The 72,089-nt window shown below is 35.9% G+C and overlaps 3 protein-coding genes across 3 annotated transcripts; 1 reads left to right on the top strand and 2 right to left on the bottom strand.

Annotated features, from left to right (window-relative positions):
• The first annotated feature begins 8,897 nt into the window (after nucleotides 1–8,897).
• LOC141697623 (uncharacterized) lies at nucleotides 8,898–9,455 on the top strand. The gene has a single exon (XM_074502108.1). The coding sequence runs from the start codon at nucleotides 8,898–8,900 to the stop codon at nucleotides 9,453–9,455; it is 558 nt and encodes a 185-aa protein (XP_074358209.1).
• Nucleotides 9,456–14,734: 5,279 nt separating this feature from the next.
• Nucleotides 14,735–17,511, bottom strand: LOC141697085 (uncharacterized). Its single transcript, XM_074501295.1, has one exon. The coding sequence runs from the start codon at nucleotides 17,344–17,346 to the stop codon at nucleotides 14,887–14,889; it is 2,460 nt and encodes an 819-aa protein (XP_074357396.1). The 5' UTR covers nucleotides 17,347–17,511; the 3' UTR covers nucleotides 14,735–14,886.
• Nucleotides 17,512–28,539: 11,028 nt separating this feature from the next.
• Nucleotides 28,540–36,115, bottom strand: LOC141697523 (uncharacterized). The gene is made up of 10 exons (XM_074501929.1): nucleotides 35,655–36,115; nucleotides 34,812–34,928; nucleotides 34,230–34,312; nucleotides 33,629–34,056; nucleotides 32,880–33,055; nucleotides 31,931–32,013; nucleotides 31,239–31,372; nucleotides 30,411–30,713; nucleotides 29,345–30,203; nucleotides 28,540–29,248 (listed from the first exon to the last, which is right to left on the bottom strand). Exons 1-9 carry the CDS (start codon nucleotides 36,015–36,017, stop codon nucleotides 30,013–30,015), a joined length of 1,878 nt encoding a protein of 625 aa, XP_074358030.1. The 5' UTR covers nucleotides 36,018–36,115; the 3' UTR covers nucleotides 28,540–29,248; nucleotides 29,345–30,012.
• Between the last annotated feature and the right edge of the window lie 35,974 nt (nucleotides 36,116–72,089).

The raw sequence follows: 72,089 nt of genomic DNA on the forward strand, positions 1-72,089 counted from the left end.
AATTTGAATTTAGCTCTGGGATATATGGCAGTCAAGTATTCTATGACATTGGATTACATATGCTTAAAAACTGTACAGAATTTTACAATCGATTAGAAGATGATAGATTCTACAAGCTTGAAGGTAGTAAAGCAACTGAAAATTGTGTATACACACTGATAGTTTCATGCTGGTTCTGGACCCCTGCTTTAGTTTAGATTTTCCCCTTCTTGGTGCCTTAAACCCCTGGTTACCGAGGCTAGTTCTTCACCGATCTTGTGGAAATGGGTATGGTTGGACGCTTGTTGAAATTGGTATGGCGAGGTCAGGTTCCGGTCTAGAAAATGCAAAATCGCAACCAAAGCTACAGCGGAGACAAACATCGGGATTGGCCCGAAAATCCACATGATCAACGTGCCTGCAGTGTAAAGTGCGCGCATGCCCACCATATTGGAATGACTTGCTTTTAAAATAGGCTTTTGCACGTAGTTTACTGGAATATCGCAGCATGGAATGGTAATCAGAAATGTCGCAAGAGCATAGTTTCTTGTTGTTTGTATGAAAGCAGCAAAAGCAACAAGAAAGCAAGAGAGCAACGCGACGTATTTTATTGAAACAATGGTGGGACTATTGTCTCCATAAATGATACTGCTAACAAAGATGTTCTTCTCCTTGGAGCTTCCGATCCATGCTCCAATGAGTGAGCTCAGAACAAGAGAAACTGAAGATAAGGTGCTTGCTGCAGAGATGTTGTTACTAATAACACCTACACCTGTTCCTCGGTCTTTGGCATCAAGCTGAAATGTTCGAGAAAGTAAGTTATAATCAGGTCATATAATCAACTATAAGTATCTGACGCAGACCATAATTCTATATTCGAGATTCTAACCTGCAGAGTTTTTTCAGCCCAGATTTTCTTGTAATAATCTTCGCACCCCAGAACCGTCGTCAAAGGAAAATTTCGATATCTGTAGAAAAGAAATGCATGATAGGTGAACATGATCAACAACCCAATTGGTACTAGTAAAACATCCAAATGCTCTTCCTTCCATTCCATTGTCATTTTGACGTGCCTGCAAAGCTGAGAGCGAAAGAGAGATCGTTAAAGAGTATAAGATCTTGATCGGATCTTCCGTTACCACCTCAAGCTTTTAGATGGACCGGTCGGTGGAAACAGAGATTTAGTAATCACCAGCAAGTTAGGAGTATTCTATAATATGGTAAACTAAAAGCTGCTTACAAATTGCATGGGTTAGAAAGTGGTCCAGTTTTGGAAAAGTTTTCTACAACGTGAACAAATACAACTCCTACTTGAGCTGATATTCTTTCCTAAACCTAATTTTTATTAATTAATTAAGATTGTGGTTAAGGTAATAACTATCACAGTTTATGAGTTTATCTACCAAACTTATACAAAAAATTACTTTATTATATTAAGAAGGTGGCACGTGAACATCATGTAATATCTAAGAAGTAGCGCAAATTTGTAACAAAAATTAAAATATTTGAAAATAATCAAATAATTAGAGAGCCGTGTGAAACCTCTGATATTTTTATTGAAAGCAAACGTCTGATACTTTTAAATATGTTTGTACAAATCTATGGTAATTATCTGATTAGTCATCGGAGGGATCGAGAAGTAAAGCCGAAGAAAAACCAGGGATCTAGAACTAATTATTTAATTTGTTTATTTGTTTCTCAGTCAGGTTGTATTGTCAGTTTGAATGTTTGCGACCAATCACATTGTGAGCAAATTTATAGTTTGTTCCACCGTTATTTTATTAATAAGTTGATTATAATGTATTCAATTACTATGAACTTTGTCTTAGGAATTCATGACTTAGTCTGTCAGTGAACTATAAATTGTTTTGACAGGATTTTATCATCAAATTTATAGTTATACAAAACATGCGGTTTTTAAGGAGACTTAATAACAGTGAGTTTTGTAATGAATATATTATATAATATATATTTAACGTGTTTAAATATATTAGAGCCTATCTTCTATTCAAATTCTACTGGTCGGTAACCCGTGCGAAGCACGGGCCCGAAATTAAAATTAATAGTATCATATTATTATTTGCATAAAACTGAAACTCATAATCTGCACAAAATACAAATCTAAATATTAGATAAAATGCTGTTAAAATATGCAGTTAAAAAAATCGAAGTTAAGTGTAACTCTAAAATTTCACCGTATAGTTTTAGTTATGTATGCACCTAATTATTTACTTATACAAATCTGACATGTTAACTTACTAATACGATTATTTTAAAGTAAATCACACTTGGATGTTCAGCAACAAATAAAAATTGAAGGAAAAATAAAATTTACATAGTAGAAGTTAATTTTTCTCAGTTGAGATTTTATTACATAAAATTTAAAAATAGTTGTATAATTTTTTAGTGAGTACCAAGATTTGGTACCTAAACATGATTTCGCTTATTAGTATAAATAGTTGATAGTTGATAACCCGAAACTAAAAATACCGAATTAATATTTGTAGAGAATTATTCATAACCTGTGCGAAACACGAATTAAAATTAATATATTAATATCAAATATTAAATTGGTACTTGCAAAAAATAGTTATGTGGTTAAAAAGAATCGAATCAGTTCTGAAATTTTCTATTATAATTCTAGTTTTGCATTGTTTTACTTGATATAGAAATCTAACATATTAGTTTTATTTTTATGAAACGAATTGTATCTCTATCTTACGAATCAAATATTTGTTCTTTAGATAATTTAATATTAATTAATATTATTTGATAATTATCTTATAATTAGCCTTTTCAATATAGTTTATTTAATATTACCTGTTATACCCAAAATTTGGCATTGGATCAATGCGGGTTAAACGCGGGTTGATTAGAGTCAAACTCGGCGTTGCGTTGCGAAGGAGAAGATCAAGGTGCGCCCATATAGGTAGGACACGCCCACTTTTCATGGGAATGTTTATTAAAGATGATTATGTGGTAAGGAGGTTTTGAAAGTACCTACCTGGTGTAGAACGCGTCCAGGGATGTAGGACGCGTCCACCATGGTAGAGGTATCTAGCGGTTGTGTCCTTTAGCAATGAAAGTTGGAGCACGCGCCCAGAGATTTAGGACGCGTCCTGTCTCTGTGGAATGTCATGAGAGGTAGTTGTTGGAAGAACAATACAGGCTTCATGAAAGTCAGGACGCGCCCAATGCCTCAAGACGCGTCCTATGTGTGATAAATGCATTCTCAAGGGTGAGCTCAGGACAAAACATGCATGAAAAGGAGCAATGGAGGGTTATTTCTACTAACGTATTTGTTGCAGGTACTCTTTGAAGAATTCCCTTCTTGAGAAGGTCAAGGAGGGAGATGTTCGTGAAAAGTTTGAAGGCCTCCAGGGGTATGCCTAATGATTGAAGGCCTCCTCCTGTATTCAGCGGGTGTCCTCGTTGGGGATGTGGGGTTATTATTGGTGTGTGCTTTGGGAACTCTGTTCTTGTATTCAACGGGTGTCCTCGTTGGAGAACTTTGGACTCATCCTGCACTTTGCACCCAAGAGGTTGGGATCACCTGTCCTGCTATCTGGTGGGTTATCCTCATTCGGGGGACAGAGACGCGTCCGGTATTTGGGGTGAACTGTGGCTATACCTGTGTCCGTAAATCAAGGGAGATAGCTGTAGCAGAATGTTATCCTTGCGCAGGGAGATGCATTGTCCCTGAAGTCCCGCGATTATATATGAGCCTTGGGCCTTCGCGGTTGGGCCTCATAGTTGGACATTCCTAAAGCTAGCGGAAGATGGATTCTGGATGAGCTTCAACCGGGCCTAGGAATAAGAAGTCTAAGCCCATTAGATTTCTTGTTCCCCTAGAACTACGTCAGTCTTGATCCTTGTATAAAGGGTACGTAGGCACATTGAGAAGGGTAAGAAGTTGAGAGCTGATAAGAGAGCCACTACTTACTCTGATCAATCTCAGCCTAAAACAACCACAAACCACCACACACCGCTTAATTTTCCGGCGAAGAATCACCGTCATAGATCTTAATTTCGGCGAGAAACCTCAATCTTTGTTGTTACCAGATTCCTCCGTCAACAAATTAGCGCTAGAAGGAGGGGTGCTCATTAGGATCATAATCTTGGGAGGAAAAGATGTCTTACAATCATGATGGAAGTTCTTATGATGAAAGTGATAGCAGATCTGAAGGAGAGGGCGAGGGAGGCTACACTCGCCATGAACCCTACGTGCCCAGAAACATGGTAGATCCTCCGAGAGCTCCAGATGTGGGAGGAACACCTCCAGATCTCATCAACAACACTGATATCTTGGAGCAGTTGTACCGCATGGGGGATACTCTGAACAACTTTCACTCAAGGCTAAGTACGGTGGAGCGTCGCAAGACGAGGCGGGGTCGTCGTTTTCCCCGTTATGGCCACGCCATGGGGAAAGCACCCATAGTTGAGGGAGATGCCCGGGCCAGCGGAGAAAACCCGCGAATCACTCCGCGGTGCTTGGAATATTCTGATGATGTAGAACCTATTGTGGAGCTTGTCGATGAGGACACTGACGGCAGAGAGAGGCATCGTCTCGGTAATCAGGTTGTACCACACCCACATAGGTCTGGGCGTACAACGGACGAGCGTCGTCGTGCTGAAAATATTCAGAATCAAGATGAGGAGAGGAGAGATTTTTCAACCTTAAAGAAAAGGCTTGGCATAAGGTTAGAAGACGACGATCTGAGAATGTTGCTGGTAGAATGGCAAAAGGAAGGAAACACTGGAGAAACGAGGCCCCGTGATACAACGCGTGTGCCCCTACATACCCAAGGGATGATAGGGTGCGACATCGCTAACACGAGCGTGCCCCTCCGCGAGGAAGGTTTGGAAATTACGGCCGCGACTATCAGAGGAATGGGCGAGGAATAATGGGATACCAACATGGAAGGGTGCCATATATTGGGAGACGAGAGGGCGCGCCCTCAACTGATGAAGTACCTGTCGTTGTTCCTGTGGCTTCTCACAGCGCTACAGGCAACGGATCCAGGACGCGTCCTCATAACCGGGACGATGGCCAAATTCAAGAAAGGTTGCAAAACAACAATGAAATAATGAGACACGGCCATGAGGAACCTCGTGCGCAAGGGAATGTTCAAAATCAGGATGGTAATATACCACAGCCGCAGCCTCAGGGCGAGGAGCGGTGAGATCCACTGGCACACCCGGGGGGAACCAAAAGGAACAACAACAAGTTGTGGAGCAACCCCAACAACCCTCCATTCAAACCATTCCTGGAGTAGGAACGTTTAATGTGAATGATCTTAAGAGGTTGCTCAACCATCTTGAAGGAGGTAGGGTGACAGCAATTGCGCAAGCTCCATCCCCTTTTTCTGTTATCGTGAGGTAAGCGCAGCTGCCCGAATGATACAGGAACACAACTAATGACTTGCGTTTTCCTGGAAACTCTGACCCCGTGGAATTCTTGGGACGTTTCAACATTGAGATGGATGTATATCAGGTACCTGACTTGGTACGATGCCGTCTTCTGGTGGCCACCTTTAGAGAAGGTGTTTAACAATGTCTCCAAAAACTTGGTCCAGGAGTCATCACATCTTGGGAACAGATGAAAACCTTGTTTCTAACTCAGTTCCAGGTTGCGGTGAAGTATACGCCACCTGTTACCACACTGGCCAATGTGAAACAGAAGGAGGGGGAAAGCTTGACTTTGTATTTTTCAAAAGGTTCAATGCAGAATCTACCTTGGTGAGAGGCGCAACTGACGAGACCCTAAAAATACTTCTTATAGCTGGTCTGCACGTGGGAACGGATTTTTGGAAGCACTTGTAAGGAAAGGACCTTGTGTCGTTAGCTGACATACTTGCGTAGGCGGAATCCTTCAAAGAAATTGAACAGTCGCTCATCGAGACAAAGAAGAATGATAATACCCACAACTCCAAGGGGAGAGCTAAGAGGAGAGACAGATCCGCTAGTCCAGATTATCGGCGGAATGCCCGAAGCCCTAATAGGGTGAACGCTGTGAACGTGCAGAGAGAGTGGAGTCCACCGTCAAACTATGAAAAGAAGGTGAGTAATTATACTCCGATGGCAGTATCCATTGATCACATCTTTGAGGTGAATAAGGACAGATGAATTTTCAAGAAACCAGACCGTCTGACTTCGTGGCAGAGTAGAGACAAGAAAAAATATTGCGATTACCATGAGTCTACCAACCACGACACCCACGAGTGTCGTCACCTAAAAGATGAAATTGAAGAATTGATCAAGGCTGGATATCTGGGAGAGTGGATTGATAAGGTGAAACGACACAGAGGAAGTGATGACAAGGGGAAAGTTGAAAGGCATTCCACACAGGCAGAAGATGTCGAAAAGACAACGGATGTTAAGTTCCAAAGGGTCGGAAGTATTCGGGCAATCTTCGGAGGACATCCATTTGTTGGTGATAGCAATTAGGCGTTGGAAAGGAATGCAAAAGAGGCACGACACCCACCACTCACCAACATTCATAACTTGGAAGATAGACCTCCAAAAATATTCAAAGGGGAATCTGCTGATATTACGTTCAGGGAGAGAAAGTCAAGGTGGGTACATCATCCCCATAACGATGCGCTAGTAATAACTATGCTTATTGGGGCAATGAACGTGCATCGAGTCTTCTTAGACAATGGGAGCTCTGCGAATATCCTGTATTATAGCATGTACAAGAAATTGGTTTTCCCGGACAGTGACATGAATTTTGTGGACGCGCACGTCTACGGTTTTACTGGAGAGGCAGTAAGGGTTATGGGTTCGGTTAGGCTTCCTGTCGCGCTTGGGGAAGGAGCTCTGTCTGTCACTCAAATGATAGACTTCAAAGTGCTGGATCAGGACTCCGCGCACAATGTGTTGGTGGGCAGACCTTGGTTGCTAGCGTTCAGGGTGATAACCTCGATACATCATTTGATGATAAAGTTCCCAACACCTAACGGAGTGGGCAGTATGAGAGGGTCGCAATACGAATCACGTGACTACTATCACAAGGCTGTTAAAAAACTTTGTAGGAGAAGGTATGAAGGAAAAGGTCTTCCATTTGAAGATGTGGCGGACATTCAGGAAAAACCAAATGGAGAGGTTCATGCCCATTATTTTGTAGAAGATCCAGAGGAAGAAGAAACTCATGTCACCAGGGCCCCTACTTTGACGTTAGGGAATGTTTCGAGGATCCGTAGTGTGGAGGAACTCATGGTGAATCGTACATAAGGGATTGTGTGGAAGGAGGTTAATAGAGAAAAGTTGGAAGGAAGAAGTGAGATTTTACAGATTCTGGAAAGTAGCCTTAAGGTGGATGCTCCTCAAGGGCGGGACGCGCCCTTGAAAAGTGGAAATGAAATTGAGGTTGATGTTTCTCAAAATGAGGACGCGCCCTCCACATCTGCAATGCTCCAAGCCATGCCTTGTCCTGAGGTGGATGCTCCCACATATGGGGATGCGCCCTCGAATGTAGGAATGGAAGTTGAGGGCCCCGGGGACTTTGATTTTAATTTGGATCCCAGGATCCCTATGTCTGCCGAGAAAACAGGGTCGTCCGAAGACACAATATATGTTCCGGTCGATAAGGATGACCCAAGCAAGATTTTGTAGGTGGGATCTCAACTAAGTTATGAAATGAGGGAAAAGCTTACTCATTTTCTGATTAAAAATCTCGATGTCTTCGCATGGAGTCATTCAGACATGGTGGGGATCAATCCAGGGGTAATGTGTCATCGGTTGAACATTTTCCCTAATTGCACGGGCATACGAAAAAAGCGTCGCCGGTGAGCGGGGAAAGGGCGATAGCATTAAAGGAAGAGGTAGATCGATTGTTGGAAGTTGGTTTGATTAAAGAATCTTTTTACCCCGAATGGCTTGCAAATTCGGTGCTTGTGAAAAAACCAAATGGGAAATGGAAAACATGTGTAGATTTTACAGATCTCAACAAAGCTTGCCCAAAGGATAGTTTTCCGCTCCCACGAATTGATCAGTTGGTTGACGCGACGGCAGGGCATGCCTTGCTAAGTTTTATGGATGCATACTCTGGTTATAATCAAATCCCCCTGTACGGCCCCGATCAGGAGCATACATCCTTCATCACTGATAGAGGGTTATATTGCTACATAGCGATGCCATTTGGATTGATCAACGCTGGCGCGACCTACCAACGATTGGTGAACATGATGTTCAAGAACCAGATTGGAAGAACCATGGAGGTATATGTGGACGATATGTTGGTAAAATCCAAGGAGGCAAATGATCATAACGAGCACTTGATGGAAATGTTTAACATTCTAAGGAGGTTTCGTATGAAATTGAATCCAAAGACGTGCGTGTTCGGCATAGAGTCAGGCAAGTTTCTTGGGTTCATCGTCAATCATAGAGGAATTGAAGCTAACCCTGCGAAGATCAAAGCGCTGTGAGACATGAAATCTCCCATCAATGTGAAGCAGGTGCAAAGCCTAACTGGAAGGATCGCCGCGTTGAACCGATTTGTCTCTAAATCATTTGACAGGTGCAAAGAATTCTTTAAGTCAATTAAAGTGACAGGGAAAGACTTTGTATGGACACCAGAATGTGAGGAGGATTTTAGGAGGATCAAGGAACAACTGGGGAACCCTCCCATATTGTGAAAACCATTAGATGGAGAATCCCTAATCCTATACCTTGCAGTTTCTGAGTATTCAATCAGCGTTGTGCTAGTAAGAGAAGAGGATGCGCAACAATCACCAGTGTATTATGTGAGCAAGTGATTACATGATGCTGAAACTCGCTATACAAGTATGGAGAAGTTGGTTTATGCCTTGATCCTTGCGTCAAGGAAGCTACGCCCATAATTCCAGGCCCATAGAATTGAAGTCCGTATAATATATCCTCTGCGGCAAGTCCTTCACAAGCCAGAATCGTCGGGGAGAATGTTGAAATGGGCTGTGGAGTTGGGGCTGTTTGACTTGGAATATATGCCCCGCACGGCGATTAAAGGGCAGGCCTTAGCTGATTTCCTGTTGGAATTTGATTTTGCAGTTAATGATAAGGCTTTGGTAATGTTACGTCGCCCTCACACTGAGGAGGTTTTAGAGGAGCTTCCACATCCCTGGTGGATCTTGCATGTGGATGGGGCAGTTAACAATGGAGGAGCAGGCGCATGCATAGTACTCGTGTCTCTAGAGGACCATCATCTGATGAGTGCGATTCACTTCAAATTTTATGCAACGAATAATGATGCGGAATATGAAGCATTGATCAATGGCCTGAAGATCGCTTTGGAAATGGGAGTGCGGAACCTAATTATGAAGAGTGACTCGGAGTTGGTAGTAAATCAGGTGAATGGGGGGTTTCAAGCTCGAGGACCGCGAACGGAATTGTACTTGAGGTGCACACAGCGCCTGATTGTAAAGTTCAAAGAGGTTAGGCTGGAATGTGTACCGCGGGAAAAGAACAGCAATGCGGATGCCCTGGAAAAAATGGGATAGCAGGATGTTGTATTGTTGGGGTCTATACCCTTAGAAATCCAGGAGATTCCTAGTATCCCAGAGGTAGAGGCTATGCAAGTAGATGAGGCTCCCAAAGAAACATGGATGACGCCCATTCTTTCCTATATTCACAAGGGAGCACTTCCCGAAGATAAGTTCAAGGCTCGACGACTTCGCTACCAGGCTGCAAGGTAAGTGGTGTACGATGAAGTTCTATATAAGAGAGGCTTCAATCAAACGTTACTCAGATGTGTCGATGAAGAAGAGGGAAATTACATCTTAAGGGAGGTGCATGAAGGAATTTGTGGTAATCACTCGGGGGTAACTCGTTGGCGATGAAAGTTTTACGCCAAGGGTACTATTGGCCTACGATGAAAGAGGATGCTATGAATTTTGTTAGAGCATGCGACCGCTGCCAACGCTTTGCAAATTACTCATCTATGTCAGCGACGCTCTTGACGCCTATGGTAAGCCCATGACCATTTTCCATGTGGGGGATTGATCATATTGGGGAATTACCTAAGGCTAAAGGAGATGTCAAGTATGCAGTGGTTGCAGTTGATTACTTTACTAAATGGGCAGAAGCTATGCCGTTGGCAACTATCACCGCAAAGAAAATTAAAGACTTTGTCTTCAATTCTATTGTGTGCAGGTTTGGTATTCCTTACAAACTTGTCTCTGACAACGGAAAGCAGTTTGATAGCAAGGAGTTGCGGCAGTTATGTGAGGATCTGAAAATTAAGAAGAAGTTTGCAGCGGTCTATCATCCTCAAAGCAATGGGCAAACAGAGGCCGTGAATAAAATAATAAAGCATACCCTTAAGACAAAACTTGAAGAACACAAAGGGAATTGGCCTGAAGAACTCCCAAAAGTGATGTGTACCTACAACACTACTCCAAGATCTACTACGGGGGAAACTCCGTTTATGCTGACTTACGGATATGAAGCTATGGTCCCCGTGGAGGTTGGCTCTGGGTCGCTTCGTAGAGATCGTTACACGGAGGAATATGCAGAAGTTAATCATGGGAGGTGAAGGAACCACAACAGGAGTAGGATCCTTGGCATTTGGATCAGATTTTGCAGGAGCCTGATTCCTGGCTCTCAATTTTTTGATGGCCCCAATGGCAAACCCTTTAGGAAGAGAAGTCATATCTGTGACATAAACATGGGAAAATATTAGATATGGACGCGCCAGGTTAAAAGGACGCGTCCCATGTGATATGATAGAAATATTAAAATGACAAGTGCATGTAATGATTTGATACACAATAAAAAAAGCTATGAAGACTAGACGCGTCCTGTGGGATGTGACGCATCCTATGAGAACCATGCAATGTAACAGCCTTATGCAAACATCTAAATCATATAAAGGGTACGAAGACGCGTCCTTATGGCAAGACGCGTCAAGACCAAAATATATAAATTGTAAGTGCATGTACATATGTCAGATAAAATGGAGGCTGTGTATGAAGATGCGTGTATGACGCGTCCTGAGTCCATGATACGTCCTATTTCTAATAATTCTTACCTTGCTCTAAATCCACTTGTCTACTAATGTCCAGTTGGACTAGTTCTGTTGCATTAAGCCCTCTAGCTTTCTTAGAAGCAGTAAGGACGGGTTTTCCATTGTAAAAATCACGGTATTTACAAATGGAACCAACCCTTGCAGAAAAAGCCCCAATCTTTTTAAGATTGGCCTCTGTGATCATATCCTTAAGGTTAAAATGCTTCTCAGCATACTTCAACACCTTCTCTGCTATCTTTTTCTTCCTTCCTGTTAGCTCTTTCTGAGTTCTTTTATCTAAGGAAGAAAGACGAGGGTTACAAAAAAAAATTGAAATTAAAAGATAACGAAAGAGAAGACGCGTCATGTAGAAGGGGACGCGTCCTAGATATCACACTTACTTGGCTCTAAGTTAAAATGAATGCGAGCCCTTTTTACATCATATATATAGAAAAATGGTTCATTCCAGTCTCATTCGTGGCTGATCTTGCCTTCATTAAACCCTTTATTGTTCAACCATTTGTTGACAACAAAAAAGTGATAGCCATGGATGGATTTTCAGATGCTGAAGAAGTAGCTGAATTCTTTCATGGAGGGCGCGCCCAACTCCAAATTATGATATATAATGTACAAGGCCCGTGTTAGCTTGTATGAGTTTGGGGACAGTTGGACTGGAGCAACATCATACCACTTCGGAATTTTCTTGATGTATAGGTGCAAGGGCGCGCCCACACCCAAGGAAATGAGTTTTGGAGTGAGGGCCATCCTAGGGATCCTTAGATTCTCCATGTTAAAGATATTGGGTCTCATCATTCTAAGAGGACGCGTCCAGATGCCCTCCATGTCATAATACTTCATTGTCCACCCAATCTCCAGATCTGTTGCAGTAGATTTCATGTTAACACAGGCTAATTTGTTTTCTTTCTTCCTCCAGACATTCTTTTCAGCTGAAACAAGAAGGGAAAAATTTTGAGGACGCGTCCATGACTTAAAGAAGAGAAGTAAAAGTAAAGGAAAAGAAGTATAAAAGTAGAATTAGCGTGAGGACACGTCCTACAAAGTCTATCGCAGGAAGCTTATCAGGGAAGATAAAATATATGACGCGTCCTAGTTGGACAGCGCGTCTACTCAACTCTTGTTGAAACACCTTAAAACTATGACAAATAAATTATGCACTAAACAAAGAAAGTATATAAGACGCGCCCTGAGTGGTAGACGCGTCCACGCTAGTGGGAATACAGCCGAATTTGAATCGACTATGGTTAATTTGGGAAAAATTCAGTAAAACCCTAAACACATGCAGTCAGGAATCAAAGAAACAAAATATGTTATTTTAATCGATACATACATATACGTGTACTTATGTAATGAAGAACAATTGTAAAAAGTGGAGGATACGAACAGTTTTTAACTTATTATGGACGATTTGCTCGGTGAAATTAAGAAACAATGAAGGATCCACATACCTTGTGAGTTGGGGATTCGATTGAGCTAAGGAAATCGGGAAATGAGCGGAGAAATCGCCGAATTTTTGAACTTGAAATTTCTGCTTGAACGGCGATGACGACGTTTGTTGAGAGAGTAAAGTGGTGATATTAATTTCATTTTAGGGTATTTATAGAAGAGGGTATGTTGACGTGGGCGACAGCTGTAACGCAACGGGTATAAAGCGAATGAAAAGACGCGTCCTCAACCAACGAAGCGTCCTGTGTTTGTAAGCCAAATTTCGTTGCTTGGATTTAAGGATAAAAATTCCAACTTTTTTTTCAACTGCGTATGGAATTTGGTGGTAGTTGTTATACCCAAAATTTGGCATTGGATCAATGCGGGTCAAACGCGGGTTGATTAGAGTCAAACTCGGCGTTGCGTTGCAAAGGAGAAGATCAAGGCGCGCCCATATAAGTAGGACGCACCCACTTTTCGTGGGAATGTTTATTAAAGATGATTCTGTGGTAAGGAGGTTTTGAAAGTACCTACCTGGTGTAGAACGCGTCCAGGGACGTAGGACGCGTATAAAAATTCCAACTTTTTTTCAACTGCGTATGGAATTTGGGGGTAGTTGTTATACCCAAAATTTGGCATTGGATCAATGTGGGTCAAACGCGGGTTGATTAGAGTCAAACTCGGCGTTGCGTTGCAAAGGAGAAGATCAAGGCGCACCCATATAAGTAGGACGCACCCACTTTTCGTGGGAATGTTTATTAAAGATGATTCTGTGGTAAGGAGGTTTTGAAAGTACCTACCTGGTGTAGAACGCGTCCAGGGACGTAGGACGCGTCCACCACGGTGGAGGTATCTAGCGGTTGTGGTCCTTTAGCAATGAAAGTTGGAGCACGCGCCCAGAGATTTAGGACGCGTCATGTCTCTGTGGAATGTCATGAAAGGTAGTTGTTGGAAGAACAATACAGGCTTCATGAAAGTCAGGACGCGCCCAATGTCTCATGACGCGTCCTATGTGTGGTAAATGCATTCTCAAGGGTGAGCTCAGGACAAAGCATGCATGGAAAGGAGCAATGGAGGGTTATTTCTACTAACGTATTTGTTGCAGGTACTCTTTGAAGAATTCCCTTCTTGAGACGGTCAAGGAGGGGGATCTCCTTGAAAAGCTTGAAGGCCTCCAGGGGTATGCCTGATGATTGAAGGCCTCCTCCTGTATTCAACGGGTGTCCTTGTTGGGGATGTGGGGTTATTATTTGTGTGTGCTTTGGGAACTCTGTTCTTGTATTCAACGGGTGTCCTCGTTGGAGAACTTTGAAGTCATCCTGCACTTTGCACCCAAGAGGTTGGGATCACTTGTCCTGCTATCTGGTGGGTTATCCTCATTCGGGGGACAGAGACGCGTCCGGAATTTGGGGTGAACTGTAACTATACCTGTGTCCGTAAATTAAGGGACATAGCTGTCGCAGAATGTTATCATGTCCGTAAATTTTTATAGGTTAATATTAAAAATTCAAAATAATCAATTAATAAAACTAATCACAAAGGTCAAGAAAATCTTATAATCATACAACAATATTAAATAATAACAAGAAAGAAAAATTATTTATATTATGAATTTAATACTATATAACAGCTGAGTCGCCGAATCTTGTAAAAGACGTAATTGTTATTAAAGAGATATTTGCCCCACCTATTTTGTATTGGGATGCCGTGTATTCCTTTATAGGATAAAACAGCAAGAGGGCAATCCGGTACAGGTACAGGCCTACAAAGCTCAATTGAGACCGCAACTCAGTTCGCCTGAATATATATATAATATATATATATATATATGTGTGTGTGTACATTTTGGGAGAGAGAAAAACAGAGGCTAGTTAGAGTTCTTGTCATTTTTGATAGCTAGGAACGGCCTAATTAGCTGAAGTAAAAGCCAAGCGCAATAGAATATCCTGGGTTGCCAGTAAATTAGTAAAATTAGTAGACGTTAACTAAAAATATTGTTTTAAAATTTTTTGCTTTATCCATTAAGTGTTTTATTTAGATTGAGTCCCAAGTATTTCATAGATATTTATGAAATTTTAAATAGAGAAAGAAGAGTGATTTACAAATACATTTGAATATTTATCTTTCTTTAAGAAGATAATAATGAAAAATATATTATAATATTAATATTTGTCATTGAAAAATATATTATAATATATTATCTCTATCCGGTGTTCCTATTATATAAAAACATAATATATTATAATATAGATTCATTTATGAATGCAACTTTCATACATTCTAGTCTTTAACTTCATATAATAATTAAAAAAAAATCACAAAAGGTTAAAATCAATCAACAAATATTTAAATAATAAAATCATTGGTGTCTCAATAAGTAAAAAACAATTAAAAATATACAAACTACATTACTCCAACAAGTTCCCAAACAATACAACTTTACTCGACCCACTCTAAACAAACCACCCTAGACTCAGCTCGGCTCAACACCCAACCCCAGCCGCGCCATACGTGGCTCTCCTATGCGGCTCCATAGCCCTATTCTTCCAAAAACAAGCTCCCTGAGCCAGCTTAGAAGCCGTCCTCATCGGCTCAGACTTACACCTAGTCAGCACAAACGGCTCATAAGCCACCGCATCAACTAGCTTCTGCTCTATCATTGTAGCCATAGAAACGCCACCAGCCGCCGGCAAACAACACGACGCCCTCCCCGGCTGTAACGCCGGACGGTTCTGCGTCACAGGGTACAATGGAGGCAATGCAGCAAAGGGGTTATCGTTCTTTGAATCGACACTCTTTCTTTTTTCAGTCACTTGTTCTTCGGTTCCTGGACTGGACTTGTTATGGCACGGCGGCGCGTGAGGTTTCTTCTTCTGTGGACGCCACCTTATGAAATCTGTACTGCAAACCCATGTCTCTTTTGATACCTCCATTGATAGTTTTGGCTCACACATCATTAGCAATAAGCAATCAGGCAGCTTTTGTAATTTTTGAGCTTCTGTCTCTTTTGTTTCCTGTTCAGTTTTTGTGTCTAAAACTAGAGCAGCATTTGCATTGCTGTTCACTTCATCATCGTCTTGTGTGCAATATGAATCTATACTTTCTTCTTGTTCTTCTTCAAGTTCTAGCTGGGCTTTCAAAGTTTGACTTTGGTTTTCTTGTTGAGTCTTTTTCTCGGCTTCACCATCATCAGTTGAGTCATTTGTTTGAGATACCAATGCAGGCGCTGGTTCTTGTTCTTTTGGCTCAGGTTTACTAACCTCATCATCTGACTTATAGTCGAGCAGGATATACCGGATATGTTTCTCTTCGTTTGCTTCATCAATTGAATCACAACTTACTCTGCTCTCTCTTTCCACAAGTTGTTCACTTTCTTGATTTCCAAATACTTCCAGGGCAGTCACAAAACTAGATTCATTCTCTTCCACTTCTTCCATTATTATCTTGCTATCTTCAATTTCTTCTTGTTCAACAACTTGTGCATCTTCATCACTTTGCAAGTCCTCTAACACTTTCTCTTCTTCACTAACCACTGCATCTTCTTCACTATTTTGCAATTCCTCTACTAATACCTTCTCTTCTTCACCGCACTGCACTTCATTACTGGCATGCAAACTCTCCTCTAATACCTTCTCTTGTTCACTATCTTGCACCTGTTCATCATCAATCAGATCCTCACCAATTACTTCATTGGCTAGTACCTCAATTTCCAACTTCACACCTTCTTGCTCAACTTCATTTGCTTCAATTTGCTCAACTTTTTCTTCAATTTGCTCAACTTTTTCTTCTACTTCATCAAAAATATGACCTGAAACTGAAGCTCTTCTTTCTTCAAACACCTCCATCTCCACCTCCTCTACACTTTCCTTCACTTCATCAACTTTACTTTTCTTTACTTCATCAAATATATTACCTGAAACAGAAGCTCTCCTTTCCTCAAACACCTCCATCTCAGCCTCCTCCTCAACTTCAACTTTCTCCGAATCAACAACCACCTTTTCTTCCCCACCATTAAACAGTCCCTCATCTTCTTCATCTTCAGCAGGCAACTGAGGCTCCCAAAACCTACTAGCCAAAGCTTCCATCTTGACAGGATCAGATCTACATCTCATCAACAACAAAGCATTCTTAGGTGGAATACATATACTAACTCTCCCTCTTTCCTCATCATAATCTTTAATCTCAATTCCATCAAACACATGTCTCCTCTTAACAACCTTCCCTTCATCCTCATCCTCCTCATCTTCTTCAACAACTAACTCAATATCTCTCCTCTCTCCACCTCTCTCTCTACTCTCATCTTCCACAGCCACCAACCACTTAGCAAACACATCAACACAAGAACTACCACTTCCACCACCACTCTCTCTCCCATCTCTCTCATCTTTCTCTCCAGAAAAACAAGAAGATTTACAAGGAAACAAGCAACTAAACTCTGACCCAAACCCTCTCAAACTCTCACAAATAGTCAAAGGCAAATGGACCCATCTCTGATTCCTATGAGAAGAACATTCTTGCTGATGAACATGAACACTATTCACACTACTCTGTCTCTGAATCTGACCATGCTCAACTTTCCTAAAACTCATCTCCCCACTAGGCCTTCTCGACAAGTTCCTCATCTTCTTGCCTTGCTTCTTAGTCTTAACCCTAACTTGCCCAATGCAAGTAACTTTAGGAGACGAGGGTTCCGGGTTATCGAACCCGGAACCCCGTTTCTTATTCCCAGTAGGGAACATAGGTGAAGCCTGACCATTCTTGATACTCCCACTATTTCTCAGCCTCCTGCTAAGAGAAGTAGAAAGTGAGCTTGGACCATCACGAGCCCTACCAGGGCTCAAAATAGAAGTTTTCATAGAGTTGTTACGTGAGCTGAAGCAGATAAAAAGCTCAGTGTTGGTTGTTGTTGATCTATTTGTTGTTGAAGAAGAAGAAGACTCCATTTTCAACTAGCTGGGTTTGTTTTGGCCATAAAGGATGTTTAATTATTGAGATTGTTGAATGGAGTAGTGTACGTTGCAGAGATTTACAGGGAGAATGGAGTATTCAGTATAGTATTATTTTTATGCGTTACGTTGAATCGAACTGCTCACTTACTCATGGCTACTCTGTTTCTTTCGAACCACTTACCACTGTCCCTGCTCCTTTTTTTAGACTATATTACCCCTCCTTTTTCGTGCGTTCATAGATACATAATAATCGCGAAAATTTATAAGTTTAAGTTATTGTGTGATCATAAATATATAATAATCGTGAAAATTTATAAATTTAAGTTACGTTGATTGATTATTTCTTTTTAATAATGAGTGACTACTGCATACACGAAAATTACATCAATTAAAATGATCAAAATTTATAAATTTTCGTAATTATTACGCGTACATGGACACATGGATGAAAAACTGTTATAATATACTCCCTCTTTCCAAAAATAGTAAGGTTTTTATAATTTTTAAAATAACTACATCCACTACTTCTCTCCACTATACCCACTTTATACATATAATATTAATTGGTCTCACTACTTTACTCACTTTTTTAACTTTAACTCCGCGCCCCACCCAAATGTAAACATCTGGGAGGGACGGAGGGAGTATTAGATGTAAATTTGTATTGGATTAATATAAACAAAATCCATGCATTCTCATTGTTTCTTTTAAATTATTTTATACTGTCATGTTATTCATATTATACAATTTTTTATATATTTTTTGTATGTCGAATATTACTCTTTGGAAAATATATGTAACGCCGATAAAAAAATCTTTAATAAATTGACTGAAATCGCAATTAATATTTTTACTCGAATGTAAATATAGATTACCATATTATTTTTACGTAAAAAGTTAAAAGGACGATAGATGTTAAGAGGAATGTTTACTCGAGTATTATATCAAAAAATTAATATAATACAATTCAGGATGATTTTAATATCGTATCGCTGAAATGTCGATAGACAGACTTGCCAGGCTATTTTGTTTTGTTTTCCAAACTTAATATTGTAAAAACAAGGAGTGAAGAAGGGTATTTTGGGGAAAGCACACACATCACATGGGGTGTATAAGCAGAAGAATCCAAAAGATGCATTGGACGCACGTGATTGACCCGACCCTACCCACTTTTGGCTACTCATTTGTAAGAAACAACTTACTTCACGCGTGCAAGTGGTTCGTGGAAATGATTCCTCACTATATTTGCGTTGGTTGAGTGGCACGCGCTTAAACCGAGAATGAGGGTTTTTGTGTAATAAGGAGGCTCCAGGCTAAAGCTGGAGGAGATGTACTAGGCTAGTAGTAGCATGTAATAATAGGCAACAGGGTTTTATTACCCCCACAACATAGAAAGCTGCGCACCTTGAACGCGTGAGGATTTACCATACTAGTAAAAATTCACTAGGCACACATGCACATTACATACATCATGCATGCACATGTATGTATACAACGGGCCATTTTGGAAATTGTTATTTTCATGTCAACTATTTATTTTTGGAATAAAAGATTTGGTCTTTCTAACGTGTGTCCAACGCCACACAATAAATACTAAATTTTATGAGTTTGGTGCATTTTTATGAGTTTGGATTTCGCAATCGAAATCCTGAAAATAATGGATGTACGATAATTTAATTTTTTTGCACTTTTTCCGTAAAAATAAAAAATTTTGTTTAGTATATATTTGTCAACACATGTTAAACGTGAAAATTTATAAGTTTAGTTCATTTTAACTGGTCTAGTTTTTGCAAAAGTATGTCCCCATATTTTTAGAAAAAACTATTTTCAGCCTTTACAGAAAGTAGGTATCAGTTTCACCATTAAATCTTCTCAAAAATATTATTTTTATATATTATATATCAAAATAAACATAAATTACATAAAATTACCAAATAATCGTCTAATTTTTCAAACATCACTTTTTCTCGCGACACGTCGTTCTTAATATCACTCCCAAACGGAGCTAGTTAAATGAATGTGTGGAAACAGGTGGAGACAGGAAGAGAGATGAGCTTTTGACCAGTTCAACTTTAAATTTACATGGGAAAAAGGACAATGGCCTCAGCTAGATAACATTATTTAATCCCTTAAACCCCAATTAACACCAAAGTACACTCTTGGTTTTTGAGCTCACTAGTAGTTAAGTGAACCACCGTCTCCTGAGTCCTGAGGATGTGAAAAAATGAGTTTTTCTTCGGGACAGAATAATCGTCCTAAAAATCTAGCATTGGGTATAATTTCGTTGTACCGAACCCATTGTTTTTTTTTCTAAATGTACCGAATCCATTGTTATCTAAGGGCATCTACAAGACTACAATACTGATCCACAAATTCAAATTTGAAACATATTACCCCAAATTTTCCTTCGATCCAAATGATGACCCAAATTTGGATCAGGTCACCACTGTTCACTGATCCAAATTTATTTTAATATAAAATAATGATTTTATTAGTTTTATAATTTTAGTATATTTGATTTAAAATTTGTGGTTAATTAATGAATGTTAATGATATTTTAGATGTTAATTAATGAAATTAATATATTTTTAGCTAATTTAGTCTATATTTTTTAAGTGTGGTAAAAGAAATTATTTTTTATTTAATTAATTTATTAGATATAATATAAATAGTTATTGATGTTTAAATATAAAATTTAAAAATAAAGAGTTTAATATGATATTTTCATATTATAATATGTAAAAGGTAATTTATTGGATCAAAATTTGGATCAAATTCATCAGAAATTTGGATCCGAATTTGAATCAGTTGGTGATCCAAATTTGAATTTTTGGATCAAAACTGTTGGAGATGACTCAGGACATCTCTGACACTAGCAATGATCTAAATTTGGGGCAGATTTTCCCAAATTCTCCTTCAACAGTGAAAATTTGGATCAGTATTCATGTTTAAATATAAAATTTAAAAATAAAGAGTTTAATATGATATTTTCATATTATAATATGTAAAAGGTAATTTGGATCAAATTCATCAGAAATTTGGATCAGAATTTGAATCAGTTGTTGATCCAAATTTGGATTTTTGGATCAAAACTGTTGGAGATGGCCTCAGGATATCTCTAGCACTAGCAGCAATCCAAATTTGGGGCAAATTTTCCCAAATTCTCCTTAAACAGTGAAAATTTGGATCAGTGAATAGTACTAATCCAAATTTGGATCACCACTATTCACTAATCCAAATTTGATTTAATATAAAATAATAGTTTTCTTATTAATATATTTGAGTTTATTAGATTTAAAATTAATTTGTGAATAATTAATAAATATTAATAATTCTTTATATCTTAATTAATAAAATGAATGTGTTTCTCATCAATTATGCATATAATTTTTAATTATTTTTACGTATATTAAAATTTTTTGTCTTTGATTTAAATAATCTATCAAATATAATATAAATAGTTGATAACGGTTATTCATTAAATTTAAAAATAAGATTTTAACATAATATTTATGTATTATAATATGTAAAAATAATTTGGATCAAAATTTGGATAATACTGTTGGATCTCGTCAGAAATTTGGATAAGAATTTGGATTAATTAATGATTTAAATTTAGATTTTTGGATCAACTTTTAAATTATATTTTTATTTATATAAAAGTATTAAAATGTTAGGGATGACAACAAATTATTATAGTCTTATAGACGACAAGATGGAAGGCGAAAATGCATGCACGAAAGAATGTATGATTGTACCCCCTTTGTATTTTTACAACTGTAGTTATAACTTGACAAGGAAGTACAAGCACATAGATAGTATCGGGCGGGGTGCTTAAAAGTCTGTTCTAACAATTATCGATTTCAATTATTAATTATCTAATTAATTATTTTGAGATATTCTACTCATTTAATATTAAAATATGATTAATTATAATTTATTTTTCTTAAAATAATATATGATGATTAATAAATCTAGATTTTTTAGATAAAATCAATTTATATCCCGATTATTTACCAATTATTCGAATAATTACTACTTCATCCGTCCTTTTTTAGTTGTCATATTTGTTTATTATCGATTAAATTGATCAATTTTTGACCAAAATTAAATATTGTTCTTATATTATTTTAAAAAACTGAAGCTTAAGTATTAAAGGAGATTAAAAAGTACTTTACAGTGTGATATAATTTTTTTTCATTATAAAATATTAATAAAACTCTATCAAACTTTGATCAATTTATTTGCTTTAAAATCAAATATAACAACTAAAAAATGACGAAATAAGTATAAAATATCTCTATCGACTAATTTCAATTCCCATCTTTTCGACTAGATCTAAAAAACTGAAAAGAACGAAAAAACTATAAAATATCTCTACCGCCTAATTCCGATTTCCCGTCCTTTGAATCACTGGTTTGGAGTTGGGAAAGAGACTAATATCGAAAGAGACTAATATATACTCCCACTCTCCCATTCAATTATATACATTATTTTTTGACACGCTTTTCAATACTCATTTAAAACATAACTCCATAATATTTAAAAAAAAAATTAAACTTTTATTAGAAAAAACATTATGAAACTATACTTTATAAAATTCTCGAAATGTGTGTAAATAGTGAACGTATAGTACTAGAACAGAGGATAAGCCATAATGTCACATGGGGTGTCGAAGGGGGGTGGTCCTTGACAAACAAAGAGCTTAGCTAGCCAAACTGAATTATGTGCACAAGACATTGTAACTTCAACTGCCCCCAGATAGTGTATCCTGATTCCTCTTGATTATTACTCAAACAACAAGACAGAGAAGATGATGATGATGGGATGGAGATATCGAAAATGGACCACTGGCCAAAAAAGGAGCATTTGGGTAAATGGGTTATCTGTCTCGATGTGTATAGGACTGATTAAAGTACTTAATTGACCATAACATAGACCATCACCTGTGACCCTTGACCACATGACTTGCACTGCACTTATATCCATTTAATAAATCAGAGTAGATTAATTTTCTGTGATTTGTGAAGGCTATGTTTGTGGTACGTTTTGAGGGACTTCATCCACACCCAACTACTTTTCATCATTTCAGCTCCTCTAACTTAGTTCTGATTCACTTCCCTCCTGCTCAGGCAATCTGCCAGCATAGGGAACTCGACGTAGCTGAGTAGAAACTACACTTTACACTTAGCAGATGAGTGATCGACGCGAAAGGCTTATTTAGTATAGTTTCATGATTTATTTTTTAAATTTTTTTCTTCTGTGTTCAAATTTTTATTTCGAAAAAGAAAAGTTTCAAAATAAATTATAAAACTATGCTAGATAAAATTCTTAAGATGCATGTCAAACACTCTATTTTACTAAATGTTAAAAATCTATTTGGATGAAGAGAGTAGATAAATAGATCCTAAAATTCGGAAGTTATTTATGTTCAAATTACACATTCATTTTTCGGCTTAATAAACTTTTTAGTGAAAAGAACTGAACCGCATATGCGGTTTGATGCGGTTTGATCAAATAGTGCAACAACAACTACGGCAAGTAAATTGTCATGCAAATTATACCGCAAAAATGTGATGCGGTGTAGTTTGAAAAAATAATGAATAATTATATTCTTAAAAATTAAATTTATATTAATATTTATGATTAAAAAACATTCATATTTCAGTTTTGTTAAAAATTATACTAACAATAACATTGACCATGAGATATATAAATAAATCACTTAAAATATTCAAAAACAAGTTTGAGATATATATTAAATTAATATTGTTGTGTCAAATCATGTACGTAAAATAAGAATAATATATTCACTCTGTCCTTATTTATTTGTCCAATATTATCATTTTAATTTGTGCTGAAAATGTTGTCCATCTTAATAATTATGGTAAATAAAAGGTAAGTAAAAGATCAATATTATTGTACTAATTTTACTTTATGTTACTTATCATTCTTTTTATTTTAATAGAATAAAAGGTCAATTTTGATTGATGAGCAAGAAAAATGGAACAAATGAAGTATTATTGTTAATATAATAATTATAATTTTAAATGGGCTACTCCAATACAACCAACAAATCATATAATTTGATAATCATATAATTCAATCTTTCCTCGGCTTGGTGACTACGGCCTCTAATACTTCACGAAACACCTTCTCTTGTAGCTCGAATTTTTCTCTCTGGAGCTGTAGAACTTTCAATCGGAGTGCATCGGCCTCCCTTCGTTTCGTCCTGGCATCTGATATGTCATAAGTATGTACTACTTGAAAAGTCAAGTACCAAGTCTCCATAATTTTTTTCCTCGATCTGCGTCATCATATGTTGGTTCGGCATCAAGAGTGTCAATCCCTTCATCACCATCATCAGTTTCCTCTAGTTCAAGTGCTTTTAACTCATATGATATGTATTTCTTGAAGTCCAAACTTGCTACTTTAACCATTTCTAATCTCATGTTGATGCCAACACTAATCCATTTAGCTTTGGCATTTACCTCGACGGTTTCGCCATGATGGAGTTGTTCTTCCAACGAGGTAATCTTTTTTCTTGAGATTTTCTTTAAAAAATAGAAACTGCATTGACATCCTACTCAAATTTGATCACATTTGCTTCAGCAAGAATAATTATCCGCCATTTTTATGCATCGATGAAATAATTTTTCCATCATTTGTACGCTTTGGTGAAAAACCTTTTCGCCATTCGAATGCTTTGATGACAACAACTTTTTCATCGATTTTATGCTTTGAATAACAACTTTTTCTCCATTCATATGCTTTGGTGACAACAATTTTTTTGCCAATTTTAATGCTTTGGCGAACAACTTTTTCGCCATTCGATGATTTGGTGACAACAACTTTTTTGCTAATGTTATGCTTCGGCGGATAACTTTTTCGCTATTCTTTGCTTTGGCGACGACAATTTTTTCACCCACTTTAATGCTTTGGCGAACAACTTTTTCGCCATTTTATGATTTGGCAAAAAAAATATTTTAATGAAATTCCGGGAACTTGGACCTTAAGAACTTTCAAGGATGCATAACGTCGATGCGTTTTCAATAGTGGTACAAAATAAGAGTTTAATCATCTAGATCAAGCAACGAAATTTTACTGGGTTGTCAATACAAAGGATAGTAAAATCCCAATAATAATAATATGTATATGTGCATTGGCATGAAGAGTTGTAGAGCAATAGAAATTAGGATCAACAACATCTCCTGCCGATGACAGTGAAGACAGATGGTACAAAAGAGATTGTCAAGTAATAAACAAAGCAAATGATGTTAATAACGAAAGAAGGTCAAAACACAAATTCTACAGTCATCGACATGAAGCTATATTCTATTAGTTATCTCGCTACCAAATACTTTATATCACTTGATCCACTACAATGTAATGCATTCATGCCGAAGGATATGAAAGATGATTCTAGTGGGTCATCACCAGAAGAAGTTTGTTTTTTATTACTTTGTGTTTGCCGAATGAGTATTGAAAAACACATAATATGATATAAGTAATTTTATTGGGTCGTCAAGAGATAAAAAAAAACCCCCAAAAAATTGAAATTTCTGATCCTAACGTATTTTATGGAATGCATCGGCATGAGTGGTTCTAGCAGCTGAAATAAAACTACAACTATTTTGTCACTGGCACTACAGTAAAAGGTACAATAATTAGATGGTCATTATTTTTATTGTAAAATCACACATGAGAGGAGATTAATTTTGTCAACCTTGTTGTGCAAGACATGCATGTACAATAATAAGATTAAGTCAAATTGACAACCCTAATTAAGTTGTATTATAATCTTAGTTTGCATTTTGTATTGTAACATTTAAAGTCTGTAAAAATGTTAAAGAACAGACTGAAGTCTTTTTCTTTAAACAGTATCAAACCTAAGAATTCTATCTGGAAGAAGATCAAGAAGATCATGCCTCAGAAGAATTATGAAGAAGTTTGGAGTTAAATAAATATGTTTTGAGAAAAATGTTCTAAGTCAAGATCTCTACAAGTCACAAATTTAGTGTTATGGAGAAGTCATTCGAGAACTCCAGAATGACTTATAGAGAACTCAGGAAAGCTACTAGAGAACTCAGAGATATCGACAAACCAAATTGAAGACATAAAGATTGAAGATATCGACATGTCATTTATTCACTAAAGAACTCAGAGTTATCGACAAGTCAAATATCACGGGAGAACTCTGAGTTATCGACAAGTCAAATATCACTAGAGAATTCTGAGTTATCGACAAGTCAATAAGTCACTAGAGAACTCAGAGATATCGATAAGCCAAAGTGAAGACATGAAGTGGAGAGATCTCGACAAGCTAAATTCTCTTATAGAGAACTCAGAGACCTCTACAAGTCAAATCAACTATGGAGTATTAGAGATCTCGATAAGCCAATATATTTATCGAGATGTCAAGTTCTCTATATGCCTAACTGGAGATCTCGAGGTAAAATCTCAAAGTACAAATTGCAGTCCAGTTCAATATCCAAGATTAACAATCAACAAACAATCCAACCAGTTGGATTGACAAGTCTACAAAAAGCAGCTTGAAGAGTGTGCAAGATCAAGGGTGAAGATTAACTGACAAAGGCAGATCAAAGTTAACACAATATGCAAAGATATGCTAAGCAAGAAATGGAAGATATACCTTTCTCAAAATGATATGATTGGTGACAGTTTACTAAAGTGAATAGCATCTCTTATTATACACTGTGTAAACCAGTAGTTAACTATCATATAAAATTAACACTGGTCAGAAAAATCTTGTATTCTCTCAAGGAAGAAGCTAAGCTCTTTTTTAACAAAGAGCCTAGAAATTTTGTAGCAAAACATTCTTAATTTTAATATAAAATTAAGTGAGTTTTGAAAGATTTGTGTTCACTGTTATTGCTTGTTTAAATTCAATTTTAACACATCTTACTGTAAGATTTAATTTACTTTGTTCACAACCATTAAAACTTCAAAAAAGCATAAAAACACAAAAACACATTCACCCCCTCCCCCCTTTGTGTGTAATTCATTACCTAACAAACCTCAATTTTACTGAAGATTTCCGAAACTTAAAGTCTCAAAAATCTTGGGGACTTGTTGATACTATATCAAAACTTTAAATATTTAGTGCTGGATCGGCAACAACTCATATTATTGGTTCTTTAAACCTCTACAGCAAGTGTACCACTGATGACTTCACAATAAAGGGTAAGCCAAAAAACTCATTTGCGAATATAAAGTAACAATAGAGACTATTCACTAATGATGGTCAGTATATTATTGGGACTACTTCAAATTAGCATAATGGGCTCAACGACTTTATATCAAGACATTACAGTCTAATAACGAAGGCGGGGAATGATCTAGAATTCCAATACTATTATATTGATGACTTGCCGCAAAAGTATTGTCACTTTCATAATAACGATACTTGCCGCCAAAGTATAGTAATGGGCTGGGTCTAACGCAATCATAACCGATACTGTATAGAACTACGTGGAATTGATCCCTATAAATAAGGGTACGTCGGCATCTTGATAGGGATCCAAAAGATCATTATCGATTAACCTATTCTCAAAAACAGTTCCAAATATTTCAAACCCTAATTATGTAATTATTATTTATACATTTTTTTTATAATCTCTATCCAAAAACCCGATACAAATTTAATATTGGAGCGTAGTCTTTGGCGAAAATTGACTTCAAACACTATTTTTTTTCACATTTTAAATTATGGTACTTTTTTATATTCAGTAGCTTAAATTACTTGTTCATGTTGTCAAGATCATGACAAATGGTATAGAAGCTGATCATTCCCCGGACATTGCTAACACTTTTACTATTGATTTTTCTATCACTAAACATTCTTTAAATCTTGTTAAGGAGTTGTTCTTATATATGGTAAATCCATCTTCAACTACACTTACTCCTGTTTTAGTTTTCGATAATCAGGAAAATTTGGGCAGACTTGAGAGGTTAATTGATGTTCTATGTTAATGCAATTTTTAGTGAAAGTATGATAAGGTTCAGAATTACAAGTTTCATACAGATGAGCATGGAAAGGATTGTTGGAAAAAGAGTTATAAGGAAAAGGATGAATCAAACCGATCCTACCCGACCCTTCTAGCCGATCCAATTCGATAAAAATTAAACCGAATTTTAATTGGGGTAACTAATTACTAAAATCGAATTAAATAAGTTGGGTTAGGGTTTTTCAAATTTTAACCCAAATCAACCTGATATACTAATGCGCATGGATTACTAATGTAGGAAATGGACATTGGTTTCCACCTGATTTTGTTGGAAGTAGAGCTATTGTAAGCTCCAAATGTGAATTATTAAATCCTAATTATTTAAGATATAATAATATTGTTCATCTCCAACAATCTCCTTATTCATGCCTCTTAAATTATTTTTTATTATTAAATGTACTTGCAAGATTTGAACAAAAAAATGTGACACTTGAACAAAATTGATAAGGTGTAATATATATTAATAAAGAATGAAGTGAGGAGAGAAGAGAGTCTTAAGTTTGAGAAGGATTTTAAGTCAAACAGTACGCTAGTAACTTCCTTATAAATATTATAAAATTTATAAATATTATAAAATATTAACTCTTAGCAAATTAAGACATAATTTAATGTTTCAACTCCAACAACAATCCCTAAACTCATCCCTTATTATTATTATAATAATAAACTTGAAAAGATATGGGCAAAAAGTAGAAGAAAGAGAGAAAAAGAAATGAAAGAAAGAGTGAGGAACAATTTTTTTATTAATAAAGGTAATATAAGAGAGGGCTAGTGTTTCTTAAAAGATAAGGTATGAAAGCGATATTTTAATGATTTAAAAAAAAGTACTAAGATAATATTGGAGCATAAATTTGTGTCAAATTCCTTATAATTGGATTTAAGAGCTTGTATAAGAAAGCTGTTAGGACTTGTTCTAAAACTCCTAAATATTTGAGAAAGACTTAGGAGACCATTGAGTGAAATTTTAACACATCCTCCTCAATATATGACTTAAGAGTGTAGTTAGAGCAACTCCAACAATCTTCTCCAATTCTCTCTATAAATAATATAAATAAATTAGCTCTTAACTATTTTAGGAGATAATATTACACATTTTCTCCAACAATCCTCCTTAAACTTACTCCCTATTCATTTTTTAGTAATTAAGTATATGTACACATAAACAAAATTAATTTTATTGAACCATGAGAAAGAGAGAAATTATTATTAAACTAATTTACGAGGGAGTATCACTCATTGTTGAGGAAACATTTGAATATTTTTAAATTTTGAGGAGTGATTAGGAGCTTGTTGGAGATGATTTTGAAGTTCATTTCTTCATAATTTGACTTAGGAGCATGATTGAAGGTAGTGTTGGAGTTGCTCTCAGGAGCTTGTTGGTAATGCTCTTACCCAGCAAATCCGAATAGTAGTGGACAGCAACTTCAGCTATGCCTTGATGAGTTCTATGTTCATTTCCTGAATCATCTAACAGAGAGAGAATTTTATTTTAATTCCATCTGCATTTACAACTTTCCAAGAAAGAAGTGTTGTTACCATCCCCTTTGTCGAGCCAGTGAACTCTGGATTTTAGCTTCAGAAACGTTTGTTCAGCTGAAAGAGCCTTAGTAAGTACTCAGTAATTCTTCCTCGAGGAATTGACTGTACTCGGGCATGCAGGCATGTTGCTTTGGAATTGTAAGAGATTATCTCGAGCTATTTCAACAGAAGAGTGAAGATTCACAACAGATCTATCAAGGCCTTTTACATAGCGATTTTTCCAAGATTAATTTTGCTGGTAAGAATGTACAGTACAAGGGGTCGCTTCCAATGTCTGTGCTCCAGTCTTCTTCAACTTTTGCCATGAATTGAGGATGTTCCGATGAATGCTGAAAAAAATGAAAAGGCTTTTTAACATCAATTGGCACACCCATGTCCACCATAGCAGGATTATGATCCGACAAACCACGAGGAAGAAAAATTACCAGAGATAACAAATATTTTTCCGACCAAACATCATTCACCATTACTCGAACCAACTTTCTCTGAATAGGGCTGTTGCAGCAGCTGTCACACCAGGTGTATAAATTCCCATTGTAATGAAGATCTGCTAGTGCCGTTCCATTGATGAAGTTTCGAAAACCCAGCATCCCAGTTGTCTAATAACTCTCATCAGAATTTGTTCCATCTGGCCCCAAGACACATTAAAATCCCCAAATAAACACCATGATGCCGTGTGAATGCCATCCCAATTAGTGAAATCATTAGAAACATATAACAAATCATCCCAGAGAGCTCTTCAGTCCATGCAAGTTCGAAACCATATATAAAAGAAGCTACAAAAGATTCATTAGTGGAATTTCGAGTGATAATACAGGTAATGTTTGAGCCGACATCAAATGTAATTCAACTTTCCAAAAAACAGGGTCCTGAACAACCCAAATACGCCCGTTAACATGGCTATCATATTTAAAATTTAAAAAGCCAGTCAAAGCAGGGGGTAAGATAATAAAAAACCACTGTTTAAATATACTTAACATAATATAATAAAGACCACCAGAATTGTTTTATTAGTTTAAACTTCGAAATACTTAGCCAAAAGATGACCGACACTGGCATGCCTTTGCATTAAAAAGGGGCTAAAAAATAAATCTTAATTAACATTCCTTTTATAATTATGATAGAATCCAACAGAATTCTGCATGTGAACCTGCAAAAATGAGAACATATCACTATTATTTCCATCTTTCTCTAAACAATCCAGCACCTTCCTAACATACTCAAAATCTCGCCCATAAAGATGACAAGCTGAGGCTGCTTTGTAAGTTAGAAGCTGCATATCACCTGTTGACATTGTAACAGATCCATAAGTTAATATAACAAGACAGATGAAAATGAAAGGATTAATACAAGTCAAAGCTGTTCTAGACTAAATCTTAACGTTCAATGACTTCAGTTAGCTTGTTCTTTCACACAACTTGAGGCAAATAATAAGTTTGCAGATCTTACTTGCCAAATATTCTGTACTTAAAGATAGATGTGAAATGATACCTGCTTCTAATTCTGACACAAGTATACTTCGGCTGAAGTGACGGGTCTGCCACCATCTGCAACGCAATATCCAGTCCTTACCCATAACACTGTCAACAACTATAACTGACTTTCTATTGAAATTCCTCGATTGCTCTTCCAAGATTTCATTATTACCAGCAAAACAAGTTGATATTCTGTCTTCTTCACTCAAAGACAACTTAAGGAAGCAAGAAGCGAACTCTTTCCACATGTTGCGTTCTGCATATGTAGCATCTAAGTGCAAGGCTACCATCTCCAACAGTTTTTCAGCACTATAATCCCCTGTAATCAGGAGCACGTCAGATTTCTTTTCTTTCCAAGTAAAAATACGAGGCCGTGACAAAACAAAATCCTTGCTCGAAACCATGTATATGATAGATTGTTATACTTGGAGACTCGTTCTTTATCTTTGTAAGTTTACACACTAAAATGTAACTTGACAATACACTTAAATAAAGTTGAAAGTAATCATCTTTATTTTTGAAACCATCTATTGTTTATGTAAATAAAAATCTCAAAATTCTTGTTAAAAACAATAAATCTTTTACAACAAACAATATCACTCCAAAAGTACCCTTTGTCTTGGAGAGCTCTATATTATTTTGTGTAGGTATAAGGGAGAGGGTCCAAAAATCAAGCTAACCTAAAATAAATACAGCAGGCTAGCAACAAAGAAAACAACTAACCAGATAAACCTGTATATCACAAAGAAATGATAAATGGACCGGTCACACTATCATATTATTAATTCAATACTCAAAAACGTTTAACAGTTGTTGGAGAATTAAAAAGTTAGATGAATCATACCCTGTCGATGCATACATAGAAGTCTTGTCAAGGAGTGTGTACATGTTGGATCTTTCTTCAGAGCATCCTCGAAGCATGTTGAAAGATAATTGTAGTTGTTGCTATCAAAATGCTCCAAAAGACTCGCTTTCAATCTGAAACCATCATAGAATAAGCATAAAATTATGAAACATTATCTTTCACTACAATTGGTTGCAAGTCTGTGACAAAAATGGCTACTTCTTAAAGGTTTTACAATTTTATGATAGAAATGGCTACTTTTAGAGGTATTAGAAAAACCAATTTAATTTGAAGGAGGGGCAATTGCAATTTAAATTTAACTGTCATTTTTAAAAATGAAATATAAATTAGGGAATGAGAAATCTCTACATAAACTGTCTTAATCAGAAAACTTTATAACAAGCAAAAACGAACAAGTATTTTTGAAACCACTAAGCCTACATAAATCACATCATCTAGCACCACCACAGACAATTTACACCATGCTTTTGTAAGAAGCAATGACAAAGCTTGTAGTGCGACACTGTTATTATGCTTATACTTGTCATCTGTTATCCACGGTTATATGCATCAAGATTCAAGAACATACTTATCATAATCTCTTGTTTACCTCAAACATTTGGCTTTTATAAATATGAAAAGAAAAGATTCAACATAATTCAATCTGTTACACATATGAGAACTGAAATTACCTTGCATACAGTGTTGTATCTGAACAAGTAAACTTTTCAACTTCATTCATAGCCTCCTTGACTTTATCTCCCAGAAGCAGCATCTAGATAACAAAGTTGCTTCAGAACTAAAAGTGAACTTCAATTTTTTGAAAGAAACAAAATATGCATGCTAGGCCTAGGACATAATTCGACCCACCTAAATATTTCTTTTCTTTACCAAATTCATGCAATTAATATTTTAAAATATATGTATAATATCTACGACTATGAACTATTCATGGTAGAAAAAGAACTAATTTCCATACTCAAAAGGATTGTGGAAAGAACCAAGAAGCATGGACAACATCAGAATATTAGCTCAGTTAAAGATGTTTTGCGTGTCGGAGGTCCCTAGAAAAACTACAAGCATGTATATACTCCTTCCATCTCAACTTGAAGATCCTTATGTGTTACTCTTATGCCTTCCAACAATTTCATGCGCTCCCCTACAATCTCGTTTTCTTTCAACTTTATTACATCTTTAATATAGGCAATAAAATGTGCACCGTGAATAAATCTCAACGAAGTTCTAGCTTCCACACAACTTAAGCGTATTATTAAACAATTAATTGTGTTAAACAATTAATTGTGTTAAACAATTAATCATAATAGTAATACGATATATGAAAGAGCATTTTCACAAGGACACCCCAAAAAGGAGGACTTGGAATGAACAAAGTATCATATTCTCATGACAACATGGTAACTAATTGTACCGATAATCACAAGCATATAACAAGATACTTCAAGTAATATAATCTCGGTACCGATCAAGCAAAATAGATAAATTAAAACTAAAGTAACAGAAATGATGTTGTGAAGGAGATAAAAATTTTGTAACAGTATGTTTTATCATTTATACAAAAAAAGGTATAGAAGAATGAATGCTTTGAACAATTTTATAAATCACAGATATATGTTTTAGTACCTGTACCAAAGGAAACAAGGCCTCGAGCGTTGGAGGGGTTGAATCAAGTGCAGCACGTAAATACTTCAATGCACCCTTGTATGACTCATTATGTACTTTTTTTTGCAAATCAAGGAATTCATCTAAGCTTTTAACCGAGTAAAGCACCCGTGAAGCGAGCAACCAGGGCTCCAGACCTATATAAAAAAGCAAAGGCAACAATTAACTTCTAGCAGAACTTTGAGCGGGTACAATAAGTTTTAAAAAAATACCCTATACATCCATAGCTTAACATGTAAAAATATATACATACAGATGAAAGAAAAGTTCCTTCGAATGATGTCATGTTATAAAAAATGTAAGCTTCCAGTTAGATTGTTGTTTACATACACAAATAACTATTATAATTAACATTTGGGCAATAGAAAATTCAAACCGCCATGAGAATTTTTGGGAAACAAAGAGTTGTCATCTTACACCAAACACTTTAGGACCTATTCACAATAACTTTCCATTTCAACTTACTACAAGGTGCACATACCCTTTGTCCCCAACTATATTCATCTTTTCTCAAATCATGTTTTACATAAATGCGTGTGCATCAGGAACAATTATTCATTGGACATATTAAATGTATTATTTCTTTGCATAAGAATATTTTTGAGCAAAAATATTTTTGCAATGTAACTACCTGTCTATAGTTTGTTGTAAAACCTTAAATCTTTCACTTATTAAATTTATCTTTTGTTGCAATTACCTTATAAACTCACCTTGGGCATATAAAATAGACGCATGACCAGAAAAGGTAACTTCCTCGTGTTCATCACTTTCATCTGAATGCACATAAAAACTTTGTGGCCTATGAAAACTATGGGGAGTTTCCCTGTGACTGACCGCGTCAATGGATACTTTTTTATGCTCATCACATTCCATTTCTTTGTCATTCCTAATAGAGGTATCTGAATAATTAACTGTGTAATTATCTTCTTGAAACTCTTCTGCGACGTGACTTCTAGGATTGTCAAATGACATTTCCAGTGCAGGTTCTGACATCTCTGATTGACTGGGTACACTAAATCCTCTTAAGTCTAATGCTGGAAACTCCTTACATAATGTATCATACCAGTCCTGACAAAACGCCAAGCCTACAACCAAGTTCGAAATGGGGTTGTCCGTGAACTCACGTTCTTGCATTAACCTGGTATAAGCAATAAAATCAATCACAATTCACAAAACAAAACTTCTTATTTGAACATTGATTTAATCAAAAAATTTAGAAATGATATTTACTTATATAAAGATGCACAAGTCATAAATAATTGATGCAAGACATCACACGAATAATTTCTAAGAAAAAATGTTGCTGAATACCATATAACAGCCTGATTTGCATCTTCAGTCTTCCCCTGTGTTAGACAAAACAGGATGAATTCCAGTTGAATCAAAAATCTATCCTGCCACAATTAGAAAGTTCAAAACATACAAACATGAGCTGATTAGTAAGATGTGTTCAATTACGATACATACATGCCTAGCTAGCATCCTAGATGTTTACGTCAAAGTTTAGCCAACATATCGTTCTATACCCGATGTGCACATGCCTTTATAATAATACACAACACCTAATTATTTTTATCCTTTTCTCATTTATGCAGAAGCATTCATCTGAGGACTTCCTTGTTTAAGATGTTGAGTGTTTGAGCTTAAGATCTTGTACCCACAGAAAAAAATAAAATGGAAGTGATAGCTTCTGAACTTATAATTGTCAATCAAGCTCAATTTAATATCAAATATAGTAGTTTACTGAAATATATAAACAATAGCTTATGGTAAGCAAAATTTATATAGACACTAGCTGATGGTAAGCGATGAAAATAAATAATAAACACTCTTAAAATGAGAGACAGGTTCAAGAAACACAACATCCATTATGCAAATGATAACATACTGTACCTTAGTCTGCCAGCCTTTGTGTATGCTAAGCTTTCTCATCCACGTTTCAAATACATGCTGGTATTTTTTTTGAACACTACTTTCACCATCAGTGTGTTTTAGAAGCTCCAAAGCAGCCTACATTGTAGTAGATAATAAACATTAAATGTTTGTTTGACCACAAAGCATCATATCATTCATCATACACTATAGAAATTTGGAATATAAAAAAGGCTGTTTAAATTGCTTCGTTCTAAAAATACGCAGAATGATCACAGTTTCACATCCCTCCATCGGAAACTGAAACATATTTGTTTAGGCAATTACCAAATTCCGAAAAATTTACCATCTTTCACAATTATAGAAGCATCACTACATTTGAACAGGATGTTAAATAATCTAATCTCCAGCCACTCATAAACAATGTATTACCTTAAAAACGAAACAATACAAATTGAAACACATATAAAACCAATATCCTAGTCAATCCACAAACTTTAAACAAGAACTAACCCCTTCTAAACACATATTCCAACTTAATCAAACAACTAAAGCAGCTAAATGTGTCTATAATTTGAACTATAAAAAGGTTGTTTAAATTGCTACGCTCTAAAATTATGCAGAATGATCACATTCCTCCATCAGAAAACGAAACATATTTGTTTAGGCAATTACCAAATTCCGAAAAATTTACCATCTTTCACAATTATAAATGCATCAAATATTCTAGTCAATCCGCAAATAAAAACGCAAACTTTAAACAAGCACTAAACCCTTCTAAACACATAATTCAACTAAATCAAACAACTAAAGCAGCTAAATAAGTTCCACATTTATATAATTACAACAAGTCGGACCGCGTACCAAGTACTTGGTACGATTCCTGGCCGGAGACCTATCCTTACAAGTACTCTTCAAAAGCACACTCAAAACACCATAAACCTCATCCCAATTATATCTCCCCATAAGTTTTCGCAAAAACCCACTAAGCCTATTAAGATGAAGCCACCTCAGGCTCTTCAAATCAGTACTCAAAGTTCCTAAGCCACGCTGTAAATTATAAGAAGGCTTCGTAATAGATAATTCAATACCCTTGAGAGCCCTTTTCTTGGAATCGATTTCTTGGGCTTTTTTAGACTTTCTGGGGGTTTTTGATTTGGGCTGCTTTGTGGATGATATGGGTTCTGCTGCTTCTGCCTCCTCCATGGGATTTGATTCCTCTGACATTTTTGGTGTTGAGAGATTTGTGGGGGGTTTCGTAGGGTTTTAGGGTTTTAAGAGGGGTTTGTTTTAGCCCAAGCCTGGATGTTTTTTTTTTTTTTTTTTTTTTTTACAGAAGCCTAATTTGAGTTCTCTCCCAGTTCAGATTTAAAGCTCATTAGGTTCGATGACAATTTTGCGAGTTTTTTCAAAAAATACGTTTTTTTGTAAAAATACGATTTTACACGTAACCTAACTAATGTAATCTCAAATATAAAAAAGAAAATCAGTATTTTTTCAGATAAGTTATATATTTGGTTGTTTTTATTGTAAATCGTATTTTTACAATTATTTTTAAAGAATAATAAAATTACAAATAAACTTAAAAAATATAGTGTTTATAATAATTTCTCTTAAAAAAATTTATCTGCGGGAAATCCGCAGCCGCTACCATGTGGGTGCGTACTGGGTAAACCCCACGAGTTCACGCAAATAACCTGTAAATTACGTGAATTAAGTTTATAAACTGCACTTAAACGACATGCTCCGAGGTGAACGTTCAGGAGGCATAATTCTAATCTTTTTTAGACTTTTGAAGTATGTTGGCATGTACTATAATTAATTTGCACGGAGATGGCTAAATCAATCATTGTGCCATTTTGATGGCTAAATGCACAATTATTGAGCGTTTTGAGTGCCCCGCGTCGCTTCCGTTAGCCTATAATTAACTCCGTTAATCGATTATCATTTCAATATTAAAAGTACAAGGATATACTGGTAAATACAGTGTAAAAGTAACATATACCCCTATTCCCTCCATTTCCCCGCACCGGTTGGACTTCATTCTCACCAGAAAAGGCGATTAAACCCTAATCCATTGCTTCTGTCCGGAATCGACGAAGATGGGTTGGTACAGACGGAGCCCTGAAGAACATGACTTATACAAGCCTCGTGAATGTCCTCAATACACATGTATTATTTCGTTACCTATGTATATGATTTATATGTATGTCTATGTATGATTTTGAGATCATGGTTTGTTTGTATTAAAGTGTATATAGGTTTAATAATGTTAGAGAATCATGTTTATATGAGTTTTATAATGTCTAGAGTTTGATTTTGTTATTTCAGTGTTTATATACTTGAATTTTAGGGTTTTCGATTCCACTTTAGGTATAATGTTATTATTTGTCTTCGATATTAAATTAATATCTCGATATAGTGAAAGCCCCAATTTTGATGTTCAATTTATATATTATTCTACATGTCGTAATGTTCGTTATATTTTGGCAGCCCCTGAGTATTTTACCATTAAACTTAACTATGAATGTGAAATGGAGAGTGGTCCAAACAGTTTTGTTGGTGGTAGTATTACGTATTTTGATGACTATAGTATAGATGAAATCAATATGTTAGATCTTGAACAAATAATGAATGAGTTAGGGGAATGTGGAGGTTATCATAAATATTGGTATAGTTTTCCAGGGACTGATATGGAGAGGGGTCAATTTGTCTTGGATATGATGAAGAACTGATGTTAATGTGCACAATGAATACCCACCAATATATTCAAATGTATGTTGTTGTCATCCCACCATTAACTAGTTCCCAACCTGAATTAAACACACAAAATGTAGATATTGAGTATATTGTGGAACCACAAAGAGAGGCAACCCCTATAGTTGAGGATGACAATCTGTTTAGCCAAGATGAGGTAAATGTTAGGGAGTTTGAATTTGCGTGTAGTACACAAGCGAAAATTAGACAGGAGGAGGAAGCTAGAGAATTATTTGAAGATGAATTTGGTGATGAATTTGCTGATGAATCAGATGGTGAGAGTGATGAAATGTACTATCCTGAATCAGAAGATAGTGATGAAGGAAGCTTTCACTCTGACAACTCCAACAAAGATGACAGTGATGATGACCTGCTTTTTGATGAAAATGTTGATGATTTAGGTGCTAGTGATAAGAGATTCCATGCTGAAAAAGGTCACCAAGGAGATCAGTTTGATAATGACCTAGATGGGGTTGATAGTGAGCATTCTAGTGTTTATGAAGGTAGTGATGATGAAAGAATGGATGGGAATACAAATGATGAAGATCAGCCTAAAGGGTACCCTGTGTACAATGATGAGGCAGATGTTAGTCCAGTTTTTGAGTTGTCCATGTGTTTCAGAGATGCAAAAATATTCAGAGAGGCAGTTAAAAAACATGCAATCATGGAAATGAGGCCTATAGTGGCATCAAGGAACTTTGGAAGGAAAGTACAATATACTTGTGAACCTCCATGCCCCTGGAAGATTTATGCTTAACCAGCTGGAAAGACTTCAACTTACCAGATAAAGATATTCAATCCAAAACATACATGCATGCCTACTTTTCACCAGAAGCAAATTAATAGTGCATGGATTGCAAAGTACTATGAGAAGGAGATCAGAATGAATCCCTCCTGGTCAGGCAATGCCTTCCATCAAAAAATTGTCAATGATCTGAAATGTCATATTAGCAAGCATGCTGTATATAGAGCAAAGACAAGGGCTCTCACGAAGATAAATGGAACACATTCTGAGCAATATAGTCAGGTCTGGAAATATGGTCATGAATTGAAGAGAGTGCTTCATGAGACAACAGTAAATATATTAATTGAGAATCCAGAACCAGGTGCTGAAAGGGATAGGTTTATGAGAATGTATGTGTGCTTAGGCCCACTCAAGAAGGCATTTTCTGAAAGTTGCAGGAAGATAGTGGTCCTTGTTGGATGCCACCTCAAGGGACCCTATGGAGGTCAACTCCTGGCAGCTATTGGCATTGATGTAAATGAGGGAATGTATCCAGTGGCATGGGCTGTGGTGGAGGCTGAGAATATAGACTCATGGACTTGGTTTTTGCAGTTTCTTTGCCAAGATATTATGATCCTAATTGATAGGGAATGGACTTTTATTTCTGATAGGTAGAAGGTACAACTTTTGTTATTTATTTTTGGCACTATAATTTTGTTATTTATTTTTTCTTTCTCCAAATATTCCAGGATTTGATCAATGCTTTCAAAATCGTGGTTCCCCAAGCTAAACACATATTTGTGTTATGCACCTATTCCAAAATATTCACAAGGAACACAAGGGCATATCACTCAGACATTTGTTATGGAAAGCAGCTAGGGCTTCCACAATTTGGGAGTTTAATTTGCACATGAATGATATGAAGGAGGTAATATTTTAACTTGTTTGTCATCTTTATTTTAACATATTCCATATCTAAATGTATTAATATTTTTGTTAGATTTCACCTAAGTGTTATGACTGGCTAATGCAAAATCCAAGAGAACAATGGTCAAGGTCAGCTTTTAGAACAACTTTCTCCAGTAATATGTTTGTAAATAATCACCGTGAGGTGTTCAACTCAAGCATTAGGAAATTTAGGGATCTCCCCATATTAACCGTGTTCAAACAAATACATATTGCAATCACGAGGAGGATTCGGATCAGAAGAGATAAAATGAAAGATATGGAACTTGTTAAATGCCCTGGTGCACAGAAAAAGTTGAACAAGTAAGTCTTCAACTAACATAAATTGTTGAATTTCTTGACTAGTCCTCACCTAACATCAACTGTCGAATTTCTGCAGGGCTGAAATCGGCTGATTCTGGAAGCGCTGAGATAGTCAGTCTCGAAGAAAAAGCACACTCAACATTTCTATTGTGTCTTGTAGATGATATATTTTCACTGAAATTGTGGAGGAGGATACCATATATGGTTTATGTTTGGAGCTTGAAAGTATCTACATGACAAAGTCCTTTACAAATAAGTTGCTTCTGAAGCAACGTTTATTCAGTTTTCGAATGCAGGAATGTATGCCTTTTCGAGATCACTTAGATCAGCTAAACACAATTTAATGAGAATTGCGTAATATTGATGTTAAAGTTGAAGATGAGAATGTTGCTTTAATTCTGTTAGTTTATTTATCATTATCAAATGAGAATTTTGTGCAATCATTTATTGTTAGTAAAGATACTATTTCTCCAGAGGAGGATTGTTAGTCCCAAAGTATCGTATATGGGTGGTTTGAATATGATACATACAAATTCTTTCGATTCGTTATAGTTCTTCGTTAATGGTACGAAATCAAAACAAGGTGCACAAAACAATTCGATAATATATTATTTTATAATATAAACCTTGAGATTGCTACACTCTAATCAATTAAAATTAGCTACAATAAATTCAGCAGCATAACTGTACAGTTACAAGCTTTTCAAAATAAATGGCCTTGAATGAGCTCTCACAAATGTTGCAGTTGGTTGCTGAAGAATATAATTAACATAGTTAATCCTTCTGCTCCTTTTGTGTAGACTTTTCATAAACTGAATTATTTGGCTTCATTACAACCAAGTTATTTTTTTGTGATGTTGTAACAATGAATTAATCCTAAGGCAGGTACTGGCGCTAATAGTGTATTGAATCATTTCTACTCGCGCCTAGAGTGGAAGTAGTATTACTTAGAATCAATACTTCCACTAGCTCCTAGAGTGGAAATATGAACATTTAGAATTATGTCTCCTTCTGGCGCCTGGAGGGAACTATTCTTGCCTTGGAGAATTTCTCTTCTGGCGCCTAGAGGGGATAACAAAAGTTTACTCAGCATCTTTCCTTCTTCTGGAGCCTAGAGGGACAATAGTCGTTACTTAGAACAATTTACTCTACCGGAACCTACAGGGGGTGTTTTATAACTTAAAAAGTTTTTCCTCTGCTTGCTCCTTGAGGGTAAATTTTATGACTTAGAAACTTTTCCGATTCTTTTCAATACAACACAATTTTTTTCTAGTCTTTGGCCCACTCTATATTGTACTTCATTTCTACTACATGACTAAGTTAATCATTTTCTGATGTGCTGACGCTTAGTGCACTGGTCTGGTTCACAAACGACTAACACTGAATTGGATTCACTCAATCTCTTTACAGTTTTGAATTGATATTGCATGATGGTCATTCATTGCTTCATTCACTGAAACCCTTTGATCTTCAATACTCAGACCACTATATTTCCTTGCCACTTGAAGTTCTTTGACATTTTATTCTTCACGGAGGCTTAAACATATTAATAAACTTCTTTCCGTGAACTTGTTGCGGACTTGGAGCTTTAATTCCATATTTTGATTATTTGTATTTATCCAACCTTCATTATCTGGGTTCATGTGCTTCACAGTTAATATTATTTATTTATTTATGTTTCATTTTGAGTTATATTTTTTCGGTTACATATTACGTTACATTATACTTTACAATATTAGATCTTCTCTTCATTCTAGAGAGCTGCAACATAAGGCGGCTGGTATAGGTACAAATAATCAGGTTGTTGGGTTGGTAGCCGGCGGGAGTATCGAACATGGAATATTCGGGAAGTATAAATCAAAAAAACCAACTCCTAAGGGTTCAAAATCTGATGATGTCTGCAATTACTATAAAGAAAATGAACACTGGAAATCTGACTATACTAAGAAAAGGAATTAACAGGATAAATTGGCGGGTACTGCTGTAGGTACTGCTACAGGTACTGCTTATGTAGTTGGTGATAATCCTGAAAAAGATATTGCTCTAGTTACAACCAATCACACGCATCATTCTGATGTGTGGATTCTTACTCAGAAGTGTCTTACCATATATGTCCGCGCATAGAGTGGTTCAAAATTTACGAGCAAGTAGACAGTGGTAAAATCTCTATGGCTAATAATTTTATTTGTGAGACGGATCGAATAGGATCGGTTTAACTTCTGACACATGATGGTAATTTCTGCACATTGAATGATGTTAGGAATGTCCCACTTATGACGAAAAATATGATATCTATGAGTAGGGTTGAGCAAGAATTCTCCAAACCGACCGAAACCGCCTAATCCAAACTGTCCAAACCGATGTTTTTCATTTTATTAACGGTTTGGTTCGGAAACGGTTTGGAATTTTAAAAAATGAATATTTTCGGTTCGATTTTTATTTTTACCTCCAAATCGACTGAAATAACTGAACTGAACCAAACATATACATTAAAATATTAATATATATATGTATGAGTAGTATATAATAAAAATTGTAATAATAATATTTTATAATTTACAATGTAAGTAGAACATTAAACATATAAAAGTATCAACATATATGTTTATTTGAAAAAGATTGAGATTTTAATTTTAATGCATATATTATGTATTTATTCTTTTCATTTTTATTCATAAAAAGTACAATAAACGCATTTTTATGATCTTATTCACTCTCTTTTTATTTGTCAAGTTCTTATAATTTTTTACATCCTATTTAAAATATGATTAAAAGTTAAATTATAAATTCATAATATGATTCAAACTTTCGACTCTTATTTTTCAAGCTCAAGTTTAAGTTTAATTTTGTGGTAGAATTTTAATATTGATATAAAACAGTTTAAACTGTAACCAAACCGAACTAAACTGTTTTAAACGGATCAGACCGGTTTAGTTTTTTTACTTATTGGTTTGGTTCGGTTTAAAATTTTAGGAAACCAATATATTCGGTTTGGTTCGGTTTGGAGCCTTGGAACCGCCCAAACCGCTCGATGCTCACCCTTATCTTTGAGTATGTTAGACAACAAGGGTTTCAGTTTTAAAGGTGAAGGTGGAGTTCTACATGTCTATAAGGGTTTTGATGTGGTTCTGAAAGATATTAAACATGGTACATTGTATTTTCTTTAAGGTTCTATGTTAACAGGTTCTCTTGATGTTGCGTCCTCTAAGATTGAAAAGGAAAACATGACCAGTTTGTGGTACATGAGGCTCGATCACATGAATGAAAGGGGAATGTAAATTATGTCAAAAAGTTATTCTTCTTTGTGGTCATAAGGTCACATATCTTGAGTTTATGAACATTGTGTTTTTGGAAAGTTACATCGCAACAAATTTCCTAAAGCAACACACATAACAAAAGACACACTTGATTACATTTATTCTGATTGTTGGGGTCCTTCCCGGGTGGAGTCTTTTGGGGGTCACAGATATTTTATATTAACGACTGATGATTTATTAAGAATGACTTGGGTGTTCATCATAAAGCATAAAATTGAAGCCTTTAAGATTTTCAAGCAATGGAAGGCGCTAGTGAAGAATCAAATATGGAAGAAGATTAAGAGGCTGCGAACTGATAATGGCCTGGAATTTTGCTCGCCTGAGTTTAATAATTCTGCAAGAGTGAGGGGATTTATAGGGATCACAAAATCAGGGATACACCACATCAGAATAGTGTAGCAAAACGAATGAATCAGACACTTCGGAGAGAGCTAGATGCATGCTCTTTAATGCATAACTAATTAAAAGATTCTGGGCAGAAGTGGTTAGTACAATGTGTAATATGATAAATCGTGGACCTCACACATGTATTCATCTCAAAACTCCTATTGAGAAATGGTATGGTAAGCCTGCTAATTACTCCAATTTAAGAGTTTTTGGTTTACAGTTAATTATCATATAAATAAGGGTAAATTGGAGCAACGAGCTAAAAAGGGAATATTTGTAGGCTATGAGGATGGGGTTAAAGGTTATCGAATATGGTCTACAAAATGGTTTGCTGCAATGGAAGATGAAATGGAGTCACTTCAGAAGAATAAGACTTGGGAATTAGTCAAGCGGCCTCGAGACAGAAAGATTGTCACTTGTGAGTGGATTTACAAGAAGAAGGAAGGAGAAACATCTGTTGAGGGTATCAAGTATAAAGCTCGGTTAGTAGTTCGAACGTTCGCTCAAAAAAAGGGAGTAGACTACAATGAGATTTTTTCACCAGTGGTCAGGCACACTTCATCAGGTTGCTACTAGAAATATTTGTACATCAAAATTTGGAGCTTGAACAACTCGACGTGAAGACAACTTTTCTGTATGAAGAGTTGGAAGAGATGATATACATGACTCAGCCAGATGGTTTTCAGGTTCCTCGTAAAGAAGACTATATTTGCAAGTTTTGTTGAAGTCCTTGTATGGATTAAAGCAGTCTCTGAGGCAGTGGTACAAGAAATTCGACAACTATATAATATATATTGGCTACACCAGGAGTTCGTATAATTGTTGTGTTTAGTATAGTAAGTAAGGCTGTAAACAAACTGAGCTGTTAGTTAAGCTCGCTCGAGTATGAGTTCGATAAGTTTGGTTCGACAGTCTAACGAACTTGAATTTGGACTAATTTATTTGTTCATTAAGCTTAACGAACGGACACGTGACTAGAGTTCGACTCGAGTTCGTTCGAGAAAAAGTGAAAAAATTCATAATTCATAAATTATACTTATCAATTTAAAACCTAAATAGTAAACACTGCAACTGAAAGAAGTACACCAGTACAGGATAAATTAATTTTATCCATTATCAGGAATGTTATTACAAAACCCAAAATTAAATGTACCAAACTAAAGAAACCAGCTTGCATATAATATCAACAGATTTATTATTAGTCTTTGTAACAACAAAACGTTATATGCACTAACGCACATCTCTAATTACTATACCAACAAATAAAAAGTTTCATGCACGAAAATTATAAGAATCTTAAGCATAAAAAATTTAAAAATAGTTCCAATAGATATAATATAACCCAACAATCAAAGTGTTTTGAAATTTAAAAATTCAAAGAAGAAGAAGAAGAACTTCAACTCTTAGCCTAAAATCCTAAAACTTAAGGAGTTTATAATTTAGATTCAATTATAATTAAAGAGGAATAATGTAGGAAATGATCTTCAGCCTCTTACTCTCTCGAGTCTGGATCTTGTCGGATTGAGTATCTCTCGATCTTGAAGTTTGATTGTTTGAGTGTCGTATTCATCGATCTTGATTCTTGAAAGTCTGAATATTTTATTGAACCCTTTTAGTTTTAATCTTTCATGTCTCGGTGTTTTGTATATTTAATTATTAATTTCGATTTATCCAACACATGATATAGAATCAAAAGAGTGTTTATATTACCTATGTGGATTGGGCTTAAAAAATAAAGGCCCAAAATACATATATATCAATCTTTGTAACGAGCTGTCCGAATAGTGTTCGGGTTTGAGTTCACTTCGATTAGGTTCGCGAACAACTCTTGTTCGGGTTGAAAGGTTTGGTCGGTGATTTGGGTCTACATCATGATCAAGCGACAGTGTATTGTGACAGTCTCAGTGCAATATGTTTAGCTAAGGATCAAGTCCATTATGAGCAGGCTAAGTACATAGATGTAAGATATCATTTTCTAAGAAGTGAGAAGAGAATCAAGGTAAGTAAAGTGGGTAATGTTGATAACCCAGCTGATATGCTCACCAAACCGGTTCCACATAGCAAGTTTCAACATTGTTTGAACTTGCTAAATGTTTGGAGTTGTTGATTGCCCTTTTAGGGAAAAATCTTAGATAACAGAGTTTTTCTGGTACATCGACATTATTACGGTGTACTTGGTACATCTACTTTTTTTGTGAGAGGGTTCAAGTCAAGGGGGACATTTGTTAGAATATGTCTTGAATCGGTAAATGCTTCAAAAGCTGAAATTTTGGGGGTCTCGTTGCCTAGAGAGTATTATATAAACTCTCTCGGGCATAATCTAAACGTATGTTATAATCTGTAAAATAATGATAAATAAAACTTTTCTCTTCAGTTTTTTTGTGTTCTTTCTTTACATTTAGTGTAACCTTTATTGCTTTCATTATAATGTATGATTGTTCATGATGCTACCATCGAGGTTATGATGCAGGTCGAGTACCCCTAAGGTTATGACTAGAGTCCAGAGCACTACAAGAGATGACAGATCACAAACAACAACATGGCCGCTGCTAAAACAGATGAAGAAAGAAATATTATTGTGGGCTTATATTCTAATCTATTAACTTTGGAACGGATTTTAAATTTTGTATCATAATTTTTTCGGAATATACATACATCATACCTGGTTTTAGTTTTTATCTGCAGAAACATGCCTCAAGCTCCTGCTGGTCTTCGTATAATTGCAACAACATACTGACAATGACTCAGATAAATATTTTGTTATTTGCCTTTTATTAATGTTAAATGCATATTTGTCTAACACATTTTTCCATCTCGGCCTTTGTTTGCAAAAGCACTGGGTTCACTAAACCTTCAGTTCAGTTAACACCTGTTGTTACTCGGTACGGGGCAACACTCTTATTTTTATCGATCGGTTTGGTTTTTTCGGTTGCATAATGGTAAGTACGAACTTGTTGATTGGCCATTAAAATAGTAGTTGTTGTGAGAGGAATTTGATACAACATTCAGGGAGGTTGCTGCTGGAATAATGGAAGAATCACCGAGATTTGGGCCGAAAATCGGGCGTATTGTGAAAAGTTGTACACGCCTGATCTGCCGGAAGTGGGAGGTGTTTGTGGCTGCGTTTGGACTGAATTTGCAAGGATTCCGAGCGTGGTGGCAGAGTATTTCCCACTCAACCGTGGGGGGTGCCCAGAATTGGTCTCGTGAGAGCTCCACGGTGTGTTTTGGTAGAGAAACCGAGTGTCTAACCCTTGTAAATGGCCTACATATCCTATATTTATAGGAATCAGGTCCATATGTAGTTTTATAGCTTTAAGACTCCTTCAAATAGGGATTTCCATGTTTTTACTAAGCCCATAATAGCTTCCAAGCCTTATCCAACTAGGTTTAGGCTTAATCCAAGGAGTCCTACTTCTAATACACCACTAATCCTTATTTATACATGCAATTATTGTGTTTGTCCATCAAATATATGTACATTCCATACATGTATCGTATAAATCCGTTTATAAGTAGTTGTAGATTACTAGGAATCGTATTCTTCTTCCTGACCCGCTATAGAGTCTGTTTCCAACTAAAACTCTACTTACACAAGCCTTTCACTGTTATCATAATAGCCTGACTAAGTACCATTTCCTGAATACCCCGGTGTCTTAGCATATTATGGGGATCATGGGGTATTAGCCAGTCACTAAATGGCCCTCCTTATTGCCCCTTATTAATACCCCTCTTAACAGGCCTTAACCAACACCTATATACCCTCACCAAACTAGTCCATTCGGGTCCAATACCCCTACTTTTTCATCCAGAAAGCCCAATACATTATGTCAATCCATATAATCCCTCTATGGGCCATAAATCCGGGTTAAGGATGATTTTAGGCACAACAACTACCCCCCGGTTCCTCGCAACATAGTTTAATCCTTATTTACCCTTTTCAAAGAAATACATAGCTTCCACATTTGGATTCCAAGCTTACATGAGCTAAATCGGCGTAAGAAACAAGAAACACAATGCCTCGACATATGTACCTCAATCTGAATCCTTAAATGAAATTATTCAATACACTTCAAATCACGTATTCCCCATGCCAGTTCCAATCTAGGACTTCATGTCCTTTTTAGCTGTATCATATGGCTTCCAGCCATTTCCCCAAAAGCCATCCATTAACCTTCCAAGATATCATTTTTCATTGTGAAGTCGATCTTTAGGTTATAATCCTTTATGAATGAATCCCATAAACTCCCGTTGTTTCAAATAGGCATCATATATCCATAATCCTGGGCTGCCAAGATAACTTAAAAAGAGTGATTAGTAGCATGAGCTAAACAGCTCTTATACATAATGCATGAAACCCATGCATATTAAATGCAAGTATGAACAAGCAAGTAAGAAGATGAAAGTGTGAATAATTTTGTATAAATATAGATATCCATATCTATTGATGCCTCATCAATCATATTGAACCTTGGCGAACACACTTTTCAAGACAAAGTCACAATTTTCAGAGGCTTCCATGGTTCCTTCACCTGGCCTCTTAATATATTGTTTAGTTTTCCATTGATGCCTAGCGTTTGTGGGACTTAAATCCTGCCCATGTAATATGGGACTTTAAAATCCTACCCATGTAAAATGGGAGTTTTAAATCCTCACTACAAGAAAAATGTCTATCTGCGACCAAGTTTATCGGCGACCGCAAAATCAGTAGCTATTATTTTAGATCAGCGACGGGTTTCAGCGACCGCGACCAACTTCATCGCTAACGAGACTTTAGCGACGACTTGAGGTCGCTAATCGGTCCAAAATATTTAATATTTCTATAAAAAACCGTGAAAAATTGGCGGTAATTTAGTAGCTACCGATTTTTATTTGCTACCGACGTTGGTTGCAGAAAGTGCCACATCAGCAACAAAATCAGTGATTGTAATCAGTAGCTAAATCGGAGACCGAATAAAGGCGGAGACCCGTGGCTTTCTGCGACCGAAGTTCATCGCAGGTAATTTTTTTATTTTATAATTTGTTTTAAATTTTGGCGCGCTATTTTAATTAGCAACCAAAGCGCATCTGCGACCGAATACAGTCACAAATACCAAATAATTAAAAATATAATTTTTTTAACTATAAATAGTATTTTATTTATATATATATTTTTAAAACAATTTGTTATTAAAAATATATCATAAATTTGTTTTTAATAAGAAAGAATTAAAATATATATTTTGAAAATTCAGAAAAAAAAATTGACGTAATTTTTTTAGAGACCGGGATACATTTAAAATTGAGTATGCGATTACAGATTTAAAGTATTTAAAATATTACTTTTATTTAACTATAAATAGTAGGTTATTTATATGTGACATTTTAAATTTAATTAAAATTAAAATTTTAAATAAAATTAAAAATTTATCTTAAAATTTGTTTTTTTTTAAAAAATTAAAGTTCATTTATTTTAAACTTGGAAAAAAAATTGGCATACTTTTGTTAGCGACACTGAGAAATCGCGACCGAATATAGTCACATATATCAAATATTAAAAATATTATTATTTAACTATAAATATTATTTATTTTAAAAGGTAAAAATAAAATTGTTTTTAAAATTATATCTCAAAAAAAATTATTAAAAATATATTTTTTTTAATTTGGATAAAAAGTTGGCATCTTTTTTTAACGACCCAACAACATCTACGACCGATTAATAAAAATTTTAACCTTTTGACAATATAAATAGTATTTTATTTTTTTTAATTAAATTATTAATTAAAATATATATCTTAAAATAATTTTTTAATAAAAAATGAAAATGAGAAAAATGGCGTGAGGGTGTCTCCCGCAAATTTTTACCTGACATTAAGTCATTTTGCCCTATAATATTTTAATGAAAAATCTGTAAATATAAACAACTTCAACTTTATTGTGAATAACAATATATCTATATTATTATTTTAAATATATATATATATATATACACATTATGAATTTTAAAAAAATAAAGAGAAGTATAAAATATAAATTTAAAATAATTATAGAACAAATTTTTTAATTTGCCAATAACTACTAAAAATTTACCTTTTACAGGACAACTGCTCTCCCAATTGCAAATCCACGCAGCACAGGTCTCCAAACCCTCACTTTGATCATTCCATCGGCATACCTCCATGTGCTTACCCATGTAACAGATTTTTCAGTTGTGTATTCTATTAGTTAACTCCTCATCTCTCTCTGTATAACTGCTATCGATATTTATGTGTAATCAACATGTACATGTGTCGATTACAACCGATTTGATTACCAAATACAATCTCTCCGTGTGTAATCTTTGTCTATCTTGTGTTATACTTGATAATACTTGTAATATGCTTCTGTCAATTTCAAAATATATATGTTATACTTGTGTATACTTGTGTGTTTAATCTTTTATATTTGTGGGCTTAAAGTTTGGTACTTTTTTTTATCAAAGTATAGGTTAAAATATCAAAAGAGAATAGTTTGATACTTAGTACATTTTTTGTTTGATGTATATGTAACTATGCTAATTTGGAGGAAGTTGCTCACGTGTTTGTTTTTGTAAATTTAATGGGGTTGTGCAATTGTACACTGAGAGAGGAAGAACAATTGGTCACATATAATGTCATAGGATTGAATACAACAATAACTCCACATTCAACAAGACCTTAACTTCCTTATACATATTAGTATTAGTAGATGAGAAATTTTCCCCAAGCAAAATTTGTGTCTCCGCCTTTTACAGGTCCGAGAAGAAGATTCTCAATACTCATACGAGTGAACGTCTTGTGAAACTATGAATGTCCCTTGTGGCACTATTGGTTCTAATTAGATAAAGAATATCTTGGGAGACACCTTAATGAGAGGACTAAGGAGTGTGATTAATTTTAAGAGCTGGGATAGGGGAAAAAATAGCCCAGCGTAAATGAAAACCTATTTTACCTAGCTCAGATTTTTGTTTAAACAGCCATATAAAATAACTCACATTCAAAAGAGAAATTTACATATGCTACCATGAAGCCAGCTTAGCAAGACAAGTTTGGACAGCAATAAAGACCATAATGGATATTTTAGTTCAAAAGGTCTCTTTAGAGTTAAAGTTTTCCAGTTGCTAATTAATTTAATAGTATTTCTAATCTTACCTCAGGATTTTGTGCAGCCGTACTAGGAACTGGACATGGAAAATTCCAAAACGCTCTTTAATGACAATAACAAGATTAAATATGATTAAATATGGTGGTGTAACTAGATTTAAGATAGCCGAGAAGATGGTAAAATATGATAATTTTAATGATATTAAATATAGTCTGCCAGTAGTACTACTTTTAATGGGATTGAATTCTTGCACTAATAAGTCATTATATAGTATATTTAAATCTGAATAACCTATTTAAAACAGAGAGTTTCTATTTATCTATCTAAAAACACCCGATGTGAAATGCAGCAGCCATTGGATCTCGTTCATAATTGTATCATATTAGCCAACTAATAGTTATCAATAGCTGAGAAATAACATATGTTCAGTTAGGTTTCCAAGTCCCTGAGGATTAGCTCAAGTTAAGTGTGTTGAAATCTATACCTGTAATTTAGTGTGAAGTTGAGAGAATCTAAAGCTGAATCGTTCAGAAAATCATTTAAATCTTCTAGCCTGATTGCTAATTAACACCTTATCAAAATATGTTGTGGTAGTATCAAACTATATCTTTGTTTGAGGTACTTAATTCTTCACAAGACTGAAAATTGGATCAAGTGCATAAGATAATATCATACTAGGCATCATTGACCAGAGGACATTATGTGCTGACCATTAAAAATAAAGTTACGGATGAAAGATACAATTAACCAAGGTTCAAAATACAACATTACACTATAGATTCCTTTTTTTTTTTGAAAAAAAAAGAAGAAGTTGCAAACACTTTATTATGTGGGTGTCAAATCATTTTATATGTTAAACATCTCTTTCTCTATCAATATTAGTGGCATTAACATCTCGAACAATATCGCGAAAGTTTTTAAATGTCCTATATATGGAACTTGTTTTTTAAGTATGTTAGTTGCAATACAAATGCACCTGTATCTATATAGGTATTGTGATATCATGGAATTTTTCTCGGACCGTACTTGGATGTCACGACGGAAGTCAAATACTCAGATAGGTGCTACGACTGAATTTAGAGCCGGCTGTGAAGTGTTTCTCGATTATGCGTACAGTCACCCAAAAATTGTGAATGAAAGGAATCAGATTCGATATCCATGTTGGAAATGTAAAAACAATAATTATCTAGACAGAGATGTGGTAAACTACCATTTACTTGTTGATGGGTTCATGAGAAATTACGAAGAATGTTGGGGGGCACATGGGCAGAAAAGAGATGGTGGCTTCACATCTAATTATTCGGGCAGTAGTACTACTTATCATATGGATGAAATGGTTCATGATATTGCAGGGCAAGATTTTGATTGGGAACAAGTTAGAGAACAACCTATGAATTCTGATGCCAAGGCCTTCACAAAGTTGTTAGAAGATGTGAGGGAGCCGTTGTGGCATGGTTGCACCAAACACACTAAATTATCTGCAGTGGCGACACTACTGAACATCAAGGCTGATCACAACATGAGCCATGAGTGTTTTGAGTCCCTCCTGAAGGCTATTAAGAGTATGTTGCCCGATAATGAAAAATTACCAGATAATTATTATTATTGCAAGAAGATGGTGAAGAAGTTGGGTCTTGGATACCAGAAGATTGATGCATGTTTCAATGATTGCATGCTATTTTATAAGGAAAATGAAAAGATTACAAAATGCACGGTTTGTGGTCATGATCGGTTTAAGCCAAATAAAGAGGGAGTGATTTCAAAAAAATCATCTATACCGTACAAAATTCTAAGGTATTTTCCAATAACTTACCGGCTTAAAAGATTGTACATGTCCTCAAGAACAGCTGAACATATGAGTTGGCATGCGAAATCTTCGTCTAAAGATGGAGAACTAAATCATCCAGCAGATGGGCAGGCTTGGAAAGATTTTAACAAAACACATCCTCAATTTGCATTGGAACCAAGAAATGTAAGACTTGGTTTGTCCACCGATGGTTTTAACCCCTTTGGCCACTCAGCTGTTCCGTACTCATGTTGGCCCGTTATTGTTACTCCTTATAATCTACCTTCCTGGATGTGTATGAAACAACCATACTTATTTCTCTCTCTCATGATTCCTGGTCCTACAAGCCCCGGAAAGAACTTAGATGTTTACTTGAGGCATCTAATAGATGAGTTGAAAGTACTGTGGAAAGATGGAGTACAAACATGGGATGTTTCAATGCAAACAAATTTCAACCTTAGGGCAGCGCTTATATGGACTATAAACAACTTCCCAGCCTATGGTATGTTATCTGGATAGAGCACACATGGGAAGTTGGCTTGTCCGTATTGTATGGAGCATACAAAGTCTTTCACTCTACAAAAAGGTAGAAAACCTTGCTGGTTTGATTGCCATCGTCGGTTCTTGCCTGCAGATCACCCATTTTGAAAAAATAGAGAAAACTTTAGGAAAGGTAAAGTGGAAAATGATAAGCCTTTACCATGACTGTCAGGAACGGAGACACGATCTCCTGTGATGAGACTTCCGATCGTCCTATTTGGTAAGAATGATAAGAAAATTAGCGGATTTGGTGAATCACATAATTGGGTTCGGACAAGTATCTTCTGGGAATTGCCTTATTGGTCTACAAATTTGATTCGTCATAATCTAGATGTAATGCATGTCGAGAAGAATGTGTTCGATAATGTGTTTAAAACCGTGATAAATGTTACAGGAAAGACAAAAGATAATGATAAGGCGCGTTTGGACTTGAAAGATATTTGTAAGCGTCCTGCATTAGAGCTTCGGTAGTCCTCTAATGGTAAGACTGTCAAACCGCATGCAAGGTACACTTTATCCAAAAAGCAAGTTGAAGATGTGTGCACGTGGATTAAGTCCCTGAAACTTTCAGATGGATATGCGTCAAACATTGCAAGGTGTGTGACGGATAAGACACCGCATGGGAAACTGAAAGGGATGAAGAGTCATGACTGTCATGTGTTCTTGGAAAGACTCTTGCCTATAGCATTTCGAGATCAGCTTTATAAACCAATATGAGATGCTTTGACGGAACTTAGTCGTTTCTTTAATGACTTATGTTCAAAAACATTAAATGAGAAGGACATGTCCATACTTGAAACAAATATCATAGAGATCATATGTAAACTGGAAAAAATATTTCCACCTGTTTTTTTTGACTCTATGGAGCATTTGACAATACATCTTCCCTACGAAGCTCGTGTTGGGGGTCCGGTTCAATATAGGTGGATGTACCCTTTCGAGAGGTTGATGGTAATGCTTAAGAGGGCAGTCAAGAATAGAGCTTGTGTTGAGGGTTCGATATGTGAGGCATACAGTTTTAGTGAGGTATCTATGTTTGTCTCAGACTATTTCCCGGACGAACTCTTGACAAAGGCCAACCGCGTCTCAAGAAATGATGATGGGGGAAATGTTGAACTAAATGGTAGGCTTTCTATATTTGGTCTATCAGGTCATGCTTATGGAAAAGAAAAACGTATTTTCCTATCTGAGACAGATTTACATGCTGCACACACATATATTCTTCTCAATTGTGAGGAGATTGACGAATTTGTGAGGTACACATCACATAAACTCTTAAATTTATAACCAAATCAGCCTTTCAATGACATGTGATTTATATTTTAATATTTTAATATCTAGATTATATGATGACGAGTTAAAAGTGAAGTGTCCTGGAATAAATGATAAAGATATTCAAATCAACCGTTATAAAGAATTTTCACGTTGGATAAAGGACAAAGTAAGTTCAATTTAATTAAGCACAATACGAACAATTTTTATTAACTATTTACTTAAATTAATTTAATAATATGATAAATTTGTAGGCTTTGACTGAGGGGTCTACACTTCCAGCTAATGTACAAAGCTTAGCTATGGGACCAGACATGGACCAAGTAAGTCGTAATGGTTACAAAGTAAATGGTTATGAATTTCATACCAAGGCGTATGGGCATGGTAAAAGGACTATAAACACGGGCTTGTGTTTTTAGGAGATTGTTACAATGAGCTTAGTCATGCCTTTTACGGGGAGTTGGAGGAAATTATAGAGTTGTCATACAAGGGTACATACGGGGGTTATATTAACTTGTTCAAGTGCCGGTGGTTCGACTCGGAAAAAGAGATATGTGTTGATAGACATGGAATTGTTGATATTGACGTCCACAAGTCTGCTTACTCCAACGAGCCATTTGTTTTACCAACTCAAACAAAACAAGTATACTACACTCCTAGTCCTGGTAAAAGGAGGGATAGGCCGCCTTCAGATTGGCAAACTATAATTCATACTCCCGCACGCAGATGTGAAGAAGTAGTTAATGGGGAATTTTACCAAGAGGAGATGCTTCGTAGGTCGGATGTAATAAATGTGGACGATAATGAAGTAATTCAGTTAGATGGTGGAGATGAACCACATGAAATAGATCCCGAGTTAATATTGGTGCTAGATGATATTGATACAGAAGAAGAAGAATTATTGATCGACACTGACTCCGAGTCTGAGTCTGAAGGAGAAGATGGTTATGAATCTAAGCAAGATGATTCTGATTCTGAAACTGAGACTTGACATTTAATTTTAAACATTTTAATATAATGGTATAACTTGTTCAAATATTTTAGTCTCCATCAGCTCATTGTTTACTCTAATTTATATTCTTATATAAGACACAATTAACAAGCAACAGGGAAAACCTTATTGGCCTGATCCTACAATGCTTTTTTGAGGTACTAAGATTAAAAGTTGAATATTAATGCGTCTTTGACCTTTTTTGTTTATTTCTTGTGCTCATAAGTGTAGCTGAATATAGTAGTGACTTTTTTAATTAAGGTAAATAGTTCTTTTGAGTTGTGCTTCTCTTCAGGTAAAAAATTGTATACTAGTTTTCTGAAAACTCATAAATGCCTAATACTTTTATTATTTTATCTCTTTTTCTCTGAATTAGTTTATGTTTAAATATATTTATGCAGATGGCTTGACAAGCAACAACAAAGAGAAAGCGTGGTATGGGTAGGGGGCCCAACCATGTCCCAAAAGCACCTACAAACCCAGAAGATCAGACTTTCATTCATATTCGTCCACCACCAAATAGCATGTACGTAACTACTCTTATAACTACTGTGTATGCATATTACAGATCACTTTTTTATAAAATAACTTATGGGGTTGAAACTAAATTTAACATGTTCTGCACTCTAACAATATTGTTTTATTTCTCGTGCCTGTGATATAATAATGTTAGAGTAAAAATATGCCTAGTCTTAAAAAATAATTAATGTTAACAGACCCTGCCAAATAAGAGTTAATTTCAAATAATTAAAGTTTAAATGATTGTAAATCAAATGAAGTAATTTTATACATATTGCGTTATCACAACTCATAATGATGGATGGTTGGAGTCCAGGGTTTTGTCATGAAGGTGTTTTTTAGAAGTTGGGATGCTAGTTGTGCTTTATGTTGGTGGGATTGAGGCTTCTTTTGTTGTGTTTTTGGTTTCAGGAAAGCCCTGGGAGTAGGTGCTGCTTTTTTCCTGTCAAAAGCTGTGGCCTGGTGTATGTGTGTGTGGTGTGTGTGGTGTGTGTGAGTGTGGTGTGAGTAAGTGTGTTTGTGTTTGTGAGTTTGGGCAGGGTCTGTTGGTTCTCGGTAGGTATTTCGAGTCTGGGTCTTTTTAAGGGGGAGGTCTGGGGGGTTTTATTTCGGGTTTTTGGGAGGGAGTTTGGCTGGTGGGCTGGAGCTGTCGAGGGTGTAGTAAGGTCTGGGTTTTTAGGGGGGTATTTCGGAATGTTCTTGTTTTCTGGATTTTTAGTTTAGATTTTCGGAATGTTCTTGTTTCTGGGTTTCAAACAACGTTTGTAAAGACTGAAGTCTGTCATTTCCGTAGTCAAGTACAACTTAGCAAATTATGTTGTACAAATCAAAACCCTAAATACTTTTTGTATCGAGACCAGATCCTTATTCTGATACTAACATACCTCAGTATAATCACGTATTCACCTCTTCTTACCATAAAAACGTATATACTGGGAAAAGGGTATTCATTAGACTACAAGATCAGGGATAAGCTGAAAGTATCTACTTTTATTATAGCAATGATATAAATAATTATGTAAAGCCAAGATTTAAGTAAATCATAATTTGTTGTTCAGGCTTAACTATAGGTGATTTTATGGAGGGCGGAAGCAGGTTAAAACAGATACGCGTAATAAACTAGATAATCATTTGCAACTAATAAAACTGTTATAAATAAAAAACATTAGAAACTAGTACAGTAACTCGTGTATGAGCCATATATACATATAAGAATTAAAAATCTGAATTCATCAAAAACACAATAATATTTTATTCACTTCACGCTTATGCAGCAATGAAACCGGAGCATTAATATTTTTTTTGGTATTTTCAGTAATAAATTATATAGGTACAAATGAATACATACCTATCAGTTCATTTTAGCTCTCTCATATTTTTCTATCTAAAGGACCACATTCAATAATCTACCTTTCACAAAAAATAATACTAATTCTGACTCATAACGCAACTCAGGAGTCACCCATATCTATGATCCAATCTTTCTATATGGACATATAGTATATACCACAATAATCATAGAATTCTCAGTGAAACTACTTTTTAGTTACTGATCATCCCAAGTTATCGTGATGGGGAAGGGGGACTAATTACTGATAATGTGGCATCATTCAAAATAGCTAACTTTGTTATAAAAAAAACAGAAACAACTGCATACAAGGATATTGAAGGAAGCCCTTTATCAAATTTTGAAGAACTTTTAGACAGTACATCTAGGTCTGCGGAAACAATAAGCACCCTTTGTGTAGTTAGTATTCCTGCACAAATCCCCTTAGAGTTTCTTGCCCCTGAATCTGAAAGCAGATTAATAGTATATTAAGTAAACTAATTTTTAGAATTATCTAAAATGAAAAAAATGGAGATTTAAATTATTCCCCAGTAGTCTAAAACAAGCATTTGTTGGTAATTCTGTAGGTTGAACTTTCAGATACTACTCTAAGTAGATAGTATGTAGAATAATCCACGAACCTTTTTTCCCACACTCACAAATTAAAGATTTGGCAGATTAATAGTATATTAAGTACAATCTCGTTTGTTTTCGACTTAATTGACTTCTTGCCTTCCGCTCTTATAGATGAAAATTGGTCCTCTGCTTCCCCCTTCCCAATTTTTCAACGTTCTCTGTGTTTGTATGGATCTAAAAATTTACCAGTCCTTAAAATATATATTTGAGTACATAGAATTAGGCAATTAACCCTGCATTGTTGCACGAAATACGACTCTGTACTTCTGCAAAGCTCATCAGGTCTTTTGCGGCTTGTAACTGACAATGACCTGTACTTGGTCATTAAAATAATGTAAAGAACTCGTACACAATAATTGAGCATTCCAGAGAATTTCTATAAATGAACTTACTCGAAGAACATGTCAAATAATTCCAGAACTCATAAGTGAGTTCTAATCAGATTTATTAATGACTATATCAGATTTATTAATGATCAGATTGCTTTTTTCATAAATTTTCCTTTATTTTGACATGTATTGAAATATTTGTTTTGTAGTACACAATTAATCTTATAGTCAATATTGTATATTACAGTTATTTTGCGGATCACAAAATCGTGAAGTGTATCTCTCAGCTGTGCCTTCAGAATTGGCATACTCCTGCGATAACATGGGCCAGCACACCTCTCGCCCACAAGAATGCAGTTTGGGCTGAATTTCAGGTATAAAATCTGTTGTAAATATGTCATCATTTGATGCAATCAGCTGTCATATTTCTTTGTATATGGTAAACTTAACTATATCCCTTGGTAAAATTATTTGCAGAAACGTTACAGGTGGGAGGACGAGCAGGGGGATGTTATATCTACTCTTTTTTGGCGTAAATGTGCCGCTTGGACGAAAGACATGATTGCCAAAGATCGTGGGAAAGCCCTGTACAATGCTGGAATAGACTATGAAGACGAGGATGCAATGGAACACATGCACAAGAACAGCCCCCGGTGGTGCACCGCTGATATATGGGAGGCAATGTGTAATCAGTGGAGAGATGAAAAATGGCTGAAGAAAGGAAAGATTGCTTCAAGTAATAGAGCTGCAGGCGGCGAGAAGGCCAAAGGTACCTACAAGGGCGGCAGTATCTCCCAGTTGCAACATATTGCTGTCAGGGTATGAATGAATAGTTTAAATATGTTACAATCATAAATTCTAGAATTTCACATATTTATTACATTGTAATGTTGGAAACATATCTTGTATATGAGTCTGAGTCTCAAGGTCCTGTCAATTGGGTGGATGTGTACGTGAAAACTCGTGATGGAATTCCTGAAGCAGTTACAATAGCGGTAATAAGCTTTAATTAATTTAATTTTATTGTATCCAAATTGAATTATTTTTTTCAATAGTATTATAAATTGGTATGGTTTAGACTAAAACTAAAAGCCTGAAATCAAATTAGGTAACTTAAATATAATTCTAACTTGGGATGTTACCTTTTCACTTTTCCTTGCTAAGAATTAAATTTTGACATATAGACTATCTTAGCAACTAGGAAACCATGATCTTAGGAAGCATTGTAGGTTATTTTTTAATTGTATTTGCACACGAATATATAAAAACACAAGAACCTTACCAACTAAAGAAAAATCTTAGTAATTTTTTTTTTCATTCTAGGTCGAAAAATATTAATTTCTTCGAACTGAATATTTTTAACTACTCATTACAGTATCAATGCATTAATTAGTTTATATTTTTATAGTATAGAAATATTAGCATCGTTCATATTTAATTTGGGAATAATTTAGTTTTTTGTTTAATTGGTAAAATGATGACATGGTGATTATCGACGTTTATTTGATGAGCGCTATCCTGAGGGCACTGAGTGTCCATATTTTGATCAAGAGTTGTGGGACAAGGCAGCTAAAGTGAAAAGGAATTATGTCAAAGGTCAAGGACAACGATGACGCCCATCCATCTATGGCTCCTCATTTAGCACACAGTCATCGAGCCAGCCATCTATTCATACTCCGGCTGACTGTGTGAGGGCTATATGTCGAGATCCGGGGCTTCTTCGTATACTGGGAGGCCATCTGGAAGCTCTAGATCCTGAGGAGCTAGCTCGTGCAGTGGGGGAGGTGAATGCATCACAACAGAGGGATGACTCCGAGGTATTTTTATTCAGTGATGCTTCCTGCATTTCAGTGTTTTTATATGTTTTTGAATGACGTAATTAGCTCGTTATACATAGTGGATATCATTTAATTCCTTTATTGCTTATTTAATTACAGGGAGCACATCGTGATGATCATGATGACGAGTTTGGTGGATCTTCTTAGTGCGCCTGTGTCGTATTTATGTTTTTTTGTGCTTAAACTTTGTTGTATTTGTGATTTCGTGATGAACTTTCGTATTTCGCTGGCACTTGAACCTCCGTTTGGTTTTATCAGTTTTTGGATGGTATGAAGTATTTGAACTTTTATATTAAGGCAATTTGGATTTGAGCAAATGTTTTGTTGCATGTGTTGGGAAAACATGTATTAAATATTAGGAAATGTGCTCAAACAGGAATATATTTAAATTCTTGAAATTATTTTTAGCGACTGAATTCAGTAGCTAAATTTTGCCATTAATAATTTAATTAGCGACTAAAAGTGGTAGCTAATGCATTTTAGAGGAATTAGCTACCAAATTCTGTAGCTAAAAGATGTCGCGGAAAATTCTACAATTAGCGACCAAAAATTAGTAGCCGAAAGTAGTCGCCAATATTAGCGACCGTTCTCGATGGCCAAAAGTGGTAGCAAACTTTAGCGACAAAAAATTGTAGCAAAAACTGTTGCTGAATTAGCGACAGATAGAGGTAGCTAACATTGGTCGCAAGAATTAGCTACAGTAATTAGTAGCTAATTTTGGTTGCTATTGTTGGCGACCAAAACTGGTAGCCAAAATCTGTCGCCGAATGTAGTGACGATATTCCGTCGCTAAAATTGGTCGCCAATTTTTTGCAATAATTTTCAGTCGCGAACTGTGTCGCCCCCGCGTCAGCTTTTGCCAAACTGATGCTGACTCAGATTAGCGACAGCGTTGGTCGCTAATATCCGACGCTAAATATGCGGTCGCCAAAAGTCATCTCGGACGAGCACATTAGCGACCTGTTTATATGCGACGGATAGTAGCGGCGTAGTACGGTCGTTATTGTGTTATTGCTACCGAACGCGGTCGCTGATACGCAGTCACTGATAGACCTGTTTCTTGTAGTGCCTGTCCATCCGATATGGGACTTTTCTGACCTGCCCATGTTCTATGGGGCTATTTGAGTTTATCACAAGAAAGACCAAGGGAAGGCCATGGAGAATCCCATCAATTGTTGCTATATCCTTCCAAGTTGTTACATTATGGGGCATATAGTGTGCCTAGGTATCTGCTTGAAAACTTTGGCTAACAAGTTTGAAAATATTTTGAAATCTCTTGCATAATGTAAGGAAATATATAAAATTGCAATATCCACACACATGTAAACCTATGTAAGTTTTATTCCTTGAGAACATACGATATGCATAATTAGAGAAACACGTCCGCATGTAGGCCAAAATAAGAGATATGGGGTATAATCAATTTCCATATATATACATAAAGCATGCTTGATAATGAACATGTAAAAGCATGGGAGTAGGGCTTATCTCATTTCAATGCAGACCAGGGTTTATCCATGAAAACCCATATAGTTGGAGCCTCTTCAGGGGTGTTTGGTAAAAGCACATTTTACATCATATTATCCTTTCCGTGGTGGGATATTGAAGAGTTGATATACCCCCCGAGTCGACAGTTTTCCTTCCCCCATATGACATCTTTCTCCGGTCTAAACCTTAAACCTATTAAGAAACCTGCTTTCTATGGATATTGTGAATGTCTCCATAACTTATTAGCTAGCTCAGAGTATAGCATGTTCCATGACAAGACCATATTACATATTCACATATATATACGTAAATCATTAAATTCATGCCACACATTCACATGTATACACATCTTAAGCGTATCAGCCATTGTATCCAAAGATATGCCAATCGGCGTTCATGTATATATTCCAACTTAGCAAATATTGTCATATTGTTAATCACAGAAGACGTGCTACTTGCTAGTTCTCAAACCACGTTATAGCACAAGCTAGATAATCAGGCATACACATATAAGAATCCATATTATATTAACAACTAGGCAATCAGGCATGCACACATAATCCATGCTCATACCCTAGGGTCCAACTATCCGTCCCTATATGCATATTCGCCTTTCAAAATAGTTAGCCTGAACAAAAAATTAGATACATATTATATCCTACTACATGTTCTTCCTAGGTAAGGCAATTTTTAGGTTACGCGTAAACATCTCCCATATCGTACCCTCTAAATGCCTTAAAGTCCTAAATCCTTTTTTTATCACAGTTTAATATCCCGGGACATTCGTACCATGAAGCACTAGTATCCCCCTAAATGAAGAACACAAGTAAATCACATAAAGCATGATGTATAGAATATCAAATATCCAGCCACATAATCAACCATAATCATGCAATGTATATCCAACATATAAAATTATAAGATATCATAATATTAGACTTACATTTTTATACAAAGTTGTTGTGAGGGGTGAATTCAAGAATTGAAAGACATACCTCCAACTTTGCCTTTTGAGGAATCCACACTTGTTTATTTACCAATAGCCATAAGTGAATTACAGTGCGTACCCATCCAATTATAGGTAAAATACCAATGAATCTATAACCAAGAAGTGAATACCAAAGAACCTGCATCTAACAGGTATATGCTAAACCGTCCCATAGCCTACGGGTGAATTTCAAGAAACCCACATCCAACAGGTAACTTCCAAGAAACCCATAGTCAACAGGTAATTCCAAAGAACTCACAACCATCAGGTAAATGCCAAGAAACCCATAGCCATCCACTGAATACAAAGTACGAGGACTTGTTCAGTGGGGAAGATGATGATATTGATACCCCTTATCCGTAACTCCAATATTATAGACCTATGCTTTATAGATTTCCCAAGAGTAACTAGTCGGGCTATCCCAAAAGAGGGGTTTACGAATAATGGCTAAACCTTCATTTGGATCTGGCTCTCGTCCCTTAAGGCAGCTGAAGCCCGATTCCCAAAGTTCTGGATATCTCTTCCTCCAAGATGTAGTTGAAAGGGTCAAATAGTTAAAGGCTAATGTGAAATATAAAAGTGATAGGGTCATCTCTATACTCGTTGATTATCTTTCTTAACTTGTATTCATTTCCAATTCCAAGGTTCACACTGGAACCTGAACTTACATCATCCTTCTGAGTTCCTTTTCCCTATGCAAGGTCCTTGCACTCCAATTTCACCCATATTTATGCAAGACTTCACAGGATCTACACTAGCTCAGTTTCCCTGAGATCGACATGCACCTATGGAAAGGGTAACTACCCTATCCAGAGATTCATATTTTCATATGAATATATTCAATGAGGTTCACATACCTACATGAACCTAAACCAGGAGTTATGTATCCATACAAACTCATCCATAATATATATATATTATCTTATATAAGTTAAACCTTACCACCCAAAAGGAATCACGTAGGTTAAATAATTGGGATCCTTCTCAAATTCATGTATAATCCATACATTTCCAATATCCTTTTTAAGTGTAATCCGCAGTTGTTCTCAGCCTCGGTTATCCATATACCTAGCTTCCCTAGGGTCTTTGAAATAACCACATACCCTTAGGCTTTCCACCTATTATTTTGGGCCCTTTTGGTTCGGAGGATTGAAGTAAATCGACTTCATCCCGGGTTTTATACATTTTCGGCTTTCCCAAACCTTATGTAAACCCTAGCCAAGTTAAAAATCCATACAGCCCTAGTATCCCTAGGGATTTCCAAATCTATTCTAATATAATCAATATATTATCTATTCAAGTTCATTTATAAACCATATATGTTCTGATCCATGTCGTGAAATCCAATCCATGAAAGCCAAATCCAATTTGTGGCGTGTAAGCCGATTCCAAGAAATTCATGAAAGTCAATTTCATCAATGAAAGCATATATAGAGAAATCTATAAAAGCAAAATCCAATCTGTACATAATCCCTGACCAAGATTCCTTGAATGCCTTAAAAAACAATTTTCATTAGGGGTTCACCCCATACAATCAGCCCACATTAGGGGTTTTTATTAAAATCCCATTACCCTAATCAATTCATTGCTTGAAAATTTCAATTTGCTTAAAAATTTATCAATTTCAAGACACCGTCATTAGTACCATACCATCCACTACCCCTCGGTTCCTTGTAGACATTTAAATGCAAAATGAACCTTAGATATTCCACAAACAAGCTCGACCAACTTTCACCTCGAACCCCTAAGCTTGCGTGAGCATGCTCATTGTAAGAAACAAGAGGTATCATAGGAGAAGCGTCTACTACTTCTAATTCACCTTCCCATAAAACCATACAACCTTTCCTTGATGATTCCATAAATATTATTGTATTTCTTCTGGAAGTCAATGTTAGAAACCTATGAGGCCTCTTGTTGAGGGGAAAACTAGATATATTGAACCCCTTTCCCTGATGTATGTAGGCCTCAATGGTTTTATCAATCCATATATACTTTTATTAAAATTTTCTAATATAAGATTTTGGGCCTGCCATAGGGGTTTCGCGAAATCGGACTACCCCCAAGTAGCGTGGTATCCACTACCCCCCGATTTTTTGAGATAGTTTCTCCATGGATGAAAGTTGAACCTTGTAAGGCTTCTCATTCTCGTTGAGGAGAAGCATAAATAGGTATTCATGAGGTTGTCCATCACAAGACTCAGGGTAGCCTCAACAAGCTCATACAACAAGGTAAATAGCTTTTACTAATATCCTGAAATAGACCTTCTATCGGGGATCTTATACTTCTTCCATCCCCAACCGAGATATTTCATATTTCTTCCCCCTACAGGGGGTATTCCAGATTTCTTTCATCCCCTACCAGGGTAGTTTATATTTCATCCATCCCCTACAGGGGGTATTCCAGATTTCTTCCATCCCCTACCAGGATATTTTAGATTTCTTCCATCCCCTACGGGGGTATTCCATTGTCCAGCTCATATTTATGGGCTCTTACAACTCTAGGTTCCGGCCTATGATGTTGAAGTGAAATGTAGCAGAAGAACACCCCGTGTTGGAGACATGGTATTTGGCAACAACATCATTCTCATGAGCATAATAATGATCAGCATTATTCATGATAAAAGCTCTAATTAATTGAGATAGTTTTCTTTCAGGGGATTCTTCTATAAGCCAACCTTAGAGGTTGTCATGCCCTTTTGGGCCAGGTGAAGATATTCATATACCCTTTATATGAACCTGTTCCAGGGGTTTTTCATGCCTTCAGCCTCTTTTGACATGGGCAACCTTCAGAGCCATCTCATAAACTCTAGGATGATATTTCTATCATCTTCATCGTAAGGGATTTCATGGTTGTTAGGATTTACCAAACAATGTAATAGCCCCGATATACGCCTTATATGCCTTCATTTTCATATTAATCCAGCTTCAGTACTCCCTTGAGTCGGGGTTTTTGATTATATTCAAAATCATAGCTCATCCTCTTAGGGAAAGAGATTTAGGAGTATATGACCCTTATTTCATCTCCCATAATAGGGCCTCTCATATTTAGTTAGAGCCTCTTCTTAGGATTCTTTGAAACCTCTACCCAGGGGTTTTCCTGGTTACACCCCTCCATCATGAGAAGCTTCTAAAACTTATCCTCCGGGAGCATGCCATCACGGAACCTCTATTTGGGTTCCTTGTATGGGTAAACCACTTTTCAATAGAAGCCTAGTTTTTGGGCTTATTAATATTAGAGAATTGGCCACCAATCAGGGGGCTTGCAGTCTCTTTTGCATCGGATTTTCCTGCATCTCATATATAATATGTTCACATCTCTTTTGTTGTTTAGGCTTGCCTAATTACTCCGCTTATAGGCTGAAGTACGGGGTAAATTTGGGGTTTTCCAGTTTTTACAATGCCCCTGACTTGTTGAACCCCTGGTATACTGAATGCCAAGTCCAGTTGAATGTGTAGCCCATGTAAATACATACTCCAATAGAAACCCCGGGCTTATTGAAGGGGACTTTGGTAGGCCTTAACCTCTGCATGGTTAAACCCTTATTCGGTTAAACCCCTTATTCGGGTGAAGATGGACTTTGATAGGCTTTACCCCTAAGAGATAAAACCTCCAGATTGAGATTCTCCATTTTTCACTATAAGAGCCTCTTTACCAAATGCATAAATGTAATATTTAGGGGTATTTCAAATTTGGGCCTTCCCCGGACTGTGGTTTCCCTTGAATTTGCTCATGTTTTGCTAAACCAAGAAATTTACTTCCCCAATGTCTGATGACTGCTCTTTTATTTAGATGTCTACCATTAAATTTTGTAGTGGTTGGAGCGTTGCAATAACATGAAACCACGTCATAAATAACCTTTCTATCTGCCCACATGGGGATATAGATTTTATGGGGAACTTTTCAAACCATTGATATGCCTTCTCAACGAGGACTGTAGCCAACAACTTACACCTCACATTTATTTCCACCTGACGCACCCCCATTTCCATACTAAAGTGATAGAAATATTCAGCTGGATTAGAGATACCATAATATTTGGGGGGTAAAGCCTATTTTATAGTTGGGAAATGTAGATTCATTTATAACCCTGGAAAAAGGGTATATGGGAATCCTCTATAACCCTGGAAATGGGGAATATGAGATTCCTCTATAACCCTGGAAAATGGGGATACGATAGTCCATTATGGCTGTAACTTTGCCCCTGATTCCTTCATATTCCAAGGTTTCTCTAATTTTTAGATTATAAGGTGGCCCGACATTCTATGAAAAAGGCACATACCTTTCGTCAATATTTATCAAAGTCATTTTCTAGCCAATATTCATTTTGGGGTTTCACCGCATCTGTGAGAACCCGTATCGAGGTTTGCCATGTCCATAATTTCTATACATTCCCCAATGTGATCCATCATGATGATTTCATGGGCCTTCTACCTGGACAGAATATCCCGGCCTATTCCCGTCTTCTGAGATAGGGTTCTTATTCTTGCCAATTTCGAGGTTGTAAACATCAATTATGGGGTAAACTAGATTACAGTCTGCCCCACAATTTCATTTATTAACATTCAACTCGGGAACTGCCATAGACCATGGCTTTTAGTATAGAGGGGAAACACCTAATCGGGCTTTCACCATTTCTCTCATTGGCCCATTTGACTGTAACCTCTCCATATGGCCTTTACTTTTTTCATTTAGGCCGAATTTCTCCCAAGCACTATAAATCATCCATATCTTGAAGTTATTTCTCCCATTCTTCATTTCTCAAGTCAATTATCAGAATGCACATTTCTTGGAGGATTCTCTCCAGCCCTTTCTTCCTCATATCCAGGGCTATGAGCAATTTCCTATTTTCCCTGCCAGCCACCGGTTGGGCCTTATTTCCAATCCTCTTCGAATAGAATCAACACCTGAAGGCCATATTTCGGCCATAATGTCCATGACCTTTTCCATCAAGGCTAAAACACTTGCATACCGGAGCCATAAAATATGTGGTTGAGGCTATTTGCCTTTCACCTATTCCCCGATAAACCATGCTTTTAACCGCCATTTTTCATATTTCTTTTTCAAATTTATTTTCACGGGAGATCGACTCTCCTGCATATCCACGTGATATCATCTATATTATCTTCATTAATGGCCTTCTTGGGCTCTATTTCAAGGCCGCCTTTATTGTTCGCCGGTGTACGTTCATCGTCAGAGCTTTTCCTCATCTTTCCCCTCAAAAGATCACCAACCCCTCCTTCTAGCGCTAAAAATATTGTGAGAGGAATTTGGCACAACATTCGGGGAGGTTGTTGCAGTAATAGCAGAAAAATCGCCGAGATTTGGGCCGAAAATCGAGCGTATTGTGAAAAGCTGTATACGCCTTATCTGTGTTTGGACTGAATTTGTAAGGATTCCGAGCGTGGTGGCGGAGTATTTCCTACTCATCCGTGGGGGGTGCCCGGAATTGGTCTCGTGAGAGCTCCACCATGTGTTTTGGTAGAAAAAACGAGTGTCTAACCTCTGCAAATGGCCTACATATCCTATATTTATAGGAATCAAGTCCATATGTAGTTCTATAGCTTCAGGACTCCTTCAAATAGGGATGACCACGTTTTTACTAAGCCCATAATAGCTTCCAATCCTTATCCAACTAGATTTAGGCTTAACCAGAAGAGTCCCACTTCTAATACACCACTAATCCTTATTTATACATGCAATTATTGTGTTTATCCATCAAATATATGTATATTCCATACACGTTTCATATAAATCTGTTTATAAGTAGTTGTAGATTACTAGGAATCGTATTTTTCTTCCTGACCCGCTATAGAGTCCGTCTCCAACTAAAATTCTACTTACACAGGCCTCTCACTGTTATCATAATACCCCGACTAAGCACCATTTTCTGAATACCCCGATGTCTTAGCATATTACGAGGATCCTGGGATATTAGTCAGTCATTAAACCTCCTTATGGCCCCTTATTGCCTCTTATTAATATCCCTCTCAACAGGCTTAACTAACACCTATATACTCTCACCAAATTAGTCCATTTGGGTCCAATATCCCTACTTTGCCATCCAAAAAGCCCAATCCATTATGTCAATCCATCTAATTCCTCCATGGAACATAAATCCGGCTCAAGACTAATTTTAGGCACTAACAGTAGAATTAACTTGCCCTAGTAAATGCAGTCAAAATGTGCTGCGGCAACTGCTGGTAATGATTTGGGCACCTACCTTATCAAAGGAGCCTGGGAGCTGGTTTCACACAAGAACAACTTGTTAAGCAGGACTTTACGTAAAAGGTTTACGTGGTGTGGGAGAATTCCAGATCATTTTGCCATGAACATATCTTACCTAACTTGTGTTACAATGGTTGGTTGGTACATTTGAACCTCAATAAATAAATATTAGTGAAATTCAAATATTTTATTTATTATTAAAATTATTCATTTATCAAAGTGATATATTATTTTTATAATATTTGGACCGAAAATATATTTATTAAACGAAATTATTTATTTATAGAATATTTATTTATCGCTCAAAAAATAAATACTCTTGAAATCCAAATATTTTATTCATTATCGAGATTGTTCACTTATCAAGATTAAAGATATATTAATTTTATAATATTAGGACTGAAAAAAATAACAAAATTATTTATTTATCGAATAATCACCGCATTTTCTTTCGAAAAAAAATAATAACAATGCACTCAAACGGACCGATAAAACCGCGTCAATGGGATTTTATTTTATTAAATATAATAAAAATAGAAAAAAAATAAAAATAGTGGGGGACCTGATAGGCCACCAATCACGTGCAGCCAATAATTGCACTAATTTTATTTTGGAGGGGGGTTACACAAGTCCTTTACATGTGTACTTTGGTACTCATATAGAATTTTTGGGGATCACAAAAATTCAGAGTAAAAAAAGGAAACTGAGAAAAACAAATAAATTTCCTAATGCATAACAGTAAGATAATGGTTGTTTGGTGTGAAGCTTGTGGTGAATCAGTGAGAGTTGTGAATAGAATATAGAAACTGCACATGCAAATGCCAACCAAAACAAAACGCATCTTTTCATCATCGTCATCCTCCACCTTCAAAAACTTAGTGCTTTCTCCCGAGTTTTTTAATGGGAAGGAAGGAAGTGTTTAGAAGTTAAAGTACTTTCATCACATTTTTGGAGTGAAAGTTTTGGAGCGAAAGATTGTTAAATTTACATTCATAAACACTTGTTTTCGCTCCTTTTTAAAACTCGAGAGCATGATTATGAAGGGAAGTAAAACTAATTTACTTACCTTTACTTCCCTTGCACTTGCTTTCGTTCTCTTTTAAAACTCGGGAGCAAGGGGTTAAATCTGGCTCGAGACAACCATACATTCTGCACAAGATCATTTCTATAAGTGTCGGTTCTGTTCTAAGCAATATGGTAAAAGAAAAAATATATATATATATGGGAGAAAAATATATTAAAAAAAATTATAATATGAGTTGGGCGGCTCGCGGGATCATTAACTCGAATTCGTTTAATTGCATTCCACTTGGATCATGTAAGACGAGTCATGTTTTTGTAGAGGTTCTGGCTCTTTTGAACGAGACTGCTCGACTCGATTCGTGAAATTAAACTAGTAGAGTTTGGGTAGGGATTTGACTCGATTATATACAAACTTAAACGAGTCAACTCGTCTGATTTGTTAATACATGCTCATTTAGCTAAATGAGTCAGCTTAACTCAACTCGTAAAATTAAATCAGTTGTGTTTGTATAAAAATATAAATTACTCAACTCGATTATTTTCAGATTAAATCATGCGTAACTCAAAATTTGACTCGCACAACTCGAATTACGTGGCTAGACATAATTTTAAATGTGAGACATTGTGAGTGCTTGGTGTGGGTTAGAGGGTCCTCTTATCCATCCGCAATGGCATGTGCCCAAAAGTTGTGGAACTAAGCATATTGTAATTGTATTAATCTGGTTTTAAAAAACTTGCTCCACTAAATAATGTTATTGATGTTATCTTGGGTTAGCCTAAAGAATTCCTGATTTAAAGTTAGAACAAGATTTCTTCATTAAAATGGAGTAACACATTAAAAGCCGATGGGTGGTACATAGAGTAATAATGATGATTATAATTTGGTGGCAATTGGTGCTAAACTGCTAATGCTATCTACCCAGAACATTGTAGCGTGATTGTTCATATCACACATTTATTTGATTCTTTATATGGTCTGGTTTGGGGATATCATTTTATACTATAACAATAAAAAACGATATCTGACGATATTTCTCTCGTTTTCTTTGCAGAAGGTCACGATTTCGAGTATCGCCTAACACAATTTGTGTGCATGTTCATTTTAATAAGAAAATGAAATTGTACTTCCTCCGTTTTTTAATATATAACGTTTTATTTTATGATATATATGCTTAGGAGGTTTTATCAAATAGTTAAAAAAAATTCAAAAAGTTCATTTTGTGAATAAAAATTTTGATCTAGTACATTTATTCAAAAAAATTTAAATATAATAATTCTAGCAATGCAGTCAACCTTGCTAAACATATATGTCAGAAAGTCAGTAATTCATTTAGAAACAGGAGTATATGGGCCTGTTTGGATATTGACTTATAAGGGGTTTATTCCTTATAAGTTCGTATCAGCTTATTAATGACTGTTTGTCGACTTCGTTTATAGATTGAATTTACAATTTATAAGCTTATAAGTTTAATGTTAGTCACGACGTACTTTTTATCAACTTATTTTAATATTTTATTTTTTTATTAATTTCAGTTTTAAAATATACGTTTTTAAATCTTAATCTAATTTAAAATTCATGAATAAAGATAATTATTTTAAAAAATGATTCATTTTATTTCATTTAAGGAAAATAAATTCTGATTTTTATCCAAACACTTATATAATTTATAAGCATTAATCTATTTATTATTTATAAGCCACTTATTTATTTTAAGTCGTAAGTTACTTATTTTAAGATTTCCCAAACGGGTACCGTATCTTGATAAAAATGGTGATGGAGTAAAGTGGCTTTACAAATATAAAATGGATAGATGAGCAAAGGAATCAAACAATCATGCTCTAAGATGGAGGACAGGCATGATTTACCGACTAATTTAAAAGCAGACACATGCAGAGAGGAAGGAAGGGATTAAGTAAGCATCTGCATGTTAGATGAGTAGGTTTTGTGACTAATCATTATTAGTGGGTTGAAGGACAAATTTAGCCTATTTTTACACAAAATTGATAAAAATAACCAATTTCTGAAAAGTTGGCCAACTTTGGCCAATGGGATACCCAACTGTCAGTGGAGTATCCAATTTATATAAGATACCCAACTGGCAGTGGAATATCTCATATATGAAATACCCAACTACCAGTGGAGTATCTTATACAAATTGGGATACCCAACTGACAGTGGAGTATTCAATCGGCCAAAATTGGCCACCTTTTCAGAATGACTATTTTTGTTAAATTTTTTCAAAAATCGGATATTTTTGTCATTTTTTCTTATTAGTGTCCTTCCTAAGTAATAAGCATCTGCATGTTAGATGAGTAGGTTTTGTGACTAATCATTATTAGTGTCCTTCTTAGGTACTTGGATTAAAAGACATGGATGAGAGAAGTGATGGATTGGAGAGCACACAGAATAAAAACTTACAAGTCAAGAGAGAGAGGCGGTGGGGAGGGACATATGCCCTCCATGTGAGACTGATTTGGGGACAAAGCAAAGCCCAAGGTGGGGGCTTATTAGCACTTCACATGGGGGAGGAAGACATGCATATGATTCTATCACTCTCTCGATCCCCCCTTCCCTTTCTTCACAGCTCATCAACCCCCCCTTCCCTCCTTTGCCTAATTACACCCCTCTAAATCCATCCATTGCTGGAATATGCCTTAAATCGATAAATGTCAAAAATGTCGAGATTTTGGGGTCTCGCTTATGTTATACTTCCTCCATTTTATTAAATTATATATATATATTTTATATTTGACACGTATTTTAAAATTATTATAAAATA

Source organism: Apium graveolens, chromosome 11, assembly GCF_009905375.1.
Source record: "Apium graveolens cultivar Ventura chromosome 11, ASM990537v1, whole genome shotgun sequence".
Taxonomy (NCBI): Eukaryota; Viridiplantae; Streptophyta; class Magnoliopsida; order Apiales; family Apiaceae; genus Apium; species Apium graveolens.

Coding starts and splice junctions, on each gene's coding strand:
- LOC141697623 (XM_074502108.1), top strand. CDS start 8,898: ATGTTGAAATGGGCTGTGGAGTTGGGGCTGTTTGACTTGGAATATATG.
- LOC141697085 (XM_074501295.1), bottom strand. CDS start 17,346: ATGGAGTCTTCTTCTTCTTCAACAACAAATAGATCAACAACAACCAAC.
- LOC141697523 (XM_074501929.1), bottom strand. CDS start 36,017: ATGTCAGAGGAATCAAATCCCATGGAGGAGGCAGAAGCAGCAGAACCC. Junction 34,929..35,654: donor GGAATCGTACCAAGTACTTG/GTACGCGGTCCG, acceptor ACTACAATGTAG/GCTGCTTTGGAGCTTCTAAA. Junction 30,714..31,238: donor TCTATGTATGCATCGACAGG/GTATGATTCATC, acceptor TCCTGATTACAG/GGGATTATAGTGCTGAAAAA.